Source organism: Pseudopodoces humilis, chromosome 2, assembly GCF_049639895.1.
Source record: "Pseudopodoces humilis isolate 2021_Gansu_Grassland_sample_001 chromosome 2, ASM4963989v1, whole genome shotgun sequence".
Taxonomy (NCBI): Eukaryota; Metazoa; Chordata; class Aves; order Passeriformes; family Paridae; genus Pseudopodoces; species Pseudopodoces humilis.
The window spans coordinates 69034467-69095414 of NC_142201.1; the positions used below are offsets into that span (position 1 = coordinate 69034467).

General features: G+C 41.0%; 1 protein-coding gene across 3 annotated transcripts; it reads left to right on the forward strand.

Moving 5' to 3' along the window:
- The first annotated feature begins 54762 nt into the window (after positions 1-54762).
- Positions 54763-57967, forward strand: GPR12 (G protein-coupled receptor 12). 3 transcript variants are annotated; one of them, XM_088051486.1, is made up of 2 exons: positions 54763-54847; positions 55441-57967. In XM_088051486.1, exon 2 carries the CDS (start codon positions 55453-55455, stop codon positions 56455-56457), a length of 1005 nt encoding a protein of 334 aa, XP_087907612.1. In that variant the 5' UTR covers positions 54763-54847; positions 55441-55452; the 3' UTR covers positions 56458-57967. The 3 variants fall into 3 exon arrangements, with proteins under 3 accessions (XP_087907612.1, XP_087907613.1, XP_087907614.1); XM_088051487.1 differs by having other exon boundaries at positions 54789-54864; XM_088051488.1 differs by having other exon boundaries at positions 54819-54847; positions 55438-57967.
- Positions 57968-60948: the final 2981 nt, after the last annotated feature.

Consider the following 60948-nt stretch of genomic DNA (forward strand, 5'->3'; position numbering starts at 1 on the left):
TATATGGTTATGTGGTACTGCAAAATGGGGTGAGGTGAGAAGATGCTGCTCAAATTAGTTGAGGTGCCAGGAGCAGAAATGTTGCATTAACATCATGCTCTGATACATCCTGCCTGAAGGAAAACATGACCAGAGGTAATATATTTGCTTCATCACTACTCTCTCAAGCTATTTCCTCAGACCAAAAATCAGAGTCCACAGGAATGTTATTCTTCAGGACACACAATCTATTCTGGTTGCTACCAAGGATTTGTATCCTGAAGGCTTTTAAGCCCTGCCTATGATATCATTCACTAACATTACCCTGCTCTAGCAGTCCCTCTGCATCCAAGACATGGCCATTAATTCAGGAAACTACTACTGAAAAATATCAGAACAGTCAAACCAAGAGAAAAATGTCCATTCAGCTGGTACATAGGAGATTATGAAGTTTCTCCCCAAGGCTGGCCTTCACAATAATGTTAGAAGTGCTACATTTTGTTCACGTAAAATGTCATATGAACAGCTTGATGGAATCCCACGGAACATAAATAACTTATTCTAAATGAAGTATAGATGACCAGTTCTTAATGTAAAAATGCAGAAAATAAAGAAAAAGGTGCTTCCCCCCCTCTTTTTAATCTAAAGATGGATTTTCTCTACCAGATTCTCCAGATTAATGGAGGAAGGGGGGGAGGGAGGGGGAGGGACGGGACAGAAGAACAAAACAGCACCTTTGATTCATGTGTAGGATATATAGCAGCTATGAATCCTACTTCATTCCCTCGCATACCTATTTACTTCTCCTTTAAACCACAAGACCTAAAGGCAAATACAGGCAGTTCTTTCTATAATGTTAAGCAATGATGACAAACCATTGTCTAGAGACACTTGTAATCAATTTAAAGGTTAGCTTTTTAAAACCCACTAAGACCATTGAGTCTTTCCCGTCCAGATGGAGGATTTCACCCCCTGCAACAAAGATCTAATGTTACATTTTTCAGTATTGACTTTCTGTGCCAATGCAGCAGGGACATGAGATCTTAATCTTAGGGGTGACATTTTATCAGTCAGGAAACTATACAGTGAAATACTTTATCCATAACAACTTCATACTCTTAAGAATAAAGAGAAATATGCTCACTGCCCCACAGGAAGCATGTTCATCATGAGCTGAAGGGAAGCAGCGTGTAGAGCTTGAGGGTTGTCCATAGCCTGCCCATGAAGGAGGATGGGAAAGATGAGGAAAATGGCAGTCACACCACGCTTCTACACACACTCAGGCTGGGCTGTTCCACTCAGTCAGGGAACTAGTTTCCTCCACCTTATTCCCATTAAGCTGCATCATCTTAACAAGAGAAGCATCTGGACTCAGGATGAGAGATTCTTACAAGAACTTGGTCTCAAAACTGTACCTGCTCGTAAAGTTTCCAAATCATCTACAAACATCTGAATTGCTTCACCACACATGCTTGGGTGCTGGCCATGGGATTTCTCTGTGTGCCTGATGGGCACCAACAGGCATTACCAGTGGCTCTCTTCCCACTTCTCTTAGGATAAAAGCAGTCCCTGCTGGAGGTGCATGTTCCGTTTCACTGGTTTTAGGAATTCACTGGTGGGACCAGATTAGACTTAAGCAATGGACTTAGACTCTGTGTTGGGTGAGGTGACCTCCCCTGCAAATGCTTGCTTCTCTTAGGTGACTGTTCCCAGCAGAGTGCTTTGTTGCAGCCTTGCTGTCCTGCCTTGGTGGCCACAGGAGTAGGTCAGGCTGGGCAGCTTGGTGCCCAGGTTCTGTAGGAAACTTGTGCTTGCTCTTGTAGTCTCCCCATAAAATATGACTGCTGGAGATTTCTCCAGTGGTGTAAATCAGGACTGAGTATTCCACCAAAATCAAACTTTGATGGTCATGTAATTCCTTAGATGAATTTCAATTTCATTTAGCTGTATGCAACACACCTCTCTCTATCTCAGATAGGCTCACCAAGCTCCCTTTGTGCAGAGAAATGAAGAGAATGTGTGAAATCTTGCTTTTATGGGATTGATTTTCCCCCAAGCCAGACATCTGAGGATGATCAGGCAAGTTGTCTGCTTCTCCCTTCTGACTACAAAGGAAGCCTAAAGCTAAACTGAGGATATCTGCATATGACAGGGTATAAACTATATAATATGCATATGCAAAGTGTGTGTTATACTTGAGAAATTCATCATGATTTTCCTTAGTGAATAGTTCTTGATAAAATACATGAAAGCAGAAGTTGTGTCAAATCTAACCTTAAATTCTAGGCCTTCAGCTCATTTTACTTTAAAATGCATTTCTTAGTTTATTCATGGAAAAATAATGGCAGAACAAGTGATCTTAGCAAGTGATCACAGATTAGTGTCTGTGACTAATTGCAAACAATCACGACATGAAATTATATTTTCATGTCTTTAGTTGGAGAATTATTCCCTTGATTATGATATGGTAGCTGGTATGCTACCATACTGCCTGATTTAACAGAGAGAAGCCACTATTTTCTTTTGAGGTCATTAAAACATATATTCCTGTACTGATCCCACACCCTTCAAGGCAGTATCTTTTTTTTTTTGCAGCCTATTACAAGTTAAGAAGATTGAAGGTTGCAGTTGATGATCTTCTAGATCTCTTCCCTCTTAATAATTTAATAATACTGAATTCAAACTGTCTTAAGAAATCTCTCTCCCCAGACCAAAGAAAGTGGAAAATCTTGAATCTACCTTCTGTGAACAAGGTATTAGTCACAATTACTGAATATTACAGATAGTATAATAATGGCATGTCATACCTGGAAAATATTTCGTTGTCTATTTGTCCCATGTTATAATCCACCTAAAGCAATGGCTGCAGCTACAGAATGGTTGAAAAAGCAAAATGAACATGAAGCATCAGCTTGAGGCAGGGGCTGGTTCTGCCTGGCTGCTCCAGGTTATACCACTGCAGGAGGTTTAGCCTTGGGGTCAAGCTACAGCACAGGAGATCTTCGGACCTATGCTGAAGATGGCTAGGAAAAGTGGGCAAGATGGTATTATTTCAATGTCTGTCCTGAGAGAAATGGACTTCTCATCATGTGGGGCAGGCAGTATTACTATGGCACTGGTCATCTTGGGAATTGCCCCTGAGGGTGGCCAGCAGCAGCAGCAGCAGCCCTGAGCATATCTGTACATGGCAAAGTCTCACAGAAGGCTCGTGCCGGTCTCTGAAGAGATGTAGAACAGGCTTTCACCTCAGCTCCAGCTGGAGCTGCACCATCTCAAAACAACATCAGCAGCATCTTTTGCTGAGATTTATTTCCTAAACTAGGGGAGAAAGTGCTGGGCATCGCTGTGCTGTTTTTAAAATGGGAGATTAGAAATGTTTTCAGGTCCTAGCACACCCCTTGTTATAATTTGGCTCCTACCTGATCCACCACTCCCACCATGGTTTCCAGGGAAAAGATGGGGGCACAGAGGCAGGCCAGAGCTGTGGAGCACTTTTTTATGCTAGAAACAGCCAGAGGATTTGAGGAGTAGGAGGGTATTCCCAAAATCATGCAGAGCCAGGGACCTTTCAGTGCTGTACCAGATGAAGCATCTTTGCCTCTTGCACTGCTAAAGCAATGTCAAAAACAATGTTCAGGAGATGTGCCTTCTTCTGCAGCCAGGTGCATCTGCATCTCTGAAGGATGTGAAGAATGAACACAGAGACTGTGACTTCAAAGAGAAAAGCCCAGTAAACCTTTTCAGGCATACATCCCTCCTCAGCACACCAAAACATGACATTTTTCTTTGCTTGTCTGGTATTTTCCCACCCTTTTTTCATTTAAATTGTTGTGCTTTGCAGGATACATGTCCTTGGTCAGTTATGCCACATGTCTGCTGCTAAATGCATTAGGAGGCTCACTGTGTTTGCTCATGCCTCCAGCAAGGATAAAGAGCTAAAAAAATAAATATATTCTACTCAGCCTCTGACATGTCTGGACAGTAGATGTTCCACAGAAACAGCTATTTTCAGATTATAAATCAGATGTCCATAGCCTACTATTATAATCCCCTTGTTATTAATTTATTAGGTGCTATTAGTACACATTAGTGACACATTTTCATTACCAAGTACTGCTTGTAGGTAAGGACTTGTACTAATTATCTGCATTATCATTGTAATCTGCGCAGGCTTTGCAGGTGTATTGGACATTTTCAGCTCTTCCCCACACAGCAGAACCCAAAAAGCCAGTCATCCCTTGGATATCTGTTCTGTCACCTACAGCTTTCCAGACTGATAAACCTGGCTCTCCCTCAGTGCACCTATCCTCAGTGCACTCATTGGTATCACAACATCCTCAGTTCCTCACAAGAGTTAACAACCCAAAGCACATGTAGAAGGACTGAGAGGAGCAGAATATTCCTGACACAACCCTAGACCTGAAAGATATTCAGGGGAAGCTTAACATCACTTTGCTGATGATAGAACTCTCACACAAGAAACCAGAGACACCTGCTCTTCTGCAGACCAAGTCCACCACCCCATTCATTGTCCGGGGCTCAGCAGAAGTAACAACAGTGTGAAAGAGCTCCTATTATATCAGCTCACTCTTAGCTACAGATTTATTGCTTGCTTGTATGTCAAGGCTAAAGAGAAACAGCTGAAACAAGGCTTTGTGCAACTCAGTGCTACATCCTTATTTACATTAAGACATGCAAAAGGCTGTGGACAGAGCACTGCAAAGGAAAGGAAACACCACATCCTAACAGTGGCCCTGGGCACAAGGCAGTGCATAAACACTCTCAAAAGGTCAGGAGCCACTGGCAATATTTGCAGAGGGTCAGATTAAAAATCCAAATATTTCAGGAGCCGTTGATTTTTATTTTTTTTTAAACCAGTCAATTATTTAGAGATTTTCAGGAGAAGTCAGTAACCTGCCTTAGGCAGTGCACAGTACCTTGTGTTTTAGAAGCAGCCTGGGGCCAGTGCCCCATAGCTCTACATTTCACAGTGCCAGTAGCCCTGAGGACACAGAATAGAACTGGATGGGAGCTGCTTTCAGCACCCCAGCAAGGGAGTCCAGAGTGCCTGAGCCACATCCACCCATTTCACAACCTCCTCTCTGAAGAGCCACATCCAGCACAGCACCTGGTTTATCCTCCTGTTTATTTTATAGATGCTCTTTCCTGGCAATTATTCCCCCTTCCCATGCATCTCTGCAGAAAACTTTCTGCTCCTGCTAGGGCACCTCCTGGGTGTCCTGGGGGAAAGCAGAATGCTTCTAATGAACTTGATGCATAATTTCCTATCAGATTTATCCAGGAGTGGATCAGTCAATGTTTTAAAATGAGAGAGGAAATGCAGACTCCGATCTGGAGATAAGAGAGGCAACAAACCTGGAGCGCACACTTCAGCACCAAAGATTGGAAGGTCTCAGTGGCATCTGGCTCCAGAGAGCAAACATTTTTGTCACAGAATTAGCTTGTTACCTTTTTTTTAACCCATCAGTGCTCTGATTTCCCAGGTAACCCTGGGGAAGGCAGTGCATTAGAATTACTGCTAGAATGGAAATTATATTTTTCCCCCTTTGCTGCCCCTTTTACACCATAAGCCCTGTGGGTATGGTGAGGTGCCACAGCAGCTGCCGCAGGGACATTCTTCATCTCAAATTGCTCCTTTAAGCATTCATATAGCACAGCTTCCACAGAATCAGTATTTACCAACTAGATGCACAAGCAGTTTATTTTCCATGCATTAGTGTCATTGCAAGACAGTGATTTACTACCTCAGCAAGGAGATGCTTTCTCTGGGGAAGAAGCTCATTTAACCCTCCCCCAAGCCCTGCCAGATGCCTCTAGTCAGCATGGAGAGTGGTGGTCTTCAGCATCCTAACACCTGGGGGCTGTGCAGTGCCTGGCTGTGCTGTGCTGCAGCACAGGGAGTGCCAGCCCAGGGTACCCTGAGAGTTTAGCTTCCTGCACGTGAGCTGAATCTAAGTCAGATACAGAGGAGCTTTGAAACATTGCCTGCTTTTAAAAGGATCGGTTCAACAAAAGGGTCTCACCACTCTTGTGCACAGCACAAGCTGGGTGATACTCCTGATACTGTCAGCACATGGCATGCTGACCACTGCTTGTGTCACAAAACTGATGGTCCTTGATCTGAGGAATATTCAAGTAATGTATTCTTCATCGTGCTTTCCTGGGTGAGTTCAGGTTTTTGAGAGTGCGGAGGTCAGGGCAAGAGCTGTGACAGCGCCTTCACTCTCCCAGTAAATCCTTATGGTCTTGCTGATCAGGTAGCAGACAAGCTTGAGTTTATTTTTTTTTTCCATACAGTTATCATGTATAGTTTAGATTATTGGTATTTGGTTGCTTTTCCTTTTGAGGTGTGTTGGTCCTAGGGCTGCAAGATGCCTTCTCTTCTGAGAGGAATGAGAAGAGCAGGCTGGATTTGGATATGAATGGAAGGCATGAACTGTGAAAGTCTCCCCAGGTGGCAGATTCCCCTGCCCTAACTTTCATTTTCCCTTTTTTGCACATACAGAGGAAGAACATTACTTTTGTGGGTGGAGGGTGAGGGATACATCAGCATCTCACTTCTTTTCCTGTCAAACAGAGGAAAGAGCCACATTTTCTAAAGTGAAGAACATGGAAATGTTCTTAGTCTTCCCCTGAAAGGATCTAGGACAAGACATGAATCTATCCTCTAACCTACTGAGAAAAAATCTCCATCTGTTTTATCAAATTTAATGACTCATTCTTATAAGTCAATAGTGAAATAAAGCCTTTTCTTTTTCACAAGGCAGATTCTAAAGATACGCAATGCCAAGCCTGAAAATATCAGCAACCTAGAATATGAAATGAAGACAATTGGCAGCCCTGCATATAGCTAGCTGGCAACACATCCAAGATGTTTGCCTTCTAATAATAGAAAGCTGTAAGAGACATATGGAGAAATTGAGCTCTAACATTTTATTTCCTATGTATAAATACACTGAAGTCACAGATGCCTCTGCAGTCTCAATCTGCCAAGACCAAATGCAAGGAACAGACCCCAAAGACACCGAGAAATGTGGAATAGCAAGCTCCCCAGTTTGCTCCCTTACTGATAGCTAGGTATTTAAAAATCTCTACCAACCACTCTGAAACAACCTGACTGATCTATTAAAAAAGCCATATTTTCTTCACATTCTCTTTTCACATTAAGCCAGAGTGCTGGTGCCTGTAGTACTAAGGGAAGATATGTCTTGCCAGGAGCACATCTGATCACCTCCCAGAGTCATGAGAACACTGTCAGCTCTACTAGAAGCCTCTAAAAAAGGTACAAAACTTCATGAAAACAGCTGTTGTGTAGGTAAAATCTGTTTTTTACGTGTGCCTGGTGACACTTAGATTAGATCTTTGCCATGTTAACAGAAGCTTTGAGTTCTAAAGAACGAAAATGTAATTTTCTTGCATATCTTGTAAAAAGAAATTGTTAAAAATCATGGCGTTTACAGTCTCCAGCATTGCGAGCAACACTTTTACACACCAGACCAGCTGGTAACCTGTGAGTCTTATGAGATTATGCCTGTGATTGATACTCATAAAATCTGCAAGGGGAGTCTATAGGTCCCAGGAGAGCCATAGACTGTCAATAGCTTTTACAAGTTCTACTGTAGCAGAGGCCAAATTTGCAATTGCCAGGAGAGAAATATTTATGGGTCATGAACCTTCAGGCTGAGCCAGGAGAGCCTTCAGCTATTGTCAAGAGCATATATAAACCCTGTTTTTATGTTACTCTGTTGTCCAGACATGGGGAAATTGGTTTCGTGCCAGTACTGCCAATATCTGCTGAACTGCTTGTAATTTTTTTTTGTCATTTCTTTATGATGTATCAGGCAGAGTATGACAGATTTATTATTAAAATCATATGGGAGGCAAAATACTTTTGCCCACTTCTTCTAGGGTCATCAAAGTCTTGTAAAATCTTGAAAGCTCCATGAACAAGTGAGAAAAAGAGGGGACAAGGAAAGTGAAAGGTGATCAGGCTAAGTGAAAAGGTATTTCTTACCAAACTAATTTATTTTTTAATTTCTTTGAAATTTGTACTTGTAGAATGAAGAGAGAAGGTGGGCTCTCTCTTTTCACCTAAATATTTAGGATTGCATCTTTCCCATTGCTGGGAAGGTAAAATGACACCCAATATTCATTAGTTCACTATTCATTAGTTCCTTGCAATAAGCAAAGAAACAAAAAGCTTTGATACTCCCCATAATTTCAAGAACAGCAATTAAATAATTAAAAAGTGCTTTCTAAAATAAGACACAAAAACAGTCTTCCTACACAAGATTTTTAAAACACCCTGTTCCTCCTGTAAATCTTTCAGTAATTTATGAAACCTTTTGAGATCATTTGTATTATATTGCAATAAAAATGGAAGCTATTATGACAGCAGGTGTCATTTGGTGCAAAGGAACATGTATAATCAGTCATGAAACACCTTCCTACTGGAAGAAGTCAGTCCACAATTAAAGAGCAGGGCTAATCTCATCCCTGATTGTATTTATAAGACAGCAACCATCATGACAAGTAATGGCACAATTCAAGTAAATTTCCAGATGTACTTGAACAGATCTCCTTCAAATTGTAAGGATATATTTATTAATGACTGAATCGTACGGCAGCAAAGTAGCTGTCAGAAAAGCTTGGCTATTTTTTCTAGTGATATATGTTTCTCTAATGAAAGATATTACCTCTTGCTCCAAACTTCTGCATTTTTTAAACCATTCCTAGAGCCCATACTGGGTTTTTTTGTAGGGAAAAGCAAACATAATGCAAACCTTCTTGCAGTTAGTTCTTGTGAGACTTTTTTGCTGTTTTTCTCAGGCACTGTAATTTGGCATTCAGCATCTGCTGTGTCTGATAAAATGCCAGGATAAAAATCAAGTCTGCCTAGTCCAGAGCCCCAGCCTGACATGTATAAAACATTATCTTCCCTCCAGCAGCAACCTCTGCAGATCATTCCTTACCCCAGTGCCTGGGTCTTCAGCAAAGCCATCTGTTAATCCTGCAAAAAATGAGGATCCTGACACTGCTGCATGAGGGATTGGAGACTGAATGCAATTAAGTGCCAATGCCACAGTGTCCCTGTGCTTCAGCTGTTCCCACTGACAGAAAATACTAAAGAAAAAGCAGTGCAGCCCCATAAGGAAGGTGCTAGCATCACACAAATACCAAGGAGACACAAGAGGAAGTTACTCCCTTCAGTGTGCACAGGCAGGGGAGTTCTGCTGCCTCTGGTCTGCAGGTAGTCTGTGGGTCATACAGAAACATCAGCACAGTGAGAGAGAGAGGGGAGCAAGGGGCTCCCAGCACTTTTCTTTTCCTGGTCTTGCTGCTGACAAGGAGCCCTCCTGTGTTCTCCATCACAGAATCACAGAATAAGCTGAGCTGAAAGGAGTCCATAAGAAAAGGAGGCAGGTCATGAGAGAGGTGATGGAGAGATGGCACTAACAGGAAATGTGTATCTCCTGAAGGAGTTAAATACACTTTTTTCTATGCCTCTGGTGATCTATGTATAGCACATTTTCAATTCTATCCAATCTGCCAACAGAATTAGCACGATGGAATGTGAAACTCCCATTGTTGTTGTTGTTGTTAACATTATTATTTATTTTAAAGAGGGTTTATGCCAAATATCAGAACCCCCGCCCCCCCATCCTTGTCCTAGGAAGTGTTTTAAGGGCCATCTCCTCTTCCTGCCACCGTTTGGCTTATCCCTCAGTGATGGAGGTTTCCCATGTGCTCCTTCTCCTTGTCCTCAGCAGCTCAGGCAGGAGATGCTCTGGCTGCTTCCCTCCCTTTTCTGGAGCTGCTTTTCACAATGTCCATTGCAGCTCTCTCTGAGCAGACCTCTTGTGCAGGAAGAGAGGTTCCCTTGCAAGTGTCAGCACTGACTCTTATTTGCATTGAATCCACCTGAAAAACCCCTCACGCTTCACCCAACAAGAACAAGGTTGTTTTGAGAATTCCAGAAAACCCTCTCTTTGTAGGCATAATGTTATAAGGAAGCATGAGAGTGGTGACTATTTCAATCCAGCTTGTTCAGCTGCTGCTGACAGGGCTGACTCCACACACATAAATCCTGATTACGCCCCTCCATCATGTGGGACAGCACAGAGGGGGACACCATGGGAACAGCATCCAGACAGCCTCAAATTACATTAAAAACTGGCAATCCTGAAAAGACACACATAAGCAACCCACCCCTCTCTCCTGCCAAGGTCCTTTTAAATATATATGTATACTTGTATAGGTGTGTAATTTTTTGTGGCAGGAAAATAAAGTGTTTTCAAATTCCACATCCTCTCCTGTGGAAATGATTCCTTTTGCCTTCTTTTTTTTCAGTACTAGTAGCAAGAAAATACAGCCCACCTCATGAGCAGCAGCTGAACAAGGCAGGTCTTCTTTGCTTCAGACCTGTCACTCACACATAATTCAAGCTGCAAGTTTCCAAACCAGGAATAAAAAAATGCTGTTTCCACCCACCATATCAACCTGCTGTGAAGAAAATCACATGGAAAAAAATCACTTTAGATCTCTTAAGTATGTGGCCAACACCCAAGCTGCAAAAATAATCTGATTTTCCCTTATTCCAGGTGCCCCAACAGAAAAAAAAATGAACATGTGTCTGTATCAGTAATCATGAGTATTGGCAGACACAAAAACAAAAGGTAGAGCAGAAGTGAGAAGTCTCTTGCCTGAAGCAGGGACTGGCAACACAGTGGGCAGGAGCCAAGGAAATCCCTGGCAGAGAGCTGGAAGATGTGATTCTATAGCAGAGCCAACTTGGCATTGAAAACTAATATGCACTGAGTGAGTGCATCAGAAACAACCAGGAAAGATGGAGAACGGCCCAGGACTGAGGATGTGCCAAAGAGTGCCACTAGTCTGGGACAGAGGTGTCAAGGAGCAGAGTAATGGAGATGGCAGAGGTCTCTGCAGCTCTGGGAGGAGGTGGCTGCAGTCACATGCCCCACCAGGATATCATAAACCATTTATCACATGGAATTCTCTGTATAGTGACCCATCAAGGCTTATTATTGAGGCAGATGCTAGACCAATTCAGAAGAAGCTGAGAACTTCAACCTCTGCAGTATTCCCTGAGAAGATACAAATCCATAGTATATGTGAAACCATCATGACATTATAAACAAATCCAAATGTTGTTAAAGATAAATCCCCATATATAATCCCAAATTAGAACCTTGGTGTGAAGTTGAAAATCAGGTGCTTCTCAAATAGGGCTGGTAAACACAGCTTAGATGACAGCAACCAATGCTGGAGGGGGTGCTGGGCTTCAGCTTGCTGCCAAATGTTGCAGGGTAGCTGCTGAGTGAACATGGTCACTGGCTTCTCCCGTGACTAGTATAAGTAATGTGGCCAAAAAATGACCTTTCTAGGGTCACCTAGATGACCTAGTTATCTCAAAACATGCCAAGAAAAACACATGAAGTTGAAAAGACAGTGCTACAAACTTTCTTAATGGAAAATCCCCTATTTATCAGTGATGAAAATTAGATATCTGTGCAGGTACCTCTTGGCATTTACTGTAAAGTATTTTTTTTTTTCAGTAATGTGACAGATAAAATTGAAAAGCACAGGGACTGTTAATTCACTCCTTTTTTTCCCCAGCTAGGCTTTTCTGGGCTATTGCTCAACAGCGTAGTAATGAATGCAGTAAGTGTGTTTAATTTGACAGGTAATGTATAAATGAAAAAGTGCCACCCTCTCCAAACACACATATGACAATTTCCTAAACTGTGGAATAATTTAGGTTGGTGGGGCTTGTGGAGGTCCTCTGATCCACCTCCTACTCAAGCATGGACGCAAATGCTTCATCAGGTTTCTGACTTTGCATCCTGAGAGGGGAGAGAACTCAGTCATAACCCAAACCCTAGAGAGGTGAGGTTTAAAAAGGGTCAGTTCTCAGCATTTCCCCTGTTGTCTGACTTAGGCAAAGTCAATGCTTCCCAGTGCTCAGGCATTCCCAGAAAGTTTACAGGGTGGATGTTTCCTAAACTATTCAGAAAAAGGACTGAAATTTCCCAGTGAACTTTGGTGCAGTACATGGTGAAGGATAATAAAATGGAATAAGCAAATTGATGTTGATAAGCAGAAAGTAATGCACATAGGGAAAATTACAGACAGAGTGAAAAACTCTGAACTAGCTGTTCAGGAAAGGTCTTGGAGCAAGATAGTTTTTGAAAATGACAGCTCAGTGCTCAGGAGAGGTCAAATGTGAGGTTAGAAATGTAGCTGGGAAAGGCACAGGAAGGGACATTGTGCTGGCTGTCAGCATACCATGCATGGTACAGGTCTCTTCATTACTGAAATAGAGGGGAACTGAGAAAGAGACAAAAATAAGAGAGAAGGATGGCCAAAGGCTTCTGCACAAAGAGAAACTGAGCAGACCGGGACCCTTCAGCTGGGAGAAGACATTGCTGAGAAAGCAGATGAGAGAGCTCCTCAAGAACATGAAAGGTGTAGGGTTCTGATAGGAAATTATGTTCACTGCCTCACTGATACAGAAATTACAAAACACCTAGTAAGTTTACCAGGTGGCAGACTCAAAACAATGGGGAGAGGTTCCGTCATGCAATGCATGACAAGCTGTGGAGCTACTTGCTGTAGGACACTGCAGGCAGTGAGATTTTTCATAGCTCCAGGGAAGATCAAAACCAAAGAGACATTTTTTCAAGGATTAGTAAATACAAAGGCATCGCTCCTGGCTCAAGAAGTTAACACAGATTTGTCTTCCTGCTATCCACATCACCACACCTATGGTTTGGCCTGTGAATATTCCAATTACACAGTCATGGCTGTGCCTCAGAGCTGTAGGTTCCAAAGGAGAGAAGAGATGCCAGAGAAGATGACTTTCTGAGCCCAGCATCTGGTTCCACACTATCAGCTCTCTGACAGATAAGCAAAACTTCAGGCTGGCACGAAACTGGGTTGGTGCAAATTAACCCATTCGAGATTTCTGAAGAAGCAAAGTGCTTGGTGAGCACCTGACACCAAGATGACCTATTTTCAGTTTGAGCTAGGATCACTCATACAAGATTTACTGTATCCTTGAACCACAGACTCAGCTATGCTGGTCAAACCAGATCTGTGAAGTCACCTGGCTGAACAAAACACGTGTAAAGGCAAAAAAAATTCTTTATGTCAAAAGAAACAATTTTCTTAAAATGCATCATTTCATGGATCTTTCCAAGCCACAAAAGCAAAAAACAAAGCAACCAGCCCACCCACCCTGGAGAGCTGAAATTTCTCCAGGTGCAGGAGGCCCCTTACTGCCCTGCTGCCAAGGGATGAGTGATGAGGAACAGCCTCCTCCTTGCATTACAACTCCTTACTCTTTTCTGCACTGCTATATTTTCCACACTGCTTTCTAGCTCTTTAATGCCCCAGAACACATCTGCCAGTTTTGTTGCTCAAAAACAGCTAGAAAAAAAGCAAAAAAACTCCTTATATTGAACTGCCTGCTATTTGATTGAGAAATATAACACCCCGAGATGAGTTGCTGGCTCAATTGTCACTCAGGAAATGTGTGCTCTTGGTGCCAGACTGAGTGTGCATTTGAGTGTGCCTAGCACATTTGCACAGCTCTCTCAACACCTGGAGACTGATTTTTTTGCAGGTCCTCCAGCTTGCCTTCTGCATGTGGAACGGATGCCCCCCAACTTCCTGCTCCCTACATCCTGCAACACCAGAAAACCCAGTCTGAAACAGTTTAAATTCACATCTGTGTGGTTTGGTTTTCTTAATTATGTAATGGATGGGTTTGAGAGCACTGGTGCTGTGAATATGAAGCAAACCTTTGAGGCAGCCCCCACAGTTCGTGGCATAGCTGCTGTAACACCGTGTCAATCACTCCAGCTCTGAGCACAGAAGGCTGCAGTGGCACTGTTAGATTTCGAATAAAGATCATTCATAGGGGAACTGGGTAATTTCTCTTCATGGAGCTGTCTATTTCAGATGCCTGGAAGAGAAAATGGAACTAAATATCGTTCATTATGTTTAACTCATCTCATTTTTAAAAGAAGAAATTTGCTTTAAAATGGCTTTAAAGCTCTCCCCTCTGGAGTTCTGAGTATTTCAGTTGCCCGAGGCTGGGAGGGAAGCGTGCACTATTTACTTTCCTGCCCTCATTTTCAATTCCATTGCTAGATGGTGAAATGCAATCTAAAATGTCTCAATGTGAAGGCACTTCCATAGCTGTGAACATCTCTGTGCCACACACAGGTACAGCACAGATGAGCACAGACCATCCTGCCTCACCCAGGCAAGGTCCATAAAAGTTCTCTGCTGAGCCAAGACGATGCCTTATCTGCAAAGGCTTTTCCCCTAAGAATCTGGCTCCTGGCATAACATTAAGTGTTCAGGATTTTTCTGAAAGTTTACTATATATGCTGCATTTGTAATGACCTCCCCTGGGAATTGTGTCTGATATCAGATATATATCTCAAATACCTGGCTGTGCAATAATTTTGCGAAAATGTAATTAATTACACCTTCCAAGGCAGGGAACGTAAGCAGCTATTGAAAACTTTAATTTATATTAAATCAGTAAAGTTAGTTGCCTGTCCATAACAAATGAAAAAGAGATACATACTTTGGAAGATGGCCACAGGTCTCCAGTCAATATAAATTGAATATGCTTCTACATATTTCAGAGAAAAATTTTATTTCAGTACTTCATTGAGTATTCTAGGAATTCCTTGACAACATACCACTAAGAAATCAGGTTGACCACATATTCCTACAGAAGGCATGAGAAGGCCAAGTTCAATAGAGTCAAAAGGGTGCACATCACCACCCCATGGCAAAGGCACTATTTGCTTCTTGGATTTATAAAAAATAATGTAATATGAAAAAATAAACATTAAGTGTATTACATATTTCATTAGTAAGCAAGAATTACTATTATAATCTTTATAACCCAGCTATGTGCAGAGAAAAATACATACTGGTTTTTAATTCTCTACCGTTCCTCACAGTACTGAGAATTTTTACAGGAATAAGAACAAAACCTTGCTCACCTGAGTATGAACTAGAAGGTCAGGCCAAATATAAGTGTTGCAAGGTAGTGAATCTCCTGTCACTTTCACAAAAAAGTGTTATCTCTTATTTTGGGTGGTTGCAGGAGAACAGCCTTACACTCAGGAAATGAACTTGTCAAAACCTTTTTTGGCTTGGAAGTACCACAAGTCATGGCTTTTGACCAGATTTTTACTACCCCTTGGGTTTAGCTGAACTGAAAATATTCTTAGAAAAGGAGATCATCTGAATCTCTGCAATCACAGGCTCAAGCAAAGACAGAACATTCAGAGGGAGGCTGAACCAAGATGAGACAGCAGAGGACTTTGATTTGGGTTAAAATGCATTTAACTCAAATATTTGTCACCTTTGAGAAAAAATGTAATTGTTTTAGAATACAATTTCACTATTTGGGAAGGTGCACACACTCAGTACAAAACTGCATCATAGAACTTTTGTGACAATGGAACAGCGCTCATGGAAGCCATAAAAAAGGTGAGCTGGGATGCACCAGTGTTTTCAGTGGAACTTGGCTTCTCTGTGTCACTTGGATGCTCAAGCTGTGAAAGTCTGCCCTTAAATGAGCACACACAAAACAGAGCAGCCAAAGACCAGGAAATACTCTGGGACTTGAAATCTGCTTTCCATCCCTGGTGAAGTGTTTTGTCTGCCCTTTGTTTCAGTGCTTCCTTTGTGGAACATAAATCTTGTTCCTTCAACCAGCTAGTGAGTAAGCCCTAGATATATGCATCTCATCCAACAGGACACGGCACATCTCTGCATGTGTCCACCTCCTCTCAGGATGAAGCATTGTAAGAATTAAGTCCACGGAAGATCATGCTAATATGTAATTGAGTCACGGAGACAGATGAATCACACAAGCTGCACGCACAAAATGATCACTTTTCATCATGTGATTTTATAAAGGGGAGCTTGGTTGTAACAGAGTGAAAAAGTTATTCCTAATTCTGAATTGTTACCCCATTTCAGCCTATTGAAATTGCATGGGTGAAACCAGATGGGGGAAAGATTATCCAGCTGAAACCAAGTGTCTCCGTTATGCAATGAACTATCTCTGTTTATAGCACTGGTGTCCATAATTAATTAGAATCCACCAAGCTAGACCGTTTCAGTATTTCTAATTTTATCATTTGGCAGTTGATTTACTTCTGGTGATATTGTATTTATAGTAAAAAGAAACTATTGACTGGTCTCAAGATTTGCTAGATGGAGAAAGACTTGAAATATAGATGAGAAAAGGTGCACTGTATATGTATTTTTCAGCAGCTGAGAACACTGCAAGGAAGAGCACATGTGCAGCACAGGTAAATCTTCCCAGTCACCTGAAATTTCTGGTTATTCATTTAGAATAATGTCATTTATAATCAATGACACTCATAATCTCAGGAAGGCTTTGCATGTCATGAATGGTTAGTTGGGTTCTGTTTTGCACAGTACCTATCACATGGCTCCATTTACAGGTTTTTGAAGAAGAACTATTATGCCAATAGAAATAATAGTAATTGTTATCAGTGGCAGAAGGATGACACTGAGAGACTGGATAGCAGTGAAGCAAAAATTAGTTCATCCACCACAACAATCTCTCAGACACAAGACTGTTCCTAGAAGATTGTTTCATCATTCCTTCAGAATGAGTGGCTATCTATAAGTCCATTCACTATCCCCACTGCAGCAGTTTCTCCTGAGACTGCCAAAGATCAAAGTTGTGGTTGCAGAGTGCACAGATGGTGTTGGTACTTGACAAAGAGGGTTTGCTTATTGCCTGTTCAACGTTGTATGGAGAAGATGGGAAAGATGCAATCTAGCTAAGACTGGGCAGTACCCACTCCATCCCAGCTCACAATCCCAGTTCAGCCAAGCCTGACCCACACATCCCTCCCTGCCAGACGTGCAGAGCTCAGTCCCAGCACTGGGAACTGTGCACAGGAAGAAAACCTCTCAGTGGCTGGCCTGTAACTGGAATTCAGGCACAGAAAGGTTTTCAGGTCACCACTGTTCAACAATAATCTCAGGGACCTGACTCAGAGATCTAAATGGCAGGCTTTGAAGGACTACTTTTCTTCATGCCAGAAGCAATCCCCCATAGACAGTTTTCATGTAACCATCCTGTTCTGGAGGATAAAAGAATTTATCGGGATGATTTTCAAGCTGACCTAAGTTCCAGAGGACCATCTTTAACCTGTTTAATTTTGGAGCATAGATAAAGCCAAAATGCCCTGCTGTATTCTCACTTCCAAGAGCCATGGCCATGCAAAGGAAAAAAACAAAGCCTCTCTTTTTCAGTTCAACAGTTCTTTTATTACAATATATTTTAAATATACCTTTGAGCCAGCAGGTTTTCTAAGACTGTCACTTTTTTTTTTTCTTCTGCTTTTAGGCCTCGGATTCCTTTTCTGTAGAAGCTATTAGCTTTTCACTGAGAAATACAAGGGGGAATGTTTCAATGACAGCAAGATGCAGCACTAGGTGCAATGTTATATTCTGAGTAAATGATACCATTCAAAGGGCAAGCAGAGCATGAATAGCATTGATTTCCAGAAGAGCTATTTCAGTACTTAGCAAAGTTTGATAAGACTGCTCTCCTTCACTGCCTGAGCTGTTAAGAGGCTGTGTCCCACACCAGCAGGCAGCAATATGGTCTGAGCTAAATGTAACTCATCACCTCCTGTGGGGTTGTCAGCATTAAATTATGCCTGGGCTCACCACCGAAGCCTTGTGGAAAATTCAAGAGCATTCCACAGTACCACTGTGTGCTAAGGTAGGAGTGCCCAAACTGCACTTTGCACTCTAGAAGGGCTCACAAAGCCAGTTTGTATCATCAAAGCACTCAGTGATCTACCCCAAGGGTATCTGAAATCACCTGGCATCCAAAGGTAAAGGCCTGACTGATGGCTGAGAGCCCCCGAGGGTGAAGCTGTGCAGGAGGAGACCTTTTGGAGCCAGTCCAAGCCAATGGGATGCTCTTTCAAAACTTCAAAACCAAGAGCAGCAGCATCACTTCAGAGAACCATTAGTTTACCTAATGGGCTTCATCTACCTCAAGACAAGGTGAACAACAACTTTAGAGTGCTGCCTTCTTTGCTTTAAGTGGGATCTGGAGAACCAGCTCAAGTTCAATAGAAGTACATCCACAGGTCTAAATATGCAAAGCCATCTCCAAGCAAGGAGTTGCACTTTGCCCACCCATACAAATAGCTCTCATAAAACCAAAATGTTTGCAGCCAAAATCCATAAATTTATATAACTTTTCAGAGCTAGTTATATGAAATTGAAGTGAAAAAATTTTGCAGGTTATTTGAAAAGAGAAAATAACCTATTTTTTTCTCAAATAACCTATTTTGTTACTGGATAAGATCTATTTTTAACAAATTTTAAACAAATTTTAGAAGTACCAGATAATATCTTACTTTAGCTAAAATACCATGTTTTAAACTTACTTCTGGTTTTGAAAGTTTTTTGCAAATAACTTTCAGCTACTTTACAAGCATAAATGTGCTTGTAAAGCACATCAATACCATGTTGTCTTATTAGAATGCCCTTCAACCACCCGAATAATCCAATATTGGCAGCAGTTCAGACCACACATCTTGGCAGACATACAACCTGGCTATATATCCAAAGCTGTCACTGAGCACACTTTCTGTGGCATGCCAACCTTGAGTACCTTGAAAGTGTATGAGTATTTTAAGAAGGTTAAAATGCTGTTGTCAGTTTGTCAATTCTATAATTTCACCAATTACCGCAGCTTCAACAAATCCTTAGATGACACAGGTCTCCTGAAGCTGCTGCAAAATTAGAAAAGGGAGAGGGATGGATCAGCAGAGCCATTGAGGGAGTGAGAGTCCCCATGTCACCATGTCTGGAGCCTAGAGGCTTGTTTACTTCAGTTTTAGCCTGTTTACTGAACATTGAACTGGGAATCTTAATTGCTCCTGAGGAAATAAATAGATATTGTTGTACTTTTGAAGCTCCAAATTCTTTATGCAGTGGTGTGGAAACTGGCATTGTGGGCAGGAGAGGACTGTGATGGGATTAATCTTTTCAAAGATAAATTGGTTGTAAAATCTTGTTGTTCCTCCAGCTCTCCTTCTTCATGGCCCACCTTATCCCACCCACAGCCCACACTGTGGGAGCTATCAGGCCTTGGGCAGGTGTTTACAATCACAGAGGTTACCAAAGCAGCTCTGCCAACAGGGTCTGGCTCATGCCTCCCACCATTTCCAACCTATCACCCCTTCTTTCATGCTCTCTGACTGTTCCTCTCAGCTAACTCTCAGACATGCGCAAGGTCATTGCTCCTTGCAATGCAGGACCCCCCCTAGAGAAAACCTTTCCCTTACACATCACTCCTGCTAGTGTTCCACCTGCATCTTTACTGTCCTGCTCCTTGCCCAGCACTTCCCCTGCGTCACCCCTGGCTGTTCACCTCCTCCCTGCCTCTCTGAGAACTGGGCAGCCAGCAGAAGCAGCAGCAGGCCAGTAGAGTTAATGCTGTCCTGTCAAATCTCAAATCATCTACTTCCAATCCCAGCTGGTTCCTTCAAGGAGAAACAAAACAAAACAAAACAAAAACCTAGAACACAGAAGCATGAAAATGCCTTTGCAAAGTTTGAATGTTGATGTTTAGTTTCTTGACATGATGAATTTACCCAGAAAAACTGTATCTCGAGCATAGAGGAATCTGTTAAGAAAAAGGCACTGTAAGCAGCTGGCAGGCAGCAAGACATTGTGTCAATGACCATTACCCTGCTCAGGTAATATGCTTGTCAAAGACAATAGGACTGTTCTGCACACATAGGATGCAGAAGCAGCCACTGAGCAGGCAAATTCCAACTCATTTCACCAGCCATAAAATAAATCCTGAGTCCATCAATGCTTGTGTAGAAATGAAAGCTGTTTTATGACCAAAGCATAAGACGAAAGCCCTTCAAATGCCCACTTCAAAGTCTAAAGCTTTCTTAACACTTCTGACACTTTCAATCTCTTCAGCTTTTTGCTCTGAGTGCAGTTTTAGCAACAACAGGAACAAGGAAATAATACCACCAAATTGACTTAGCACCACGTGTGAATTCTTATTTACAAGCTACCGATAGCAGCATTTTTATCCCTGGCTCAGCTCTAGCAGCAGCGAGTCTGAAAGCAGCTGTACAGCTCAGGGCTGACAGCAAGAAGGGCACTGCCCCAGCCCAAGCCCTGCTCCTCTCTCACACCACTGAGGTGATCAGGTATTGCCATCAACGTGCCCCAGTGTCAGTGGGGGATCAGGGACCCACTATGCACCAGTATGACCTACTGCTGCCCGGGCCCCTTCTAATTCTGACCTTCTGATTTTCTCACCTCACATAAAAAGGGCTGCTCTTACTGACATTCCCACCGTTTTCCCTCTGCTCCACAGGGTGACAAAACATTCAATGGTGCCTGAAAGGAGAGCAGCCACTAATAAAGACAGAGCATGAGCCTGTGCCCAGGAGTCAAGGTATGCCCGTAGGGAGGAGTCAGAGGTCCTGGTTCCCACTCCCCAGAGCATATTGTTGTACCAAGAACAGGGGCAGGAGCTCTGGACTCATCTTTGCCTCTGTATTACTCATATCTCCAAGGCCTCTTTATCTATTGCATTCATACACAGCTGGTTATAAATATCATCACATGAAATAAAGTGGTTTGGGGCTTTTTATCTAGCTGATATTCCTCATGTTTTCCCACATTTCTTACGGCATATGGTAGGGGAAGAGATGCCACAAAATTCATCATCCTTTTCATGGATTTTCAGCAAAATATGCAGTGAGGCAATAATTAAGACATCAAATCTACATTTTGGCAAGGTTTTCAGTGGATTAATTTGAAATAACATACCAAGATAATGATATCCTAATGATTTTTTCCAGGTTATTATATAAATTACACCACTCTCTCCAGAATGATGGAGGATGCTATTTATTACTCCCTCTTCCATTTCCATCACTTGCTGTTGCCCCAAAACATTTAGAGCTGTTGTAATATCTCTTCCCAATGTACTAAAATACAATTTGCCTGTTGCTATTGCAAGACACCAAAGACCAGACAAAGTGATTGGGTTTTTTGTTTGAATTTAGGAAGGAAAGTTCCAGGAACATAATAAGTTATAAATAACATCCACTCTGGTGCATCTGACAATTCTAAACCATAAAAACAAAAAAAGAGTTATAACGTGTTCCGTCTAATTTAAGATCTTTCATCTAAAAGACTAAAGGCCTCAGATATGACAATATGCATGCACATAAAAAAAGTCAAACAAAAAAACCAAAAAACACCCCACCCAAAAACTCAGAAGAAATGAAAAGTATAATTTTCCTCATGTTTCTGTAGGAACAGAGAGTCTATTACATAACAGAGCTGAGATGACTCCAAAAAAGACTCTAAGCTGTAAAAAAAAAAATTGATAGTGCTTGCTACTCTGACCTGAAGATAAAGTCCTTCCTGGTCTTAAACCTCCTGACTGGATCCAGGGGGCTGTGTCTATCTCCATTTCAGCCCTGCCACATGATAGGATTTTTTAGCATAAGTATTTTGTTCATAATGTAAATTGGGCATGTAGTTCCATCTTACCCTAGGAAAGCTGTTCTCTATTTGATTAGACTAAGGAAACTTGGCAGTGTGACTAAGCTGAGACTCCCAAATACATTTCATTTTACTGTGAGAGTCATTATTAACATCCAGAAGTCCTGGACTAGCCCGTTAAAATTATTACAGCCCCTGCCCTGCGATATGCACATGAGACAAAAGAGGCAGGTATAGCTGGACAGAAGGAAAGAGCAGAGTGAAACAAGCCAGCACTGGGATTGTCCACAGGCCACTCTCTGTACAACCAGCACTGATTTATTTTAAATTTCCCAGCAGGGAAGATTTTACTCAGGAACCAGAATGCAAGCAGTGAGGGAACTTTGCCACTATTTATCTGGAGGTTCTCCACACACTTAGGGAGACATTCAGCAAGTAAACTTCCATAGGTAAGTTCACAAGTTCTCTTACACCTCTTAAGCCAGCAGAGAAAATGTAAAGTTATCTGCAGGAGTGATTTATCCAAGCTGTCAGACATTCATGGAACAAAATCAAACTCCAGTTTGGCAAGACCAAGGGATTTTTCAGAATTGTATTTATTCCAAGAAACCTGGAAGAAATCCAAGTAGGGTTGTTTTACTAAAAGAGAGAAAAAGACCTCATCTGACCTGCAAAATCTGAGTGCTGCTTGTGCATCATGAGTGCTAAAACTGAAATGGCCTGGAGATGCCATGCCAGAGAGAACTCAGTTTCAGCCCAGAATAGCCAAAACCATTGTGGTTGATGCAAAGGCCAAGTTCCAGCCCCGCTTGTTGCTGAATCAGGGAAGCAGTGACACCTCTACTTACCACATCCCAACAGAGTACCCTTGTCTTTACACCTCTCATCATCCTTAGTGAATGTATTCTGAAAAGTTTACAGCTTCATTTTGACACAAAATGAAAATGGATTTTTGGAACTGCATCTCTTCGTGGGATAGAGTCCTTGTTTTCCAGCCCAACTGAACTTCAAGCTTTAGTTTTCAGTGCCTAATGCAAATAATTTGAAACAGGAACGTGTAAAGGTCTGGATGCATTCTAAGCACTAGTACTACAAATCAGTCAGCATAAAACATATTTCAAACTCACTCCTGTTTCATGAATCCAAATTTCATAGTAAGTAAAGTAGAAATCTTCCTACAAATTCAAAAGCAAACCACTTTCCAATCTCCCTTCATCTGTTTAAATTAATGCTGACTGCCATAGAAAGCATACCCTTTAGAAATAACAGATGATTAAACAGCCTGCCTCACCTGTAAATAAGCATGGAATTTGGTGCGTTAGACATGTTATTTACTTTGCACCTACTAGTCTAGCTCAAGTCCTGTGACTATTTATCTACCAGAGAGCCTCCAGGTTTTTTTCATTTGAAATAAATGCCAAATGACAAATTGCTTTTGACTCCAGAGGTTTGGAGACCGAACTTCTGACACACATGTAAGCCTTTTGCTGGGGAGCCATCTGCAAGGCAAACACAAAACTCTAACATTATTATTCCAACCAACATGAAATACTGCAAAATACAAACTCAGCCTCCAGTTTGACTCCTACTAATATGTACACAATGTAAGACTCAAATAAAAATGTTCAGCTGTGGATATTTATGTCTTATTCTTAGCTCTGTTGTGTTTAGAGGCTTAGTACACCTTTGGTTGCTTCTCATCCTCCAAACAGACAATGCAGAAAGACCTTTCTGTGCCAATCACATACCAGCATCTGCAAGACAGAAAGAACATGGCAGAAGTACACAAAACGTAGGAGGAGGTATGCTGTGATTGCTGCATTTCAAACAGATGTTTAAAAAAAGTGAGAAGTTTTACTTCCTGCAGGATATGCTTTCTAGAACCATCAGATTTCTTATGTGTGGTAGTCTAACTTGCACCGTCATGTTTCCAGCCAAAACTGCAGCAAGGCACCAGTGGACTCCAGAAATCTCTCATGCTTCTGTTGTGTTTCTCCACCTATGGATACTGGGCAAATCATGCAGTTCTGTCACATTTAGTTCTGTCAGTTTTCTCTGAAGACATAGGAAAAATCTTACTGAATCTCCTCATTAGAAAAAAGCACTACCTGGCAAATCCAACATGCTTATGTTATTAATGGAAATTAAGGAGAAACTATGCCTGTCACTTGCCCTTCAGACACTAAAGTAAACATTCATTATTTTATCTCTGAGCATAACTTGGCAAATGGCATAAGCCCTGCTGGAAAAGGTGTACAGTAATGAAATAAACTAGTGCAAATGTGATCTGAGCAGTAAAAGTTAATTATAAAAGCAGTACATGATGGCCTTTAATAAACAATTACAATACTAACAGAAATAGTGGTTGCAACAGCTCTGCAGTCACTGACAACTATTTCTTAAGGCGCCACCATAAAACATTATTTATTAAAGATGTTGTAAAACAACAACTTTGGAAAAGCTAAATGTACGCTAAAATACAGAATCTGAATACAGAGATGAATCGAGAGAGGAAAGTCTGTGGTTTAGCAGCTGTGTTCTTTTCCTCTGATTTGGATTTAAATACTGTCCTGGAGGACAAGTCTTGAGACGCCACCAGTAAATGTGTGTCTGTTACAATTCAAGGAAGAAGTAGTGACATACACAATTTCACAGTGATTCAGGTACATTAATTATGATTTCAGGGAGGAGACACCAGGACTATGCACACCCTCCACCAGAAGTTTTACATCTAAGCTTTATTACTACCAAGCACTTCTATGAATCTTTTTGATTCTATTGGATTCAGGGCATCTTTTAGAAGATTTTCCAAAGAGAAATGCAAAGCTGTCAATGTGATCCTAGTAGGATTTTTTCCACTGCCACTTGGTTGATCTCTCCAAATTGACTCACAGCTGAAGGCACCACACAAATCTGAGGATTTGTTTGTCCAAAGCACTGGAATTTAGTGATTCCCATCACTAAATGGGATTATCCAAATGGCTCACAAATTAACATCTTTTGACAAATTGAACAATTTTAACCTGATATTACCCCCACAGTTTCACAGATTATACATATGAGGAATTACAGCACAAAGGGGCTAATGCTTAGATCCTGGGAAAAGGACACTAACAATAATTTACCATTATGTGCCATTGCACTGGGGGGCACCCACGGCAGCAGGGAACTACATAGAGCAAGGAATAGCAACCTAGTTCAAATCCTGCCCTTATTCTATGGCAGCAGAGACCTTCCATGGCAGCATCACCTTCAAGCTTCCCTGAAGGTGATGATGGATACACACTGAAGAGATATAGCAAGAGATCTCAATAATAGTAAGCTGGATAGATGAGTAGCCTTTCAGGGAGCTGTAGAGAGCCGTGTTTTGCCAGATCCTGGTAACAAAGCAAGAATGGTGTAGGCATGTCATCTTGTGTGTCATTTGAAGGTGGTATTGTCATATTTCAGGAAGAGAAGAGAGATTTTTAAGGAGTTAAAGCAAGTTGCCCCTTGACCATGCAGCTAGACTCATGCCTTTAAACATGTACTTGGTATTGTCTTTAAAAAATTACCGCAAGACTTTAACATTGCAAATGGGATCACATTTTAGGACAAAAGGAACTGTTAGATGCTCAGATGTGTGTTACCTTGTTCATCACAAGTTCTGGGGTTCTTTTCCATGATTACCCCTGCAACTAGCCCAAAGTTTAATTTTGTTTTAAGGAAATATTAGGACCTGGACAAACTGTCAGGGACATCAGAACAGCCATGCATGGCAGAGCAATGGTCCATCCAGTCCTGTGCTCTTCCCCATTCTCTGTCTGGCCCGAACACAGGTGCCCAGGCCAGTGCATGACAACAGGGAAAGCTCCCATCAGCATCTGCTCTGGTTATGCTCCTGGCCCCCTTCAGGTTGTGGCTCTGGGACCTCCTGGACCGGGCTAAGCATAAATAAGCAAAATGATAAAGATCATCATCAAGTGAGCATCTAGGACTAAAAATATCCTTTATATTCCTCATTGTAAAGCATTAACTTCAGAAAAAGTCTGTGACCTTTTTTGCAACCTCTGCAAATTTTTATCATTCTTTTTTTGATGTATAAACTGGGTGCAGCCTTTGAGTACCAATCCTACCAATGCTAAGTACAGGGTTTAGCTCCCTTTTGACTCAGCAGTCTTTTAGCTAAGTATCTTATGAGCATTTTTTGCTGCAGCACCAAACTAGAATTTCATATGCAAGTACATGCTCACTGGGATCCTTAAGCTTTTTTCAGCATCACTGTTTTCCTGTGAAAAGCATGTTTGATTATACTTAAATACAACTTCGTGTAGCAAGGCAAACTTATCCAGCACTCCAGACTTCTCTGTAGATCCGCCCCCTTATCTCTACAGGTCTTTCTACAGTCTTTTTGTGAGTTGCAAGCTTTCTTCTGGCTTCAACTTCAGTACCAAAAATATTTAGTGCTGGTATTTGTATGGAGCCTTGAAGAGTCTCATGAGACACACTTTAATCTGGCAATGATTTCCTATGACAAGCTTCTAGACTTATGCAAATTCAAGACAATTTAAGGCTTTTTTAGGAATATTTCTCCAAAAATATATCTTATATGCTACTTATGTCTTGCTTCCTATGAACAATCCAGAGATGTGTGCTGGAGACTCTGGCTTTAAGTGTGGCTGTCACAAAACAAAAATGGACCTGTGTTTGATATGTATCAAAATAAAGTGAGCAGAAGTGTAAACAAGGTGGGAGTGAGAGCTTTTACACATGCAGTGAGTTACACATGCACATAATACACATACACATAATAGGTTACACATGCAACCTATTAACAGACATCAGAAGTTTGTGCCAGTATGAGGCAGGCACTCCCGGCCCCCCCGCCCCCACCCACCACAGGCTCTGCTCTGCAAGGACTCATTACAAATGTGAGCCAGAAGCAGTCGGGGCTCTGGAGACAAAGGATTGCCAACCTGAGACTATCAGGAATAGGAAAAGAGGGGAATGAGGATGATGGGATTGATTCGGGGTTCTGCTCTGTGGGCATGGGGTCAGAGGATGGAGCTTCATATCCAAGCGTTTATACGATGAGTGATGTGGGAAGCACTGCTTTGAAGATGTGGCACAGCAGGGATGGGACCTCCTAGTATGCAAAGCCAAAATCTTTTTCTCATAAATAATTACAAGTATTTCTCCTTTATTTTCTTTTTTTTTTTTTTAATAAATATGATCATTTTTAGCTTCCACCAATTAGCTGGATACTAATCTATTATATGTGTACATTCTTGATAATGTATAACCTTTGCAATCCAACTGTCGAGTGTCAGATACAAATGCCTCTCAAAATTTAAAGAAAATGCATGTGCTCTGCTTCTTTCATGTGCAACATTTATAATCTCAGCAAAAATGAAAGCAGATTTGCTTGACGAGATGTAGCATGAAACATTGAAATCCCCCTTTGCCCTGGCTTGCCAGCCAAATAAATCACAGGCCACTTCATTGAGCCCCTGTCTGAATACATAAACATGACAGGACAGCTTTGGGAACATCTAGTAAATCTCATTAAACACTTCCACTGATAGCATAATAAAATGCTAAGCATATTCTAGCTGCCACACTGCACTGAGAATCAGAGTGCCTCTCTCCTGCTTTTTGTAATTCTGAGCCTTGCTTCCATAAAAAGAAAGATACTATCATAGTTTTGTTTTAAAATACTGGCTCACCCTGCAAGGTTGTATATTTTCAAAACTCAGCTTTCCTCACTCTTGTTTTTGGGACACATAATTTGTTAACCTTGGATTGCTCTCCTGACAAGGTGAAAACTCATTAACCACCTCTGTATAATTTAAACACACAGCTTTGTTACTATGCTGGCATCAGCCCACAGGGACGGCTGGGTTCCTGTACCAATAGCTTGTTCTCATGGCAGGTATGTCCTCAATAGCTTTCTCTAGGACAGAAGATAATTACCTGCCCAGTAAAAGAATCACAGTACCAGAAAATCCACAAAAATGCTGTATGAACTTGTATAAGGCAAGATCACCTCATCCAAGACTGTCACAGAGCAGAAAAAAATAGTGCTGCTCTTGAGGTTCCCTTTTCATGTTATATGAACTGTCCCCATGGGAACGATTCCTCTCCCTGTCTCTCCCAGTACCTAACAGTACAGGAGAGAGAGGCACACACAAAAACTTTCAGCTCTCATGTCAAACACTTTTCTTTCCTCAGCAGTCATTTCAGTGGCAGACAGCTTTTCAAAAGTGATTGTTCTTAATAATAGCCCAGGAGAACAATTTTGATTCTGGGTATCCCTAATACTTTATATTACTGTCCCCTGTAACAGGCAAAGAAACACCAACATTGTTACAGGGACATCAGGGAAGCAACAGATGGATCCAAGTAGCAGGGGAATGCTCCCCCCCCCCACCCCTCCCCTGTTTGGAGCCACCTTCCTCAGCACCATGGCTACATCCAGCTGATCCCTAGTTACATTTGCTTAATGGAGGCTCCTTGTGGTTACCTTTCACCCCTCTGCCAGCCTCCCAAGTGTTGTTCAAAGCCTCATGGCACCAGGGATAAAGGCTCCTTTAGCAAGGATCACTGATTTACATTCACTTTACAGAACAGGCTTTTATGCGCACTCATTGCTCCAGTGACTGGGTGCATCCAGCACCGGCAGACTTCCAAAGTCACCAGAGACCCACCAGGCTTCAAAAGCTTGTGGCAGCAATATCTGACAGCAAAATCAGGACTGCATCATTTAATTTACGATAGTGTGGGAGATGGAGGGGAAGCAGCTTAGCATGGTAGGCACTCGGTGAAGGCATTAGCAAATGGAAGCCACTGGAACCCTTATGTCAGATTTTCCCCCATGCACTTATATCTAGGCTGAATGCTAAGCAGGATCTGTCTACTTTCCAATTTCAGTTTGAATTATGCCAAAATCTTTTGAGCTCAACCCAAGGAAGTCAAAGTGGCAGATATTCATTTCACTAAAGAAAAATAGTCTAGGAAGCTCTCTAGAGTGCAATAAAGGCCCACACACAGAGAGCCCTGAGATGTGGTTTAGCATTCACATTGCAAAGGGCTTCTGGCATTTGGCAAGCTTCCTATGTCTCAGGTGCCACCTAGAGCTGCTTGCTACCTACTCTGATGAAGATACAGTGACAGTCCAGGGGCAACAGCAAGAAAGCAAGAAGAGAAAAGAAAATTTAGTCTAGCATTTAAAGAGCTGAATTCACCAAATTTCTCTCAACATAATTAAAATAGCATGAGACAATTTTGAATGGATCAAATGAATTTTTTCATACAGTTCACCTTACCCCTCATATCCTCCTTTATCCCATTCTCATAATTTTCCACCACAGGACAACTGAGGCCTTGCAAGTCCTTGCCATTGCACCAGAACACTTCCTTGTTTTTCTTTCCTGATCCTTCATATCAGGACCTGACCACCTGCTTAAGGGCTGTCTAGATATAGACAAGGTTTGCAACACCTAGGAACATCAATTCTCACCATGTTTGCCTGTGTGTAAAGCTCTGGATGGGAATAAATCCATGGTTCTGGCCCACACCTGGAGCACTGCACCAGCCCCAAGGGCAGCACGGGAGCCAGCCAGTGGTCCATGCTGACAGGGAGATACCTGGGCCTGATTCAAACCTCTTCAAGTTAGTAGAGTTAGTTAGTGGCAACACTCCTATTGACCCCCATGGAGTCTGGATCAGTACTATGGTGGGACAATTACAGAGGTAATTGAAGTGGAAGACTCCAAGTGAATGATTGCCAAGGAGTGAGGAATTGATTAGCAAAAGGGAGAGATTATGGTAAGAGAGAAAAATTTTAGCAGAAGAAGCAACCAGTCAACAGTGGTGAAGTAGAATAAATAAAATTCCTACAGGACAATACACAGATAACTTCTCATTATTTCCTCTCTGTAACCCCTCCTTGCAAATCTCTTTTATTTACACAGAGTTTACACTGGCACCTATTTTTCCTCCAAATCTGGACTAATACAGTTCAGATCCATGCAGCAAGCACGTTTCATAGCATAGATGATACAAAGAAAAGTCCCTTTCTCAGTTCCCACCCAGCTCACATTTGTGTGGATCCTTCTCCCTCTTCAGGATAACAAAAAGCTGTCTCTGTAGCCACGGCAGCAACTTTTACCATGAAAACTGATTCTTAAGCTGTTTATTTGGCATTAATTTAGAAACTGCCCTTTTTTAGGAAGGTGACCAAACCTCTAGGCAGAAAGTACCAATGAGACCTTTTACAGCAAATCAGTGCATGGAAACTGCTGGTAGAACTACATGGAGGCTAGACCCAGAGATGTATTCACCAGATCCAGTTGTTGGCACTTAAAGGAGAAGGCTGGAAACCTATAGTACAAGGAGAAGTAAAGAAAACTCCAAAGGCATCCTAGACTGGGTTAAGCCCTCTCACAAGGTACCTGCCTCCTTCCTCACTGTGGAGGCCAAATTTTGCCTAATACAGACCTGTGTTTAGAGGAGACCTGGAAATGGATCTTGTGAAATGGACTGGCTGCTCAGGTAACACGAGACCGAGCAGATGAAACCACTGGGATCATTTTTCCTTTTAATCATCTAGTTTTGTGGCATTGGAAATAGTTGATGTGGGCACTTGCTCATGCAGGCAAACAGGGAAAACTTTGGAGGGCAGCAGGGTCAACCACATACTAGGCAGGTGCATCATGCATCAGGCAGGTTTGTCATGATGGGGAAAGGTCCCACAGGTCAGGACCACCCTCCACAGAGGCACCCAGGGCCAGAACTGCCCTGGGATGGCCAGGGCTGTGGAGAGCTGGAGACCTGCACTGCTGCTGCATGGCCAGGGCAGGGGCTGGGATAGGGCCCTGGCCCATGGGCAGGATGGGGGAGGTCCTGGAGGAGGTCAAGCAAGGCCAACAGAGCCTATTAGTGCCCTAAAGACCCTGGCAGCAGCTTGGCTGGAAATGTACAAGGACCCCAGCTTTATCAGATTTCATTAAAACTAATGGGATGAAATCATACCTATTCATAATGTGTCTTGCCCTCCTTTTCTAAAAATTTAAAAGTCTCTCACTGTAAGCAGAGCCTTGAGAACAGCTGCAAGAACGGCTTGTTATGAAGAACCTAACCTGCAGTGCTGTAGGCTACTGCAGTTACCTAAATCCTTACTACTGCTGTAAATTACTCTCATTTGTCAGTGTCCCCATCCTGTCCAACCCATGATATGTTGTTACCATTGTCTTTGGATTTGAATATTCCACAATGCCGTATTTGTTGCAGAAAGAATCTATTAAAAAAACAACATGAAATTTAGAGAAGACTTTTGATTACAGATAGCCTGTGTAATACTTCATCAGTCTTCACTAATTTATTCTTGCTCCCTTGTAATACGTGTGCAGACACTGTGTAAACAGGAGCTCTATCAGGACAAATGATGCAGTTTCATTCCTCAAGCACAGTAGACAGATTCTCACTCCATAAATTGTCCCATTTGTAAATTATCGTATAGGTTAATAGATTTTAGAGCCTGAAGGGACTTATGGCATAATCTAGCCTGCATTAACTCTTGTGAAACCACTGCATGTATTAGGTGTACAATTATATCCAGTAACTCCTAGCAAAAAAAGGAAATTATTATTCTTCAAACTTTGTGCAGTTGGGGATCTTTAAAGGGAAAACTATGAACGAGATAAATAATCTTTTGCCCTTAAAAATTACTTCTAAAAGGATATTTCCTTGGTACATAAATCATCAGTAGTTAAAGGCAGATTACATGTATAATAAATGATAGATGTTAGATGTTATCGAAGTGATTTCAGGCTTCACTCCACAAAGGCACTTAAGAGTGAGTAGTTTTAAACTTGTGAATTGCATTGTAGGTTTCCGTGGGATCACTTCTGGGCTTCCAACAGAGCCTGCATGTAAGAGCTTGCTAGAATAAGTCTTGCAGAAGCTGACTGAATACATCTATATAACAGCACCAGATGAGCTTCAGTGTGAACTAAAACTCCAGACTAATAGCTGCACTGCAGCAAAATGCCTTCAAGGCAGGTCTGGAAATGTTATGGTGTCTATATATCACACCCAGCTGATTTCAACTTGTCTGTGAACATGGTGATATCCCATTTAAAAAAAATAATCAACCCTGGTTCGTGACACTCAGGCTTGAAAATCTTGGGTTTTCCTATCAGTAATCACAAAATTATGCGCATTTCTGCAGCATATGACAAGAAATAGTTGGTGTCTGCGGTACATCCTGAGCAAAGACTGGCTTTTAAATGGTGACTGCAGCAGCTGTGGATGTTTGTTTAGCTGAAGCTACCTTCATTTACCCACCCTTCGAGAAAACAGCATTGTCACAACAGCTGTGTCGTGTCATAAACTCAACTTCAAAACAACAATAATTGGAATCCATAGGAAGCACCTGATTCTTTCAGGAAAACACAAAATTGTGTCAAAGCAAATCAAAGAAAAGTAAGTTGTGCAATAAGAAAGATGTCAAAGTAATATCAATATAGACAAATAAGAAGGTAAAAGATGAAATGCAAGAAACATTATTGCCAGCTTTTGGAAATACCTGCAGAGTATCCAGGTGACTGGAAAAAATTAACTGGGACACTGGGAAAAGAACAAATTAGCTCACTATCAAGTTAGATATGAGCTAGGAACCTAACTAAAACTAATAAGACTGGAAAATATGGCTCAAAGGTGAAACTGTGAACTTTGTAGAATCCATAAAACAGTGAGCTGATTTCAGGATATCTTCAGGTAGACCATTATCCAGTCTATATCTTAAAGAACATCCTTTATTTCCTTGATTTGTTCCACAGGTTTGTCCCCACCTCTGCTGCTAAAGATTCTTTTATTGTGAGGTCTGAATCAATTAATTAACCCGCTGAAGAGAACCAATAAGATTCTGATTAATCTTCCCCTCAGAGCAGAGCCTGAAAAAAAAACAAAACTACAGTACCCTGGCAGTACTAAGGATAAAGTTCCTCCAAAAACAGTGGAGTTATTTTGCTTTCCTCCTCTCCTAAGGTGGCAGTGAATGGGATACTTGCACTAAAAATTATGAAACAGACTTCTTAGTTAAGACTTTGTCTGTTAAGGTACTTCCCTAAGTCTTTGGTTTTGTGGTTGTAATGAAAAGAAATTATGTTCCAAAGCTCCAGAAAGGTTTGTTAGTGGCTACGAAGAAAATAAAGAGGTACCTTCTTGTTGCATACTGAGGAGCAAAAGGAATGCCTTCATTCAGTGAAACAGCCCCATGCCACCTGCACAAGTCACCAACACCCCACAAGCAGCAGCAGTGCACAGGGTGCTGCTGAAGGGTATCTTTGGTTTAGTGATATTCAAAGGGAATTCAATCTGTGTCCTTCGAGAGCAATTTTTGTTATGAACCAAAGCATGCTAAAGGGGCAATTGATGCTAATGCACACTCTTATTTTGCACTAAAATATCACTGGCACATTGCCTGTGGGCACCAGCCTGCTCTACTGGGTTCAGAAGCTGAGGAGCAAGTTAATGCTTCTGGCAGGATTTGAAAACAAGTTTACTAAGGCTCTTTGGGATTCCTAATGTAAGTTCAATACTCAGAGAGAAAGATCAGGCCTTAAGGTGTTTTATTATAGTGAACTGCTGTTGAGTTCTGAGTGCCAAGGTAGTCACAGAACAGTTCAGCAATATCTTTGAAACTAGAAAAATAAATCAGTCCCCTTCAAGTCTTGTACAGAGACTGAAAGTCTCATAAATTATCTGAGGTGAAAAATTTCAAAAAATTAGGATGGAGACAAGAGTTTGGGATTGAAGGGCATAGGCACACAAAAAATTAGGAAAACTGAGGAAACCACTGCAAGGGCTCACTTTCTCACTACAAAATTCAGCAGAACTCAGAGGACTGAAATCTTTGGCTGAAGGATAGAAATATTGTGAGTACCAGAGGTGCAAAAATCCATGAGTGACCTGCTTTGAACTTTGAATCCCAGAAAGGAAAATCAGCAATACAGAACAAAAACTTCTCTAGTAACAGTAGATCCTACAGTCTTCTTGGCCCACATCTATTTCCTGCTATACATTTCTCTTTTGGCACTGAAGCATGCCAACTCCCCCAAACAATTGTTCTCTGCAGGTACAGTCTAGACATAAACAGGGTTATAAATGTTTTGGGGTTTTGTCATTTGATTGCTTCTAAGAATGATTCTCCTGGCTTTTCAAAGACAAGTCCATGTCCAAACAGGTAGAGTAAAAAATACAGAGCAAGTTATACACAAAGCAGTATCCCATCAGTCCCCCTCATCTGCCTTGTCCTGCACAGGTTCCTGTACCAGGACCGATACCGCACGTGCTCCCCATGCAGCAGGATCGGACCAGAACATTTATGCTGTGGGTTTCTAGCTGCAGTTCTTTGAGATATGGTGTTTTCAGGACATGTTTTCAGATACAAACATCACTCTCCTACCATGGCTAACTTGAACGTACCTTAGCAACGTGACCAAAAATGAGGAGCCTCAGGTATACAGACAAGTTCCCAGGCAGTGACAAGTTGCTGTGTGTCAGCCACCCTGCAGTGGCTATCTGCACTGATGCTGTTAAATATCTGCAAGGAAAGACTTGTGGCTGTGATTTGCTTCTGCCACAGACTGTGTGCACAGTTGCAGCACATCAGCTGATAGGAGGTCATTTCTTTCCCACTTTCATCCTGCCTATGCTGCCTGTAGTATTTTGCTGGCTGATTTGACAGGCCCTGTGCAGACACAGGCTGTGGATGGCTGGAAGCTTATTTCTATAATTTACCACTTCGCTCCTGTTTGAAGGACAGCCTGGCAGTGTGTATAGTCAGACGTGGGTCTGGCAGGCACTGGTTGGCAGAGGGCCAAGGGAAGCACCCATGGAGCAGGAAGAAAACATTGGCTATGATTTAGTGGTTGTGCAGGGGTAGGAAAGAAGAGGACATAGAAAGAAAAATTATGCAGATGATTCTCAGATGAATGAGGACAACAAGGGTTCATAGAGGCCGGAAGGTAGTAGCTGATAGTGTGATTGTGGTTCTGAGGGCATTGTCTCAAAACCAAGGAAAAAGCTGTCATGTCAAGCAGGACCCTCAGCTCACTCCCTATGAAAGCATAAAGATGTTGGGAAGAGAGAGGGAAACAAAACCTGCTTGTTCTCTTTTTGTTTTCCTCTTTATCTCTGAAAAGCTGTAAGCTGGTACAGTACAATAAGAAATTTAGAAGCACACTGGAAAGAAATTTCAGCAAAGTGCCTTCTCTGAGAACAACCTGTGAATTAACTTCAAGACTGAAGTTCAAAAATATTTTACTGCTATACCTCTTTTTACACCAAAGGCTTCCTATAACTTCCTACAACTACTCAGCATTTCAAATCAGCTTATTTCAAAGCTTACAATATTACCCTGTTACAGTTCCCATTTGTGTCTAGCTAATGTTTGCAATAATAGGAAAAAAAATTGTTTCAGCAAGAAAACAGATACTGCAGATATTTGCTTTCATTGTAAAAATGATTGGGTCAAAGAACAACTTCCCCAGAGGGAAAAAAATAAAGAGATCCAAATAAAACCAGAGACATAAACAGAAACATGCATCACATCTTTATCCTGGCAACCAGCATGGGGGTTCAACAAATCTGCACCAAATGACATCCAGCTCAAGGTCCAACATTTTGCCTTTATTATTTAGCTTTTTTGATTAAAGTTCTGGAGTTTTTTCACTGACATGTTTTGATTGATTGGGACATGCCTTTCACAAATTAAAATGTCCTTTTTTCTTAAAAATGCTGGGTTTTGATGGCTGGCAGGTCACATGTATTCACAGAAAAACTGGTACTCTCTTCTTACTCAAGTTGACTACATAAAACAGCATAGATCAAACCAAACGAAGTCTCATGGGAACAATAGACAAGGAAACACACACACTCCAGAATTCACTGGATTATTTATAAAATATGATGACTTTAAATAGGTGGCTTCTGTAGAAGCTCATGAATCCTCTGTATACCTAAGATTAGTGTTGTTCCTTTTTTTTTTTTCATTTTATCTCCTGAGTTTCTTAGAATATAAGTTGGATAATTCTGCTTGTTTGCCTTCTCTCCCCAAACACCAACAAAATTTCTGGAATTGGCACTAGCACTCTGGATGCATAAAGAAGCAACTTTTCAAATTAAGCCATGCACAATTTAATTTCTCTTGGGGTCTTAATAACCACAATATCTTTCAAACATAAGGCACAAAGCTTCACTTAAAAAAAAAAAAAAAAGGCTTCAATTTGTATGTCTGCCTTATTTTCCTACTAAAGACAAGATCTCAAATTCTCAAAGCAACAAAGGTAGAGGCAGCTACTTAGTTATCTGAATTTGTTAATCAGCATTGTTTACTATTTATATCCCAGTAGCATTGTATTATACACAGTGCAGTATAGATGAAGACAATTCTCTGCACCACACAGCTTACAGAGATAACTCTAGCTAATAAGAAAAAGGAAGAGCAGGATGGTCTCAATCTCTGCCTCAGTTCATTACCTTCAAAAGAATGGCATTTGTGCTCAGAATTCTTGGTCACGTGTCTACCATGGAAAAAATGATAGTAAAACATTTAAGTAGCTAGACACTTTTACAGACTTCAATGGAGATACAATTTCAGCACTTCTAGCTTCACTGCTGTATGTGGAAAACAAAACACATTAGTTACAAATATGGGCTAAATGTTCGTGGGAATCCTAATGGCTGAAAAACAGAAGGAAAATAGGACAACCACAAATTATTACTAAATAAACAAGAAAGCACCTTATATTATGAAGGCTGTTCTCACAAACTTTAGATGTGCAGGTCATGGTTTCAAATATCTGAGACTGCAGAATTTGCCCTGCATTTTTTACTGCTGCCTGTGAGTAGAACAGCAGTCTCGTCATTAACATGTCTTTATGTTATTCTGCAATATGTCAAGAGCTGCATCCTTGAAATCTGTAGATTTGAAAATATGAATCAACAAAATTCTCACCTTTTTCTTTTACTATTAGAGAATGGCTAAACAAACTACAAATGTAATCCGAAAAAACAGACAATAAACACTCAACTGAACTAGTTGGTTTCTGGTTTACAGGCTGTTACATTCTGCTCCCACCAGCAGGAGGATCAGATATGGTATAGTTAAAAATCCTATTTGCAAAAATAATTCACAGTTCATTTATGGTAGGAACCGTTTGTTTCTTACCCCTCAGGAAATTTCACTTGGTTAAACAAAAGTGGAACAATTCTTCTGATATAGGGAAAGAATCTTACATTTTTTCATCACCTTTCTCATCACTTTTCTGTTTTTACTTTTGCTATGTACCACTCTGTCTTGTGGGCTGCTATTTAGTTAAGAGAAGAGAGATGTACTTTGCTCCAGAACACATCACTATGAGGAAAAGCCACATAAACGCTAACTGTGCGGAAGAGAGGACTGAAAAAAAGCAACTCAGAGTCAAGCTGTGTAATGAATCTGCATAGGAAATATATATGCAATTAATTAAACATTAAAAGAGAAAAGCTGCCAGCTGGGTCATCAAGTAACAATAAAAAACCAATAAAACAATAAAAAAAGATCCAAGAGCCCAACTCACCAACTTGCAAGTGAGGGCAGCTTCTCTGAGCAGCTAAACCAGAGATTACTTTCACTGCTACCCTAGCACATTTAAAGAATTTGCAGGATAAAATCTGCCCAAAAGCTTAATTCTCCCTCCTGTCAGAACTTTCTCAGATTCTGCCTTTCATATGTGAACTGGTCCTCCCTCACCAAGCCCCTGTGGCCTTAAATGACTCCAGACTGAGCTCTATTATGTATTCTAGCTGAGCATACCTAGTAAAGAGACACATGAGCCAAATTAATGATCAGGTTTATAAAAACCTGCTGCACTGTCATCTCCTCCCTTCTCTCACATACCACCTGTGCTCCAGCTCATCTGGTTTGGGGTGTTTTTTCCCCCATCCATCCGTTATACCTTCCACTGTCTTCACTGGTAAGCCCTGTGCTGCACTGTTGTATAGTAAGCAGCACAAAATTATACCTGCCAGCGCTGAGCTATTAATTAAGTTAGCAGTAGTAGGATAATAATAGGACCCTGGCTCAGTACAATTTTCACCTGAACCAGCTGAACACATTTAACTAAAGGAAACAAAGGCCACTATTCCAGCATTTTGTGTATTCACAATTTTTATTCATGGCACAATTAACCATTCTACCATTACAGACAGTGCTGGACAGTTTTATTTGAACAGCAGTCTGTCTTTTCTGCACTGAGCAGTAAAGCACTGACTTCTTGGTAGGGAGCAGCAGATAGGCTTGCTTTTGCTCTGTAGTGGAAACAGCTCCCTGCAATACTGTAATAAGCATGCTGTGACAACCAGTAATGACACCAGCCAGAAGACATCTGAAAAACACTGCAGTAATGCTGAAGTGAACTAAATATTTAACTCTGCAATTTATTTACAGAGAACCTAGTATTGAACCCAGGTCAGCTGCTTGCTGAAAGCAGGACCCTGTGCAGCTGCACCGGGCTGGACTGGGACAGTGACCACTTCAATGTGCAAAGAATTGTTTAGAAATATTGGAGGGTTTGGTTCCTTTTCTAGAAGGCAGAAGACCGTCCCTTGCATGCCACACATGTTGTACGTTTGCACAGGTATACATTAAAATATGTCTGCATAAAGTAACCTGGCTTTCTCCATCTCTCTCAGTCAAGAGAGATGGAGAATGTGTGTGCATCACACAGCCAAGGTGCCAAGGAAGGAAGTGGAGAATTTGTAACTCTCCCCTTTCACCTAAAAGAGCTTAAGCTATGCATATTTTATTTCTTTTATACTTCCATGCTACATTTGCAGGGAGGAATTTCTCCTTCCCTATGTCTGGACATCTTTGATTTGAGGAACTAACCATTTCTCTTAATGACCTTAATTCTAAAGCAATCTGACTGCTTGAAAAGGGGTTGAAAAAGGCTAACAAGGAAAACAGCAGCTTTCTAGAACTTGTGTCCATCCAGGCATTTCATTCAGCATTGGCTGTTTTCACAGCCAAGTAAATCCTAGTTAGCTACTCCCTTACCAGCTCAAGAATGTATCCTACAAAAGATGCATAATTAGGAAAATAACAAACTGCTACATTAAATCTCCGCATCCATGCACTCTGTACATACTCATCCAAGGCACTGAATCCCAACAACCGTAAAGTTAAAATACACTTATTGATTTCTGGCTTTGATGTCTAAAGCAGCACTTCATCAGGGACCTGTTCAAAATTATATAAACAGAGGGAATAAAACAAAGGGCCTCCAGACTCCAAGGACTGGCTGAATTCTCCCTTACAGCTATTTTGTGATCCATGTTTACAATTTTCATACAGAGCTACTGGCACTTTTTGAAGCTCAGTTTACATCTTGACAGCTCCAGCTGTCGGGTCAGTGCTACAGACCAAGAGCTGAAAGGGTCAGGGCCTTCTCTCAAGGTCTTGGTTGTCTCAAAAATCTGTAGCCAGTTATGCAAAAATAGAACGCTCCCTTCATGAAGTACAGACCATTTCCTCTTAATTAGTGAGGACATACAGACTTTTGATACTTTCTCATATATTCCATCCCATTTGTATCAGAGATTTCCATTACTTTTCGCATGGCTCTCACTTAAACTTTTCAGACTTCTTTCATTCCCATTGTAAAGACAGAAGAGCAGATTTCTCCATAGGAAAAGGCACGTGAAATAAAATGTGCTTTCTCCCTGAACCACACAACCTGCTCCATGGAGAAAGAGGCTAAATGCCTCTGCATTGCAAAAAGGTGCCTGATACAGATGAAAGCATGCAAAAGAGAAGTAACGTGCTCTACAAACTACTGGCACAGATGCAAGTATTACTCTGTGCAGGTATCCAAAACACAACACTAGAGTCAAATACTTATCTGCCTGCAGTTTTGCCAGAGTTACAACAGCAATGCTTTTGTCTCCTCTGCTTTCTTTAATTAGTGTCACATCCATTACTGAGCTGCAGCAAAACTGACATTTCAGGAAACAATGTCTGGCTCTTGCTAATCAGAAAGAGAGCTGTAAATCTTGCAAGGAGAGTGGTTTTAATTTGTGCCTATGGGATTTTGATATTGAAATACTGGCCTTAAATATCTGCTCCATGGGGAGCTACTGCTGCACATTAATTCTGAACTTACCAGCTGTTGAGCTGCAATAAGATAAAAAAAAAAAGCGATGAGTGACATAACACTAAGTGACATGGCACCAGAAATGCTGTAGCAAACACAGGAGTGCGCTCACCCGCAAAACACACCACACCAGTATTCACCCCCTACACACTGCCTATACTATCAACTTGGAGGAGGAACCAGCTTCAGACAGCCCAGCTTTACCAGAGATCCTACATCCACAAAGTTACATGGAGCAGCAACACAGCCCATCAAACCATCTGATTTGCCACTTCATGTGTTATTTTCTTTCTTAGGCTATAATGACTCATGCTGGGACGTTTCATTGAGTCATCTTCCATGCAGCCCATTACCTAAAAAAAAAATAAAATAAATCAGGTAAACTTAGGAAAGTTTTCTGAAGCGCCTCTCTCCAGCTTAACACACTTTTTGATTATGCTTCCTATCTTTTTTTGTGAGGTGACATGAGATCATCATGATTCATTCAAGCTGCCCATGTTTCATTGCATTCACTGCTGGAAATGGCACTCCAGAATACAGACGCCCTTCAGATTCCATAGTCAAAGGAAAAACTTCCACCCCATATTTAGAAAGTCTCAAATTCCCTCTTTGCTGTGGCCCTTCACAGTGGAACTTTTCTTTCCCAGGGATGGCTCTAAGATGGATTGCTGCTTATTTTTTAAGGTGCAATAAGGCAGTTTAAGGGTCTGTCTGTTCTTTAGAAGTCTTGGTAATATATATACCATTACATTTTTGCTTTTAAATAAACCTGTAAAAATATGTAAAAATTCAGATTTCCCACATGTTATATGCAAAATCTCTCTAATACCAAATGGTAGCAAAAATATATTTGGTAAATGCAAAACTACAAGGAAGTCTCAATTGGATGGAGTCAGAAGCTCTCCTTTTTGCATGAGATAAATATTTATATTCATATAAGTTTCTATTATGATTCATAAATACCTCAGAATTATTAGCATCCTTGTGGCAGCTTCCTGAGGAATGGTAAAGCTGCCATGTCTGCTTCAGAGAGGAGGAGCTGAAACACTGGAAGACTGAGGTTCACTAAAAGTTCATAGAACTTTTAGTTTCTTAATCTGAGTTATTAACCTGGGTTCCTCTCATCATGAAGCAAAGGAGAAGCAATCACTTTCAGAGTGACTGGTCCTTCCTAAACTAAGCTGTCTGAAATTACACTCAGACATTATCTAACCCTAAACAAGATACACAGAGAAACTGGAGGGCTAGAGGATACAAGATGCTTATTTTGTTCCTGTACACAGGAAAAGTTAACAAAGAAAGTATGCAGCAAAACATGATTTTGACCTCATATTTCTTAAAAGTCAAGCCCATATCTTAACTACTGAGTAACATTAAATAGTGGGCAAGACACTAAAATAAGCATTTGCTAAAAATCTTGATGGATTTGATGCAATAAGGAAATTACAAGATTAGTTTAATCTATCAATAATTCTATAATACAGCTATTACAGATGCAGACCAAAGTAGCTTGTTTGAAAATGCTTGATAGGTACAATGATGTATGAAAAAATAATTACATATGAGAATGGTAAATCTAGTGACATGGTTGAATACTACAAACAACTCAAAATTGCACGCAGTAAGTCATCAAACACATAGATAGATCCTAGTTGTTTTTTCTTTTGAATGCACTAGAACAGAAAATTAGGCAGTAAAGTCAAAAACCAGCCTGGATTTCTGGATTAAAATGTACCAACTAATCAACTAATAATGTGGATTTAAGGAACCATCTTTTTCATTTGTCAAACATAATTTTATTTGCTTTCCTTTACTCTTTTCCTATTTCCTTGAAATATTCTCCTGTCACAAATCTTTCCTGGAGCTTTCTTTTGGCATGAAATAGGTCAGCTTTCAAGTAACACAAGGGCAGGAGAAATGAGCTAGCATTCAAAGAGAAAGGACAGAATGAAGTCACAAGAGCATAGTTGAGTTTTAAGTGTTTTACAGTCATCTTATAAAATTCCCATCAGTTTGGCTAGTTACACTGTAGTTTTTCCCCAGGATTTCTTTTCCAGAGGAAATGAAGTGTGATACTGTGGGTTGTGTTCAAAGTCAACTGCTATCATTGATTTCAGTAGAGCTGTTCGGAGTGTAAAGCTAAGTGCAGAACTGTGGTCCATCTTGTAGAGCTAGATGAAAACAGGTGTTTATAACAGACAGAAAAAAGGTGGCCAAACCATAGGTTTATTCAGACTAGTATTAAATGTATTCCACATTTTGGAAACTGAGTCACAGCCAAGGTGTTTTGGGCTTTACATAGTGAGTGATTTAGTTCACTTTTACAATGATTTGACAGTAACCAAGGTAATAAATTATGAATTTCAGGCAACATTTTGGTTTCTGCTGGACTTGTTTTTGTATACTGTGGTACAGCTGAGAAACATATGACGGGTATTCCTTCTTTTTCTTAACCAAACCTGGTTGGTTTTCAACATTTGTATTTATTCTGAAATCAATTCAGATTGACTCACTTCTAATGAGCCCGCTCCCGCGTCCACAATTTTAAAGAGGAACCAAAGTGCTTTAAAATAAATGTATTCCAAACTTAGCTTACTCTGGTAACCAGAGTTTACATAGTGCACAGGCAAGGAAATGTCAAAGCACTGAAATAAAAGACCAAAGAAGTCAGTCTGTAGAACTGATACACAACTACACCACTGCAGCTACAGAATAAAATAAAAAAAAAAAAGGCATAGCAGAGTGTTCCTATGGTTTAGACAAGTGGTTCCAGGCAGCTTGTCAATACACTGCCTGTACAATCTCTTGCGCTTTTTTTACGTGATGGAAAGGCATACACGAGTATTTAGGTCAAATAAATAATACATATCTCATAAATAGTACAAACCAGTGGGTGTGTCCTCAGAGGTTTCACTTTAGTGGATGACATTTGTATCTTGAAAACGGATGCAGGTGTGTTTTAACCATTTGTATCAAGATGTGCTGGTTTGGGCTGGGATAGAGGTAATTTTCTTACCAGTAGCTGGTGCGGGGCTGTGTTTTGGATTTGTGCTGGAAACAGTAATAACATGGAGATGTTTTGGTTACTGCTGAGCAGGGCTTACAGAGTATCAAGGCCTTTTCTGCCTCTCACTCCACCCCACCAGCAAGTGGAGTTGGGCAGGGACACAGCCAGGACAGCTGACCCCAGCTGACCAAAGGGATATCCCAGACTGTGTGGTGCCATGCTCAGCATACAAAGTAGGGTGAAAGTTGGCTGGAGGCCACTGCTCAGGGACTGGCTGGGCACCGGTCATTGTTTTATATTTGCATCACTTGTCTTTCTAGGGTTTAAATAATGTCTTTTTTTTATTACCTTATTTTTCCTTAGAAGTTATAAATATTAGTATTATTATTTTCTTTTCTTTAAATTATTAAACCATTCTTATCTCAGTCCACTAATTTTCTCACTTCTATACTTCCAATTATTTTCCCCACCATCATTCTGGCAAGGGTGGGGAGTGAGGGACCAGCTGTGTGATGCTTAGTTGCCAGCTGGGGTTAAACAACAACACAAGAGTACTGGTGATTTTTATAATGTTCCTCTTTTTTTTTCTTTTTTTTTTAATATTCAGAAGGATGCACTTAGCAAAGCAAAGAAAAAAAACCCAAAAAACAAAAACAACAACCAAAACAAAACCAAAACAAAAAAACCCAAAAGAAAACCAAACCAAATAAAACCAAAAGGAAAATAAAAATCAAGGAAATGCATTCCAGGCATAAATGAAAATATACTAGGTCAGTTACTGATGGCTAGATTTCTTTTTCTTATAAATAGGGCTCTTACCTACTCTTGCCTAGCTACTGAGTAGTCCAGAATTTTCCTCTTTCACTTGCCACAGATCTGAATTCTGAAATAAAGACTAAAATTAACACTATAAGATGAATCACTTATAGAAGGATACACAAAAGCATAGCAAATTAGGAATCAAAATGCAGACAGAGAGGCAAACCCTCCAGCAGTCTGAGACCAACAACTGTGCATTCCAGCTTCTATTGTAATACATATTTATTTTTTTCTTTACATCATACCACACATTTTCTTATTCATAATCAACCAGCTACTGTCAGGGATGACCATGTGCTCTCTAACTCACTGCTTTGCTTAATAATGCACTTGCTATATCTTCTTGTCTCACTTACTACACTTGTCATGTTTCCAAGCACCCATTTCAAGCAGCTAATTACAGTCATAATTGGGGCACTTTCAGACCAGCATATATGCCTCGTGTTTGCCAGATGGTGGATCCAGATCTCCCTGTCCTGTGTGTACTCAGCAAACAGATATAACCACAGCCCAACATTTTGGAAACCTGTTTTAGATCAATGTTGCATCAGTATGCCACTGAGAACTGACTTGGCCTGCATCAATAGAAGTTAGTTCTGCCTAACCTATTTCATACCAAATTTCCCCAAGAGATGCTCTGATACTAAAAGACTTTAGACAAAATATTACAAATATTCTAACCCCCAAAAGGTGTAATTCACAGCAACTTGCCTATCAGAATTTTAAGAATGTTATGGCAATTAAGGGCAATAACCACTTCAAGGTCCTGTCACTGGATTCACCGCTCAGGATCTAACACGTCTGCAGCTCAGAGTTTCACAGCTTTTGTACTTGCAGCTTGTCCTGCTTGGCACACAAGTAATAATGTGACAACAGGCTAATCTGAAGCTGACAACAAATAGCCATAGAATTAATCAAAAACATCTAAGAAAAAGAAGAATTATTTAAGCTAGAATGGTTACAGCTCATGGCTTTGAGAGTTTCTGCCACAGGATGTTTACAGTTGCAAGGATGTAAGCACAGGTATATTTACTTTTTCCATACAATAGCCACCACACAGGATTTCAGAAACTTCTCATGTTACAATTGGTCAGCATTGTACTCCTTCATCTGTCTACCTAGCTACCTTCTGTCCTGTTTTGTGCACTACAAACCATCCTTGTGCCACAGAGCTTTAAGAAGAAAGATGGAAAGAAGAAATGTACCAGTCACTGCATCCATAAATGAGTATTGTTGTAGCTTCTGGTCAGGCCATTTCTGCAGTGTTTAATGGCACATACAGCACTTCTGGAAACAGCTGAAACCAGAAGGATTATAGCAGCCTTTGTGGCAAGATTGTTAAAAACAGAGCTAAACAAAATGATAAAGATAAAAAAAGCAAGGCTGGATTCTTCAGTGCTGGGAATCAGTTTGCTACAGTGTTAAGCTATGAGTATGGACTAATTTTACACAAAGGCACTGGAACATTACTTTAGATTCAGAAGTGGTGCTTTCCCCAGAGAAGGCTCCCAGGAGAGCCACTTCCAATGGTTTTTCTCCCACCCCCCTTTCCTCTCAACCCTGTGAAGAAGTGCTGTATTTTCCCTGCCAGAGAGAGAAAAATGAGAGAAAAATCATTCTACCAGGCTTGAAATCCCCAAATGCTTTTAGTGGTTGTAATTTCCCCAGTGAGCAATTTTTAGCAGAATGAGCAGATAAAATTACACTGCAAACCATCAGACTGAAGGATAGAATCTTGATCATAATCAGGCATCATTCTTGCAACCATTTCATCTCAGGAATTCCTTGCATATTCATCCCCCTTAAAGGCAAGGGGACAGAGGTCTCTGAATAGATGTTGTATTTAGGAGTTCCTCCCAGATTTTACTGCAATAGAAACAGTGGCTGTATTTACTGGGCCTGCATTTGTTGTTCCATCCAAGGCAGCCCAGTGTTCCCAGTGTACAGCAGCTGTACAGTTGCACTTGTTTGCACCATCGCTACACCAGCCCTGGGTTCCCTACCAGGACTGTGAGATTATTAAATATCAGTCAGGCACTGAACCCAAATGTGTACAGGTGACATCGAGCAGTTACAGATTTACAATCATGTAAATGAAATCATGATGAACCACCAGCTCTGCTCATCACACTTTCCCTCCTGGTCCTCAATCTGTCTTTCAAGTACCATTTTTTATTTCATACGACTGATATGAAAAATGATGGCTCTTATAAATCTTCACAGGTTCAGATACTTAATCACACACCTCCTGCATCTATGACCAGGGTAGCAGCCCTATAGACCTGGATTTATAAGGCCACATTTCAATTAAATTCAAATTTCAATCAGCTCTATGGTCACATATTTTACCATTTCTCTTTCCTTCACAGTCTCTAAATGTCAGATGTATAAAATATTTGACATTTAGGGAAATACCAGCATTATAACAAATATGACAATACACTAATTTCCAGACAATACATGCTAGTAAGCATGTAATTTTCAAGACTTCATTTCAACCCTAGTATACATATTTTAAAATCATCAATTTTAAAATTTAAATGAGAGCAATTGCTAGTATAAAAAAATATTAATTATCAGCATGATCACTGAACCAAAAATAAGACTGACTTATAATTAGCATGCCAGCATATAAACGCCACAGCAAGAACTGATACTGGTTACAAATAATTGATCTGTGAATAGATATGTTCTCTGTGAAATTCCAAAATTTGTAACTCAAAATCATTCTCATTACAGAAACTGGTCATCTTAGCTGAAAATACTTCTATGTATGAATGAGCCAAGAAAATCAATCATTGTTATGGCCACAGAAAGAACTTGTTCTGGGTCACTGTCCAGATACTAAAATATTAGAAGCCTGTGATCTAGTTTATAATTCATGATAGGCTATAGTTAGTCTTATAGATATTAAAAAACCCCTTTCTTCTCCTGAAACAAAAATTGCTCTAGAGACCTCTGCAGTTTTCAGAGTTTAAACACCAAGTCCAATTATTTTGTTGATATATGTCTGTAAATTACAAAATTTTTGAAGAAATTATTTATTAGTATTTGAGATGGGCATCCCAAAAGAAAAAAAAACTAGCTTTTAAAATTTCAGTATTGCTGTATTGTCCAAAAAGTACAGTAGTAACTTTATTCTATCACTATTTGCTTAACAGAAGAGTGAGAGTGAATGTAACATGCGTCAACAGAAAACACATGTTCTAATTTTTACCACACCTTTGCCTTGGAAAGGGAATTCTGAAAGCAATCAAAAAAAACCCCATGTGTTGATGTTTCATTATCTGTCACTGGGATCATGGTCTGCTGTCTAATGTCCTGCACCACCAGTTATAGTAATAATGGGGTTTTTGTTTTAATTTGGCCTGTATTAGCCAAATGGGAAGATGCCTAGACAGGTCGATAGCAAAAGCAGTCAGAGAAGCAGGAGGATTCTGAAGAGGCTATTTCTTTAGATACCACATAAATTAATTGAAAAATACAGAAAAGGCTCATTAAATACCTCTGTTTTACACAAAATAAGAACACTTTTAGAAATATGATACACAGAATGTAAAATGTAACAAGTATACCCAGCTACATACATGGTACAGATAACGCACACCACAAAGATCAAATAAAATTTGATCTTTAAAATCAGAAATCATTGAGATTCTCAACGTTTAGGACCATAGTGTATCTTTGAATCAACAAGTCTGACCTCTGTAAGACCTCATCTAATAATTCTCACATTAGAATTAATCAGTGAACAGCTTAAACAGTTACTTGAAGGGAGATAATGAGGTGGTGACAAAGATGTTTTACAGGACACACATGCTAAGTGTCAAGGAAAGTGATCAATAGGTAGCAGAGGAAGGGTCCCAGAAGCTCATTACAGGCAGTGAACACATCTCAAAACTAAATTTAACATTTCCTGAACAGGGCACTGGAAGAGAAAATGAGCTTCTCATATTTGAAGGTTGAGAGGCCACCATCAGTGTGGAAGGTTGTTAAGAGAGGATTAAATTGTTAAAAGCACTGCTCTAGGTAGGTGACCTCAGTAAGCAGCATTTTGGATGGATATCAGCTGGAGAAGGCTCAATTTGTTGAGCTTGGATAGAATCATGCTTCAGTGATGAGGGACTGGGCAAGGCTTTATCACCATGCAGGGGGTGGATAAAGGCAGTATCATAATCTAAAGGACATAGCTTGAGTCTGAATGCAAAGAGACAGGGCTGGGTTAGAGAAAAACCAATGAAAAATAAGTAGAGTGGTAACCACTGACCAAGGCAGGAAATAACTGGAAAAGTCAGGTAAAGAGGTGAGACTAATCATGCCAGTCTACAGAAGCTTCATAACATGACTAAATGTGTTCCCTTTTAATAAAGTGGGGTGAATAGCTTCTGCTCCAGAAGAATGCTTTCTTTCACTCATGCATTCCCTAAGGAATACACACACACACACACACACACACACGTATATTTCCTTCTTCTGAAGATGACTGGATGAAAAGAGCAATTTTTTACTTGTCTTTGTTGTGATGTCTTGATAGAAAACTTAAAAGCAGTTCTGCTACTGCTGCTCTATAGACATGGTCATATGTGGTTAATACATGAAATTTAAGAGGTCTGGCTAAGAAGTTTATGGTAACTAAAAGAATATTCTTTTTAAGTAAAAACTAACAGTGATGGTTTCCAGCTCCCCACTTTTCCACATCATTAACTATGATCATAGATAATTAAACTTCTATCTGACCTGTCCTAAGTTGCACTTGTGTTATTACACACTTGGAATCCCCAGATCTCTGACGCTAGTATTTACAAATAAGCAATTCAGAAAGGTGCTGTCATTCCAAGTGGAACTGCAAGCTTTTTCTTTCGATGGATTTTTCCCAGGAAAAAAAACAACCAAACTTTCAATTGACTATATGGATTGAAGTGAATCATCACTTCCATGGATGTGATAATTCTGTGAAAGACATGTTGGATCCCCAAAGAATTTCTGACACTTTCTGCTTTGGCACAGAAGAGGAAGTCAAACTCTTCCATTCACTGGATTTTGTCACCAACCAAGCTCACAGCTAAATCCCTCTCACTGAACATCCCATGTAATACTAAGCAATAATCAGACAGTAAAACTAATGTTTCTGCAAGAGGAGTGCATGTTGCTGGACAACTCCTCCATCCAACCTCCTAACATAGCTAACATTTCCCATGTCATGCACTGTAATGCATCTGACTTCAATAATTTTTTTAATGACATTTATGGGCTTGATAACATATCTTTAAGCATTATTACCACAATTTCCACCAAGGTGCAAGCATGAGCATTTAAATCATCATTTATATGTCTCAACAATATGGTCACTTACCCTTCAGAGAATTATCTGTTCTAACTGGACATACTTTTCAGAATACTCCCAGAAATATTCTCCATGCTTCTAAGAGCCACAATGCCCATTATCACCTTATAAAATACGCAGAAAAATCAACATGCCTCAAATAATTTTCCACTTTGGGATACTACTTTACTGGCCAACAGAGCAACCAAATACAGTTGCAAGTCAGCCTTTCTACTTAAGCATGGTCAATACAGGGGTTTGTCCTTTTCCCAGGACAACATACACATTTTAATATCTTTAATATGCTTGTCTCATTTTCTCTTCTCTGATGTCCTCTGCGGTCTTTTGAAGAACTCCAAGCACATTGTGGAACTCTAAAGAAGCTCAGTGCTTCTCACTCATTCATCTCATTCTTTATGCCCAACTAGTAAAAGAAGACTGTAATGAAAACAATTTTTGCCAATGTAACAAAAAACTAGCAAAAATCTGCTTATAAAAGTAAAAGTGCATCTTCTTCAGTTCCAGAATAACCCAACCGCGATAAATCACCACCATCCCCCTCAAAAAAAAAAAATTAATAAAAAAAATAAAGTTATTTAAAGTACCCATGAAAAGAATTAAAAGAAAAACGGTTTCTGTTGTGTTGTTGTGTTAAAGAAAGCAGGAAAGAGACATTAGCTACCAAGAAAAACATGAGATATATTTGCAGGGAAATATGCCCCCAAGACAGACAATTTTGAAGACCATGAATACTCAGTCATTTATCAGACATTGGCAAGGATCCCATCAGGCTAGGACAACTCCTCAGAGAGCCCAGACTACTGAGAACCCAGGGGAAAATGGTTTGTTTTCAAACATCTCATACCATCAGAGTACCAAGTTCTTCCACCTGAAGAGAACGAGCTGTGAGTTATAAGAAACTTCTCCTTGCTATAATGTCCTGCAAAAAGGAAAAAATGAAATTACTACTAATTTTGGGTAAGGTTTTTATTCTGGCACATGGCTGTATTGAATTTGTTTTTGATAAAGGTATCTTCCAAAAAGGTGTCGAGAGGAAATGGGACCATTACTTGCCCTGGATGTGCTGATCCAGAGCATAATTATCTTGGAATTAAAATCTTGAGCTTAATTTTGAATCTAAACTTCTCTTACTTCAGTTTCCAGACATTACACCATTTTCTGACAGACTCAAGACCCACTCAAAATCATGGTGAAAGTATGCTGTAATCCATGCATTTCTTGATCTTCTCTTAGACTAACTGAACAGAGAAATTTCTTCAGCTCTTCAGAATAGTTGTTGTGACTCTTTCCTGCATTCGCTCTCATTTCTCAGTACTTTTTAAAACACACTGGCCTGGACTGTATAAAGCTTTCAAATAGTGATCTCCTCAGTTCCCTGTCCAGAAGTAATAAGTATTTCCCTGTTTCTGTTCATGATTCTCTTTTTATCACAGCAGCCGTCTCTCACAGCTCTGCATAGGGAACTCACATACAGCCAGCTACTTTCCATGCACAATGCTATCCTGTACTTAGTACTATATAATGTAGGAATGACTAAATAATTTTATCTTAGAAATACAGTTATGTTTATATCTGTAGATATTAAAAAATAAATTTCCTGAACAAGCTGTGTGACTTAAGCTCCCCCCCCCCACCCCCCCGAATGTTCTGCTGTCTTCTTTGTTTAGCACAATGTCCACCTGTCTTTATAACACATCCATTCTTAGCCTGTTCTGTGGGTTATGGAATAACTGCAAGTCTGGCACAGGCTCTGTCAGAAGCTGGTGTTTTAAGGGGTTGTAAGAAAACAGGTATTAATCCCCTTCACAAGAATTTTAATGAAAATTGGCACTTCTGTTATAATGGCATATGATAAGACAAGCGCCTTCAAAAATCTATTGCATCTGTGGAGGAGCAAAATATGTCTTGCCATTGTAATAATATCTATGTGACAAGATTTATTTTCTATTAAATTGATATAAATTGGCAAGTATTCTTTTATGCTCCATTCTCTTTCTTTCCTTTGGAAATGGACAAAGACTGATTTAGAATAAACCCAAAATATTCTCTATATAACCCCTACTTTACTTATGCTCCTAATTGTTTCCAGCTTGCCTAACAATTCAGAAAAAAATAAGTGAAGACTTCAACACTTGATTCACCAATGGGAAGGAAAAAAAGAGAAAGTTAAAATAAAAAACAAAGGTGTAATGTGCTGTGCAGTGACCAGCCCATTTAACCAGAGTATGTGGTTCAAAGATTCTGAAAGATCAGTAATAACTGCACAGTTCTGTACATGGGAAGAATTTGGCTCATTACATGGTCTGAGTGTCTAAATGAAATTCATGTAACACTGAAGATTAAATCAATGTGAAGATGAAATATTCTGAAAGGAAATTCTAACAAAAGCCATTTTCTGCAATGTACAAGGGTTGCTGTCATATATTTAGGGTTTTCACACTTCTTCTGTACAGCAAACCATTGCTATCTGCAAGAGTTGTTACCAGAATACGACCTTTTTTATCCTTAATTTTATTTAAATTACTATAAGACTACATATGGGGGAAAAATAAAATACAAAGGAAAAATAATTCCAGGTAATGAGGACTCACACTTGACTAGGCACTCCTTCAGGGTGGTTTTGATTATATGGATGAAAGACTAGGAGTCAAAACACAAAGATTAAGAATAGAGAGAGGGTGCTTAGGATGGAATAAAAGAGGCATGGGACCCTGCTGGATTTCCTGAAGGGAAGCTTGCTAGATGGTAGGGACCCAGATGGAAAATATGTCAATGTGTTATTTCAGGGTAATTTTTCTATTTGCATGGGGCTGTTTTGTTTCTGTGGATAGCTCTATAATTTACTGGCTGGTAACTCAGGATGCATCCCAAAGCCTGATGCTCCACCTGTTCAGACCAGGAAGGCAATGGAGCAGATGACATTTTCCATCCCTCAACTGTATGAAGAGGCTCCCCATCGATGGCACATGGGGTCCTGGAAGCAGATTTGCCCCTTAGGGCATGGTTGGGGCATGACCCTGCAGAGGAGATTACCATGTATGGCCAGTCACAGATACCTGAAGGAAAGAAGGGCATGTCCCTGAACTCACCCAAACCTCCAGGACACAGCAGGTTACAGACTTCCTGAAGAGTGAGAAACTTCCGGACTATGACCAAGACAGATAACAGCACTAGACTCCACAGGTATATTACTCCTCACAAGCATATATATTCCTCAAGATATGCCATTATTATGCAAAGTCATGTTGTGTTACCTGAGCTGGGCCAGAGTATCTTTGTACGTCACCATGGCACTCACAGCGTCAGACACAGATCCTAAGATCCTGGGTCCAAAGCCAGCACAGCCCGACCTCTGCTTCCTGTTCCAGCACTAGGCTGTTCTGTGCTAGCTTGAGGGTCAGCAAACATCTCTATGTGCAGTCTCATGAGAGACAGAAATAAATAGCAAGGTAGTGGTACAAAAGTTCTTTAAAAGCTATGACCTATCACTAATTTTTTGCATCTGATAATCTTCATATTGCCAGAGATTTTAATAAACAGAGATTTTCCTCTAAATGGCAAGTGTTCTGTTTCACTGGGTGAAATCCATGCCAATGCCATTTTCCCTAATGACGACAGTCCACCATCTCAGGAAAAAGTGACAAACTGGCAATATAGGAGACAAGCATTAGCTTGTTTATAATGTCTTATAATAGGAAGGGAAATCATTCACAAATTAAATAAGTGAATAAACACAGCTCTCCAAAGTCCTAAATTAAAATACTCAATTGAAACACTTGCCATTGCCATTTGTGAAACAAATGTTAAAACATTTGAAGAAAAGCTTTTGCATTTTTATTGCAACTGTTCTAAATGGAAGAGTGACAGATGATGAAATACATCAAACATATTCAGATATGGATCACAGGAAAGTATTTGTCACACTGTCACGTAAGAAATCACTGGATAAAACTGGAAGACAATGATCAGCAGCAAGGTGATATCCATTTTTAATCCTTATTATAAAGCGGGAGGGGCACCAGAAATATGAATGAATCATCTTGAGTCATCCAGCAAAGTTTCACAAGGCTTAGCACAGTGACTGAGGTTGATCTGAATGAAGGATGGAACTACGCAGACTTGCTGAGACCATAACTCAACACGGGAGAAGGAAATCTTCCCTCCAGATTCCAATCATTCCCCAGGGCCTGATTTTCCAGAGGGGTAGAGGTATAAATGAGGACAAAGCATGTTTTCCTAAAATTTTCCAGGCTCCTTTGTAGACCAACTCATCCCACTATTTTGACATGCCCTGGAGGACCCACTTCTGTCCACTGACTGTACAGAGGACCTTGGGAAACTATGTTCTGTGCAGAAACCATCTATATCTGGCATTTAAAGCTGTTTGGTGTGGCTCCTCTGACCCAGTGGCCCATATCCGAGTTTAGTTCCAACTCACTCCAAGCCCCAATGGCCTGCCTGCACTACTCAGTATCTAACAGCTTTGTAAATATGCCCATGTGTCCCTAAATGTCACCATCCAAAGATGGCAGGCATCCCCATCCCCATATCCCAGCAGGCTCCCTGCACAGGGAGAAGCTACCTGCTCTAGACCTGACACTGGGCATCACTCTTTTAAATTTTTTATACCATATTTTTAATACCATATTTTCATTGTGGTTGTAGACCACGGACGCACAGAATGGTTGAGGGTCCAGGGTGTCTCTGGAATGGTGTGGTCCAGCCCCACTTCTCAAAGTAGGGTCAGTTACAAGGGGTCATTCCTATTGGAAAGGAGGTCGTAGCCAGGTGGGGGTCAGCCTCTTCTCCCAGGTGACAAGTGACAGGATGACAGAACATAGCCTTAATCTGTGCCAGGGAAGGTTGGACATCAGGAGGAATTTCTTCAGAGAAAGGGTGATTTAACATTGGAATGGGCTGCCCAGGAAGGTGGTGGAGTCACCATCCCTGGAGGTGCTTAAGGAAAGACTGGTTGTGGCACTCAGTGCCACGGTCTGGCTGACATGGTGGTGTTTGGTCATGTGTTGAACTCAATGATCTCAGAGGTTATTTCCAACCTAATTGATTCTATCATTCTTTGACTCATTTTCATGTGGTTGTAGACCGGAGGATCACAGAAAGGTTAGGCTCCAGGGTGCCTTTGTGGTATGGTCTGGTCCAATCCCACTTCTCAAAGCACTGCCAATTAGAACAGGTCATTCAGGACTACAGAATGACAGAACTGTAGAATGGTTTGGATCAGAAGGAACTTTTGAAGACCATCTAGTTTCAAATGCCCTGCCATGGGCAGGAATGTGCCACCCACTAGATCAGGTCACTCGGGACCCCACCCAGCCTGGCCTCGAACACTACCAGGGACGGCGATGTCATCAGCTTTCGAGTTACCTCCAGAGGCAGAGACACCACAACCTCTCTGGGCAAACCCGTGCCGCCAGCACTTGACCACCCCCACAAGACGAGGACAATTTTCATTTAAATAATTTCAGGAGGCTCTCGCTGCAAGGGCAAAGCCGGCCGGTCCCCGGAGATCAGCGGGAGTTCAGCGGGCCACCGGGGCCGCAGGGCCGTGCGCGGCGGTGCCTCGGGGGGCGGAGGAGCGGGGCGGGGGCGCCCGCCCCCTTTTCCCCCCTCACGGCCTCCCACGCGCGCACCTGCGCAGGCGCGCGGGCACGAGGCGCGCCCCCGCCCCCTCACGCCCTCACTCCTCGCTCGCACCCCGGCACACGCACACGCCCTGCGCGCGCGCGCGCGGGGGGCGCGCACCTGCGCTGCGCCCTCGGCCCCCCGCCCCGCGCGCGGCGCCGGCCCCGCTGGCGCCTGGAAGGGACCGCGGCGACCCCTCCGTGCCTCCTTCCTTCATCCATCCTTCCTCCGAGCCGCCGGGGGACAGCCCAGGTGATCCGCCGCTGGGGGTGCGTGGGGGATATGTGTGTTTGTGTGTGTGTGCGCGCGCGGTGTCCGCGTCGAGTTTGTAAGTTCTCGGAGGACATCGCCCTACTCTTCCCCCAGCCCGGGCGGGGTTTCCTCACTGGGGGTCGGTGAAAGATACTCCGCCTCCCCTCCTCCTTCCTCATCCTGTCCGCTCCCTCCGTGACCAATATAATCAATCCCGCGTTGGAATCGCGGCTGCAGGATAGCGGGGTTTACGCCGCCCCGCAGCCGGCCCCCACCCCAAATTGCGGCGCTTGGAGGGGGTTTAGGTGCTCTGTGGGTTGCGTCCCGTGCCCGCGCCTGCCTCCCCGTGCAGGTTACCCTAAGGATCACTCAGCCTCCGTGCATCGGTCCCTTGGAGGATAATCTCGGGCAGTTTTAAATATCCTCCCCCCTCCCCCGTTTTTGTTTTTATTTTCTATTGTCACATTTATGTAACAAGTGCCTGCCTGCACATCAGGCTGGTGTTGCTGTCTAGGGCGTTGCATGCTCCGGGGGGGGTGATGTGTGCAGTGCTGTGGCTGAACATTAAAAATAATGTCTTTCTGTTGAAGAAGACAGGGGTTAAAATGAATGAAGATCTGAAGGTTAATTTGAGCTGGCTGCCTCAGGATCATGTAGAAGCCAGCTCTACAGAGAATGCCTCAGCTGCAGGCTCCTCCCTGGTTCCTGCCGTAGACCCTGAGCCAGAGCTTTTGGTAAACCCCTGGGACATTGTCTTGTGTACTTCAGGGACCCTTATCTCCTGCGAAAATGCCATTGTGGTCCTGATCATTTTCCATAATCCCAGTCTTCGCGCCCCCATGTTCCTCCTGATAGGCAGCCTGGCACTGGCAGATCTCTTAGCAGGCATTGGATTGATCATCAATTTTGTTTTTGCCTACCTTCTGCAGTCAGAAGCTACGAAACTGGTTACGATTGGACTGATTGTTGCCTCTTTCTCAGCATCTGTTGGCAGCTTGCTGGCTATCACTGTTGATCGGTACCTCTCCCTGTATTATGCTCTGACTTACAATTCAGAGAGGACTGTTACTTTTACCTATGTCATGCTTATATTGCTCTGGGGAGCATCTATCTGTATTGGACTGCTGCCTGTAATGGGCTGGAACTGCCTCAGAGATGAATCCACCTGCAGTGTTATCAGACCACTCACTAAAAATAATGCAGCTGTCCTTTCGGTCTCTTTCTTGCTTATGTTTGCCCTCATGCTGCAGCTCTACATTCAGATCTGTAAAATTGTGATGCGCCATGCCCATCAGATTGCCTTGCAACACCATTTCCTGGCCACTTCCCACTATGTGACCACCCGAAAAGGAGTATCTACTTTGGCCATTATTTTGGGGACTTTTGCTGCTTGCTGGATGCCTTTTACGCTCTATTCTTTAATAGCAGATTACACCTATCCTTCTATATACACCTATGCCACTCTCCTGCCAGCTACCTACAATTCCATCATCAATCCTGTAATATATGCTTTTAGAAACCAGGAGATACAGAAAGCACTTTGGCTCGTCTGTTGTGGCTGTATTCCTTCTAACCTGTCTCAGAGGGCAAGATCACCCAGTGATGTCTGATTGGCAGCCACGAGGACGCTCCTTAACATGTTACTTTCCAGACATTCTGTATTTGGTTTAGATGCATTCATTAAATGGTGTGTGATGGGTTCACATAAAAACCACAGGATGGACCGACCTTTTGGTAAACAGAAAACCCCAGCGACCGAAATCAATCGAGTGGTTTAAGGAAGATTTCCAAAATCAAAATAATCAGTGTTCTTAACAGATTTTATAACGTTGCTCAGGGTCTTTTTGTCATGTTACCCAGACTTTGCCAAGTTTGCCATGATTTTACATTAAGTTTTCTAATTAAAATTAGATCAAAACAGCATACTTCTTTAAAATTGTTTATTGTTGATTTGGTTTAGTCACACTGCATGTTACAATCTGTTCTTAGGATATTTTTTCCTCTTTTATTTTTTTAAACAGAAATAAAAAATCCAACCAAGTCCTGTTACCCCATCTGTATATCATCAGAATAGTCTTCAAAATAATGGCCAATTGTACTGATTTATATGGAATTTATTGTAATAATCTCAGTGCAACAAATTTGCTCTAAGTGAGAAAGTAGTTGTGCAGCTTTCTATTTTACGTCTCAGCATGAATTAGGTTGACAATTTTTCAGTTTTTTTACCTGTTCTCTCATGTGTTCTGGCTGGATGTTAAAGCAAGAGATATGCGTTGCTTTCCTTTTCAAAAGTCAGACATACGTTTGCACTTGCCCATGGGACATTGGAACTATGCTGTTGATTTTAAAACTGATGGGGCTATCTTTGAAATTGATGAAACAATGTGGACTCTTTCAGCTATGCATTTGTAATAGACTGAAAACTAGGTTTCTCAGACAAGTTTATCTTTCCAGAAGAGTGTAAGGAATGTTTCATAAAACAACCTACAGATTGCTTGCAGCACATATTTAGCACCACATGAAATGGTTCCCCTATGTTGTTACCAAGTCAATACTATTTGTTTTCACTGTTCTCCTATGTAATTTTAAATACCAACATTTATAAATTCTCAAAGCATATCTACTTCATTATTATATGCAGCCAGAACTGCAAGATGAAACAGTCCTTTTCTGGCAGTTTCATTCTTTGCGCTGTACACGTCAGTTCACTTCATTACAGGACTTCATTATAGTTCTGGTCTAGAAAGCAGAGCTTCCTCTCATGAATGGTTAAATTTCAAACTGCTTCTGACCTTCCACTGAAGCCACATTAAAATGCACTAGAAATAGAGCATTGTTCTCTGATTTGAAGACTACCTGATTGTCAGAGTGAAAATCTTCCTGGCACTTGTCTTCATGAAACTTACGGTGTACCCTCATGTCAGCACATGGGAGTTTAGAGTACCGCTGCCATTAGTGTTGATGGGAGCTCAGAGTGTTCATGCCCTGGCATTAGCAGGAGGTTATGCTCCCTTGAATGTCAAAGTCAGCATATTGTATTGTTGCTTCAGTACCTTCCATTAAAAAAAAAAAAAAATCCAAAACTCAAGTGTAAAAATAGCAATATTACAGTTCAATGAAAATATATACCTGTGTAGTAGAGATAGTAGAGACAACTGCGCTGCTGGTCTGGATTTTTCCAAATGGAATCTGTCCTTTTCATGTGGACGTTTGGATGACTGTAGCTTTTTGTGGCAAAGTTTCTGTGATGTTAAGAATCATATGCTATACAGAAAGCTGAATCTCAAATGTGAGTTGTCTGTAAACAAGGCTCTGTAGAGATTTTTATGAGCAATAATTAATTTTAATTGCAATGCTGGGTTTAAATTCCATTGTTTATTTGGTTCAACCTTCATGATATTTGGTTCTTACTTGGTAATCTGATTTGTTTAATAATAATTGCATGGCATGGCCCAGTAGAGCTGTGAATTTGAAGCTCCCCTGGCTTCCCTGTGATTTACAGATGCTCAGCAAGTTAGACTATGACCTCTGCTCAGTGTAGGGTATTGGTGTTCTTTATCTACTTATGAATGATACTGAAACTCTAATCATTGAATTTTCTTAAAATTTTTTGTATAAGAAATACTCACTTCATAAAAATCCATGCTACACGTGTGCAGTTTGGCAAGTATGTAAACTATTGGGAAATAATGGCAGTAAAAGTCATGAGGTGAATGATGTAGAGAGGCTGAATAATGTAGGATGGCACTTTTAAAAGAAAAAAGAAGTTAAAGTCACACAAACTTTGTTCCCCCTGCTTATTCCACTATTTGTTCTTCTGTATCAAATTGCTAAAAGTATGATGAAGATGAGCAGCTACAACTGTGACCAAAATTCAGACCTGAGGGCAGCTGTTGTTTTCCTTATACAGACATATTCTCATCCTCTTGGATAACCTCACAGGCATTAGTGTTTTTCTCTAGGCAACACCTGTGTGGTAGGGAAGCCAGAGAAAAACAGCATAGAGGGAGATAATGTCATCCCCTCTTCTCATGCTGTTTCACCTCGTGTCCTTGTCATCTTCCTCACTCCACAGGCTGCTCAGTTCCACGGAGGCTCTCCAGTGTGCCGGGGGAGCCGACCTCTTCCTTGTGCCAGAGCAGAGAGATTTGTAATTGGAAGCTTCTCTCCTGAGGAGCAGAGCAAGTCAAATGGAAGAAAGAAGGATTAATTATAGCAATCCCACATAGCTGGCTCATAGGGATGTGATTTGCCCTTGTTTGAGTTGTGCATGGTTACCTTCCACCACAAACAGATGAGAAACATGATTCTGCCTCCAAAGATACTGCTGTGACCTCCAGTGAGGATTTTGCCTCTTCCAGAAGTATGTTCCAAAATTGAGGCTGTGCAGCATAGTCCAGAAAATCCTACTGAAAGTCAATGACATAGGTTTGCCTACAGCTGTCAGGGCAAGCTTTACCAGCACTGGGATGGCTGCTCCATAACACACCTCTGAACAAAATTTGGGAAATAGGGGCAGAGCTGTGGGTGCAAAGCTGCCTACCTCGCTCACTCAGAAGAATTGCTTGACAGCCAGCCACCCTTCAGACCCTGCAGAATTAAGGAACTCTCTGCTGTCCCCTCAGAATGACAGTGGAGGTCCCTGTTCTGTATGGTGAGGTGCCAGTATCCACCCAAGGTCCTGTTGAAACTGGCAGAAATCCAGCCAACTTGCAGTTTCTGATATTTTGTTGTCTCATCAAACAACAACAGTGCATAAGACATGGGGGGTTAGAGGCACCATTCTGTGTGCAGTGAAGTAGCTTTCATATCTCCATTGTAATGACAAAAGTTGGTTTTTTCTTTCCTAATATATAGTTTAGTTTAAAGAATTGAAGTTCATGTTTATTTATTAACACACTCGTCCCAAAGCCAGTAACAGGTTGTATCCTGATGGGAAAAATTTATTGTGGTCAGCTTTTTTCATACATTCATCGTCAAAGCTTAGGAGAGGATTTTTTTAATTGTCTTTTGTTTTAGCTTCTTTTTTTTCTTTTTTTTTAATCATTTCCCCCAATAGTAGTATTTCAGCAATAAAGAGAAACACGTTTTTAGCACAAGAGCAATAAAATCCTCCATGATGTGGATACTATAAACTGCTGAGTAAACTCGGAGCAATAGAGAGGAAGCAATATATACTTTAGACAAAAAAAAAATAACTTGCATAAGGACTTTCTGTAAGTCTTCCTTTGTTAAGCAGATCCTATCAGACCAATGTGAAACATTATTTCTGGTTGATTTGTTTTATAATCATTGAATTTCTGAATAGAATCACACAGCAATAACATTTTACCTTAATTCTTGGATCCTGAATTTGTGCTATTTGCTGGAAAAACTACTGCATTGGGGAGTTTTATTCTTTTCATTGTTTCATTTTAGTTGTACAGCATTCTGTTGATAAATTAGTAGTGTTCAGGATTTCTAGTTATAACTTAATCCCAAGAATACCCAAATTTGTCTTGCTCATCAGGGTGACTACAATAAACGGTGCTAGCCCTTTCTGAAGACAGCTTGAGTATGATACCAGGGAAGAAAACCCCTACCAATACCCAAGCTCTTTGGAAGCAAGCTCAAAGGACTGATATTGCTTCTGCATCTTCCTGCCATGGACACTCCGTGGCATAAGCAGTTGCATCCATTCTTTAGTGTTCAGGGATCAGCCTTGAGGCATCTTGGGGTCACTAAAACTCCTCCATGGACAGCAGCAAACCTTGGCATAGACCAGCGCTCATGCTGTCCCCAAAGAGCTATTATTGTCTTGCCTCGTTTTCTTAGGGATTTTTTAACTTTCAAAAATAAAATACACGTGGTTTTATTTCCCAAAGTCACCTGATGTGTGACTGGAAGTTGGGATAAAATAGCATTGCTACAAATCAAGCCCCTGAAGCATAACTACACACTCACTACTTTAAAAAAAAAAAAAAAAAAAAAAAGTAATTCTGTAACATTCAGAACAATGTTTTCAAAATGTTGGACCTGACTTTTATGAACAGAAAGTATATAGGGCCTGTTTTTTCTATGTACAATAAATAAATAAATAAGGCTTGGACAGGGTAGCTGCT

What these genes read in the sequence shown, in the direction of transcription:
- GPR12 (XM_088051486.1), top strand. Translation starts at nt 55,453, where the DNA reads ATGAATGAAGATCTGAAGGTTAATTTGAGCTGGCTGCCTCAGGATCAT.